The 72,089-nt window shown below is 40.9% G+C and overlaps 1 long non-coding RNA gene across 1 annotated transcript; it reads left to right on the forward strand.

The window, feature by feature from the left end:
• Nucleotides 1–25,566: 25,566 nt before the first annotated feature.
• LOC120567111 lies at nucleotides 25,567–28,815 on the forward strand. The gene is made up of 2 exons (XR_005640521.1): nucleotides 25,567–25,646; nucleotides 28,621–28,815. It is a non-coding gene; the product is annotated as an uncharacterized LOC120567111 (long non-coding RNA).
• The last annotated feature ends 43,274 nt before the right edge of the window (nucleotides 28,816–72,089 follow it).

Consider the following 72,089-nt stretch of genomic DNA (forward strand, 5'->3'; position numbering starts at 1 on the left):
CCAAAATGATAGCTATAACCCTCACTCAATGATTTTCAGACTAAATCAGATTCTCCTCTCTTGAGAATTCCTCTTTCATTCATATTAATACTGGGAGGCTAATGACTGCGATGATGGCCCACTGGGGATGTTTAAAATTCAAATGAGATGGATGCTGATATTAGAAATAAGCTGTTCTTTTAATAGGACAATGTAACCATCATCATATTAGACAAACAACACAAACTACACACAGTCATGCTATAGAAAGGAATCGTGATGAACGTTAAGTAGGCCTTCTAACTGTTTTGTATGTCACTTTTAAGGCTACAGTTCAGAAGATTGGTAACCATTGTGTAGCACAGACATAATAACAATAATAGAAGTAGTTGGCAAGAAAAGTTGAGTGTGCCACGCAATAGCCATGTTGCAGAGGGTTAAGTCATTTGATGCGTCATACTGGCAGAAGAAGTACTTTAGCATTAACATTAGGGCTGTCAGCATTAACGCGTTAATCGCGGCGCGATTAAGGGCCGAGCATAACGCGTACATTGTTTTTAATCTCATTAATCCCATGCTGTCATTTATAAATTTATTTTCACTTCACTCGGCTTCACGTCGTGCTTAACAGGCTACTATTTTGACCCTTTGCCGCACCTTTACTTATCATCAAGCTGTCATACTTCCTCTTAACACATCCTCCTGCTGCTGGCTGCAGGCATGATGGAGAAATGCAGCAGCAACACAATTCTGAATGGCGCTTTTTATTTCCCAAAACTCCCGGACGGCTCGAAGACAAGTCGAAAGCCATATGCACATAGTGTAAAGCCAAATTAAAATATCACCGGAGCACGTCAAGCTTGAGCTACCAGCTATGAGCTAAGCATAGTCCAGTTAACGTGACTCAGGTTGATGCTAGTGGGCTCATGCAAAGCACTGTTTTTAGAGTGCTACTCGCTGAGCTGTTATTGAAACCAAAGTGCAAACGCTGTCTCATCAACCGGTACTCACTGGACGTCAGTGAGTAATCACAATTATTTATAAGTTACTGCACACTATATTGACTCTGGTAAGTAGGTTTGGGTACCGAAACGTGGGACCTAAACGGTAGTAACGAGACCGAATAAGAACGAAAATTTCTGTGCCTCATTTCGGGGCCTGACTTTACACTACGCCTGACAGCAGGTAACGTTAGCCTACCTTTAGCTAGCAGCTGGATTAAACAGGGTTAAAATGCTGACAGCTAACGTTAAACAGTGTAAAGTGTGACTGTATTTCATGTAGAGTATTCCAAAATCGGGACCTAACAGTCTGCTCTGCAGCGCAGCAGCTGCCGTTGTCGGAATTAAACAACACAGACTTAAAACAGGTAGTCTCGTGGTGCATTCAAAGTAATTGTAAAATATCATTTTCCCATCTGGTGGTTGTTTTTGTCGTTCAACAGCAATTTACTGGTGAAATAAATTATTGTTATAGTTATTACATTATTATTAAATCTTTAATGTTGACCATGGCCTTAACAATAAACAAGTTCCAGACTCTTGTTTAGTACCCTTCTTTTTTTTCTTTTTTCTTCTTTTGTTTACAGTAAATAAATAATAAACTAATACAAATCTTAAAGTGAAGTTCATAAAGTAACTTTCATTGCATTCATTTGTTTCCCTATCAAGATAGTTCAAGTTCAAGTTCATTTATTTATATAGCACATTTAAACAGCCGCTAGAGAGACCAAAGTGCTTTACAGAGCTAGCATAAAAAAAAATAAAACCAGCAAAACAGAGCATAAAACACATAGTAAAAACAACAAGGCTAAGAGCAACCTTAAAACACTGATTCAAATATACAAAAGGACAACTCAAATAGGAAATCAGTATGCTAATGAAAATAGGTAGGTTTTTACCAACGACTTAAAGATAGCGAGGTTGGGGGCCGTTCTAATCTCTAGAGGCAGGCTGTTCCACAGACGAGGCCCTGCCACCGCAAAAGCGCGCTCCCCTCTCCGCTTTAGTCTGGCACGAGGGGCTACCAGCAGAACCTGGTCGTGTGATCTTAAGCTTCTGGTTGGGGTATACAGATGAATGAGTTTGGATAGGTAAACGGGAGCTAAGTTATGTAGAGATTTGAAGACAAAGAGCAGGATTTTTAAATCTATTCTCTGTCGAACGGGCAACCAGTGTAGAGATTTGAGGATAGGGGTGATATGATCATATTTGCGACAGTTAAAAATAAGTCTGGCTGCAGCATTTTGAACTAGCTGAAGACGGGCAATTTGAGAGCTAGATATACCACAGTAGAGTGAATTGCAGTAATCTAGCCGGCACGTGATGAACGCATGAACCGCCATTTCCAGAGTTCTCGCCGTGAGAAAGCCTTTGATTTTAGACAATATGCGAAGTTGAAAGAAACTGGAGCTGATTACCGATGAAATATGTTTGTCAAATTTTAACGACTGGTCCACAAGAACACCCAGGTTCCGCACTCCTGCAGAATTAAAAGCAGAAAGACTCCCCAAGTCTAGGCTTGTACACTGGGACCTTTCACTCGGGCTAAAAACAATGACCTCGGTCTTATCGTCATTTAAATAGAGAAAATTTTGAGCCAGCCACGCCTTCACCTCCTCTAAGCAAAGCAAGAGAGAGTTTAACGCGGCTGGGTTATTTCTACTGATTGGCATGTAAATTTGAGTGTTATCCGCATAAAAATGAAATGATACATCATATTTCCTTAGAATAGCGCCCAAGGGCAGCATATAAAGAGAAAATAGAGAGGGAGCCAGAATGGAGCCCTGTGGAAGAGCACAGGACAAAGGTGCCATAGAGCTGGTGAAGTTGCCCATCTTTACTGAGAACCTTCTATCAGTAAGGTAAGACTGGAACCAATTCAGAACTGAGGCTTTGAGGCCTACCCAGGTCTCAAGTCTAGCTAACAGAGTAGGGTGGTCAATGGTGTCAAAAGCTGCCGAAAGATCTAGGAGAACTAGAACAACAGTATCTCCAGAATCAGTAGAAATGTAAACGTCATTTAGCACTCGTAGGAGAGCAGACTCAGTGCTGTGTGCAGTCCTAAACCCAGATTGAAAAACCTCATAAATACAGTTGTTAGACAAGAAGCGTTGAAGTTGGTCCAACACAATTTTCTCCAACAGTTTAGAAACAAAAGGTAAGACTGAAATGGGCCGGTAATTATTTAAAACAAGAGGATCCAGTGAAGGCTTCTTGATTAGGGGAGTGACCGTAGCCACTTTAAAATCGACTGGAACAGAGCCTGTATTAAGGCACTTGTTCATGAGAGATACCAAACCTGGGCCCACGGTGTCCATGATTAATTTGAGGAATCTCGGCTGGATGATATCATTAGGGCAAAATGAAGGTTTTAGCTTAATGCTCACATCCTTCAGTGTCTGGAGGTTGATAGGATCAAAAACCTCCCAAACGCCAGCAGCAATGGACATAATTGGGGGGAGAGTTAGACTAGAACTGACACTAAGTCTTAATTTAGTGATTTTGTCAGAAAAAAAATCTCTGGAAGTCTTCACATAGATCATCTGAGGCAACAGACAGTTTAACAGGTGGATTTACAACAGACTGAATGACTGAAAACAGGACCTTTGGATTAGAATGATTAGATTCAATTAAATTCGAAAAGTATGCAGCTTTAGCTAACTTAGCAGCATTCTGATACGCTGTAAGAGAGTCTTTGAACATTTGGAAGGAGACAGTTAACCTATCCCGTTTCCATTTGCGTTCGGCCTTTCTACAAATTTGTCTTTGGTGGCGAGTGTCAGAGTTTTGCCAAAGAACAGATTTTGGTTTTGATTTGTAAGGCTTGAGGGGAGCAGTCACATTAGCTACCTTAAGCCAGGCAGAGTTAAGGAGGCTAAGATGTTGATCTGCATCCAGGTCATATAATGGTTGATCCAAGTGTAAATGTGAGCAAAAATCAGTAAAGCACAAGTCAAAGTTTGTGCTGAACTGAGGAGAGTAGCACCGCGAAATAACAGGTGTGATAATGGGTTGAGAGAGCTCCAGAAGAGGCAGTGAAAATAGAATGGGCTTGTGGTCAGAGAGTAGAAAATCAGAGAGTACAATATCAGTGACATCGATCCCATAGGATAGAACAAGGTCCAATGTGTGGCCCTGAGTGTGGGTAGAGTTTCTGACCCACTGCAATATATTAAAAGCATCCATTAGATCTAGAAATTCCTGCGACAAGGAATTTGAACGGCAGCAGACATGAATATTAAAATCGCCCACCAATAGGAAGCGATCATAATTTGTGGCGATATTGCCAATGAACTCGGTAAATTGCTGTATAAAATCCTTTGTGGAGTGAGGGGGGCGGTAAACCACCCCTAGACAGACAGGGCCATTCCCGTCTAGGTGAAGCAGCTGGGATTCAAAACTGGGGAAGGCCGTTTCAGGGATCAGCCGGCAGCGTGAGGAGAAAGAGTTATTTAAAATAGTTATAATCCCACCCCCTTGTCCCCTCTGACGAGGTGAGTTAAAAAATGTACAATTTGCTGGGACCAGATCTGAGAAGGGAGTTAAGTCACCAACCTTTATCCAGGATTCTGTGATGAACATGAAATCCAAATTATGTGATGAATAGAAGTCATTTAATATAAAGGTCTTATTCACCACAGAACGGACGTTTATTAGTGCCATCTTGGGTGGGGGAGTAGACACGATAGATGCAGGCGCTTTGCTGAATGAGCGCAGATTTCCGTGATTGACTCCGTTGCGCCGGGAGCGGGGTCCAACAATGCGGAAATCAGCCCAGGTCGTGTGACTCAGGTGCCGGGGAAAAACAGGACGAAGGCAGCGGTGAACCGCATCACGCGGAAGCCAAGCAGCAGAGCATCGCCGAAACGAAGCGCCAGCTTGTAAATAAGCCTTCAGTTTCGTGATGTAACCTCCGCAGGTTCCTCGTTTCCTCCTTCGCTTTCTCCGCGGGGTGTTTAGTGGCCACCGGCAGACATTGTGCAGAGCGCTCGCTCGGGGAGGTTCGCACGGTTTGTGGCGGAGGCAGTCCACCTCTACGGTATAAAAGTTCATGAATGGATCCTCAGCAGACAATCCATTATTTGTGAATGAATCCACCACAGAGGCACGGATGTCCAGGAGAGCCCGACGGGCATACACTGGCCGCGTGGAGCAGGTAAGCGATACATGAGACAAGCCGAGAAGGAAGCACAAGAGCAGCAGACGGCAAGCCAAACACACAGGCGCCATCATGCCACACACCGGTAAGTGATACCAGAAGATACACTGGTAAGAATTGCTTTCCATTATTAATATGTACTTAAAAACAGTTCTGAAATGCAAAATAATAGAATTTTAATCATGTGATAAAACATGCGATTAATCGCGATTAACTATAGAAATTCAGCGATTAATCGCAATAAAAAAAAATTAATCGTTTGACAGCCCTAATTAACATTAGCAAAACAAAGGAGGAAATAGGCACCTCTCATTGCATTCATATCAGACTCTTGGAATCCTTTAAGGTGCTGAGTCAGGAGAGAAGTGCATTGAACTCACATTATGATGTGTCAATCCAGGAAGCAAATGTAATAAAATTGCTGCTTTTTGGAAGAGTTGGGACAGTGATTATCACCACTGGTGTGTGGGCTGATATTATGACTCTGTCATCAGGCATCAGTCAAATCCCATATTCGATGAATTCATCCCTTCAGATAGGATGCTACATACCTCTGTAATGCACCGGAATGTACAACAACGCATCTAACCCATATAAAAACAGACAGCAGACAGAGTTTGCTGTGTGTGGGTTCATTTCAGTTCATAAGTCAAGTTGGTACTGGTCCACTTAGTAGTTTTAATTGATTTCATTAACCATGTGTCTTGGTGGGACAAAATTACTCAAATGTTGAAGAAATGCAGCTGTGGGCAGGTGTAGAGGAGAAAGAGGTTATACATAAAAAATACATATCATGTTGCTTGTATGGCACATTTTGGCTTCAGTCAATAATGCTCCCCAGAACTACAGTTCCCATAATGTAGTGATTACCAAATGCAGCTTCATGAAATTGGAGCTTTGTGAACCATTTTCTTTATCTTCTGACCCCACTAGATGGTGCTCTCTGATCAACAAAGGGTTGAAAATCTTTAAACCAAGAGCACCATCTAGTGGGTTCAGAAAATAAAGAAAATGGTTCACAAAGCTTCATGAAGCTTTATTATGTAGAATTATCTTACCAGGACAGGACACTAACAATTATGTAACACAGGTTAAGTATATATACATATAAAGCACAGGAGGATACCGACTCTTTGGGGACCAAAGAGTGTGTTCCAATTACAGGGTTATCACACTTCTCAGCCTCCCTGGTAAAGTCTACTCCAAGGTGCTGGAAAGGAGGCTGTGCTTTGTCACCAATCCTGTTTGTGATAATCATGGACAGGATATTGGGGCGTAGTCATGGTGGGGAGGGGTTGCAGTTCGATGGATCTCATTGCTGGTTTTTGCAGATGATGTGTTCCTGATGGCATCATCAGTCCGTGACCTTCAGCACTCACTAGATCGGTTTGCAGCCGAGTGTGAAGCGGCTGGGATGAGGATCAGCACCTCTGAATCTGAGGCCCTGGTTCTCAGTAGGAAACCAATGGAGTGCCTATTCCGGGTAGGGAATGAGTCCTTACACCAAGTGAAGGAGTTTAAGTACCTTGGGGTCTTGAGAGGACAATGGAGCAGGAGATTGGCTGGAGAATCGGCACAGCAGGGGCGGTATTACATTCGCTTCAGCAGAATGCAGGCAGAGCGACCAGCCGCCAGCTGTTGACCCGTGCAGGACTTCACCGTGAGCGGACTGTTTAGAGACCATGTGACGGCAGGTAACGTTAACTGGTCCCTATATACGCAAACAACGTCATATCATAAATGATAGGGAACCCAGCAACGGCCATTATGAGATTTTTCTCCATTTTCATGGAACTAATGTCTTGGTAGGAACAAAAGTTTACATCGTATGTTTCTCTGGGATCAGCCAGCGCGAAGGACGTCTATATTCCGATTGGTTGCTGCCGTTTGCCACTGCTTGCCGCTGCTTGCCGCTGCTTGCCGCTGAACCGCGTCATAGCTCATTACCATAAAGTTGACCAAAGTTCAACTTTCTGATTGACGCTCTGGATGCTCAAAACGCCCAAAACGCGACGCCGACAGATTTGCCTGCTGAGAGAAGCCAGCTTCCATTGAAAATGAATGACTTCCGGTATCTTTAGAAGCTCAAGTCGGCGGCGGTGTGTACGTACAGTAACCCAACACAAATAACCCAGAAACTGGGTTGAAGAAATAACCCAGGAGTTTTTAGAGTGCAGGTTTTTAACACACACACACACACACACACACACACACACACACACACACACACACACACACACACACACACACACACACACACACACACAAATACAACTCTTGAACAAAGTTTGGAGAAGAAAGGGTCAGATTTACATTAAAGCGGTGATAGAATGATTATATAGAGTATTTTACACTGTTCCTTAAGGTCTCCTAATAGGGTATGTAACATTGGTTGGGCTGAAAATTGCCCGAATGCTATTTTATTAGGCCCTTAACTACCCTGTGAATATGGCTCTATTTGGAACAAGAGCTTTTCTTCCAAATATGGTATGCTCATTAATATTCCGAATGAGCTACGTGCTGATTGGTTTGAGCAAACTACATAGAAACACATGGGAGACGCTCATATTTCAGACACTGCAAAGTTATACATTGTTTATCGGGCTATTCCATTACAAAATTCACTTCTGAAACTTTTTTATGCGAGAAATCAACTATGTAAAGCTCAAATATGGGCCGCTTTCCGAAAATGGATGGCTAATTGCAAATTTTGTCCGACTGTGTGTCGGAGTTCAGCGCCGGTGCTGCCTGTGTTGCTGCCTCGCCGCCCGGCCTGCCTTCCTTCACAGACCCCGGCCTGCTATGAGGTACTTGGAGCTGGCAGCCCACTGCACTCCATACCCGCGCAAAGTCACCGTCTCTTGGTCTAATGACAACCAAATGCCCCTGCCCTGACAGAGCTCCAGGGCTTGCAACTCCCCTCTTCCTGCTAGCTAAATGCCCGGTGTATGTGAGTGAGAGCGCGGTCAGTGAGCTTGTTACGCCAGCAATCTCTTACCACAGGTTTCAGTTAATCTTTTAATGTGTGTAATTATAAAATGTTGAGTTATTTAAACAAACGATTGGGGAAATAAACGCCGCTTGTCCGCGAGTCTCATTGATAGAGCCTGCTGCTGGATGTAGATTTGTAGCTACAAATCACGGATAGTTAGCTTCATTTTCGGCGTCATTCCGAGTATATTTAGGGCCCGAACGCCGACAGCGGCGAAGGCCCTATTGAAACTGAAGGAATTATTATTATTCTTTCTTTCTTTCTTTCTTTCTTCTATTATTTTCCCGTCAAATGAATTGGCTTTTTGAGGGGCTTAATATATTCAAAAACTCACCAAATTTGGCGGTCGCATCAAGTCTGGTGAAAATTTACGTATTTTAAGGGTTTCGGGAATAGGCGCACAAAAATGGCTCGCTAGTGCCCCCTAGAAAGTTAAGAAAATTGAGCCCCTGCAGTGCGTTTAACGTAGACTCACGAAACTTGGTACACATATGTATCATGTCAAGATGTACAAAAAACGTCATTAGAGCCATACCCTAAACCCAACAGGAACATTTTCACATGTCGTACTTTAATGAACTCCTCCTAGAGATTTCATCCGATCAACTTCAAACTCGGTCTGTGCCATCTTAAGATGTTAAAGATGAAAAGTTGTTAAAAGAAAAACTTTTGGTCATAGGGCGTGGCCGTGGCGGGGCGGCCATTTTGTGCGTTTCGCCGCCGAAACAGGAAGTGGGTGTAACTCGAGTGTACGTTGTCCGATTACCTCGAAACTTGAACCGTTTAAGGTATACCCTTGTGTGAGGTATCAATGAACTCAGCAGAGACTTCCTACTTCATTGGTGATGGTTTGGCCCGCCCCCTATGTTGAAGCCACGCCCTTTTTAATAAATGCTGACCCATCTAAGGTAGAGTCTTGTGTGAGGTATCATTGAACTCAGCAGAGACTTCCTTCTTCATTGGTGATGGTTTGACCTGCCCCCTATGCATTAGCCACGACCCTTTTCACAGCTAATCAACCGTGATGGACGGTGTCTTGTGAGGTATCGTCGAACTTCGGGCGGGGAGTTCCCTTTTCATCGGTGACAATTTGCGGCATTTGAGTGCCGCGCAAATGCACGGTCGCAAGGAGCGGCGTCTGTCGGTAACCACGACGCGCACAGAGGCGCGAGGGCCCGTCCATCGCTGCTCGCAGCTTTAATTCTTCTATTATTATTATTTTCCCGTCAAATGAATTGGCTTTTTGAGGGGCTTAATATATTCAAAAACTCACCAAATTTGGCGGTCGCATCAAGTCTGGTGAAAATTTACCTATTTTAAGGGTTTCAGGAATAGGCGCACAAAAATGGCTCGCTAGCGCCCCCTAGAAAGTTAAGAAAATTGAGCCCCTGCAATGCGTTTAATGTAGACTCACGAAACTTGGTACACATATGTAACATGTCAAGATGTACAAAAAACTTCATTAGAGCCATACCCTAAACCCAACAGGAAGTCCGGCATTTTGATTTCAAAGTTCGAATTTAGTGCGATTTTGGCCATTTCCACATGTCGTACTTTAACGAACTCCTCCTAGAGATTTCATCCGATCAACTTCAAACTTGGTCTGTGCCATCTTAAGATGTTAAAGATGAAAAGTTGTTAAAAGAAAAACTTTTCGTAATAGGGCGTGTGTCAGTACCCGATCCGTTCCACCTGCACAATCCGTTCTGCGCATGTGCAAGATGACACGTATGCCATGACGTAGGCGCAGATGATAATGCTGCGTTCATTCCACCACCACCTTGGAATAACGGCACCGCTTCCACCTGCACGATCCGTTCTGCGCATGCGCCAAGATGTTCACACCGCTAGCCTCCAGCTAACGCGTTAGTTAGCTGCTAGCTTAATTCGGTGGACCGCTAGGTGATTATAGCGGTCTGCCGTTAGCCTCCACCGGGAAGCTAACGTTAGTTTAGCTAACGGTTAATTTGGCTAACCGCTAGCTGATTGCAGCGGTCTGCCGTTAGCCTCCACAGTTAAGCTAACGTTAGTTTAGCTAACAGCTAATTCCGACCGCTAGCTGAGACAGCATGTAAACTTTAAAAGACCCTCAAAATAAAACTTGAAAATAAACGTTAACATATATAACAGCTGTTACGTCAGTTCTACTTTACTTGTGCTCATTTAAAATACAATCACTCAATACTTGTCTTTATTGTTATTACTGTAATGTCTTAATTTAGCTGTAGCCTGCTTTTCCCATTAAGTTTGACTTAACGTTATTTTAGACTGAATCTAGCTGCAGAAACAACGTAACCAGTGGGGCGGTGCCTGTTATGTCGAGGTGGCATGAACACAGCATTATCATCTGCGCCTATGTCATGGCATACGTGTCATCTTGCACATGCGCAGAACGGATTGTGCAGGTGGAACGGATCGGGTACTGACAGCGTGGCCGTGGCAGGGCGGCCATTTTGTGCGTTTCGCCGCCGAAACAGGAAGTGGGTGTAACTCGAGTGTACGTTGTCCGATTACCTCGAAACTTTTCAGGATTCATAAGAGTCCAACCCTGAGGACAAATAACGGCCGATATTTACTTAAAGTCATAGCGCCCCCTAGTGGCAACAGGAAGTAGGCCTAAAAGTCAAGGTGCTATACTTTAACGAACTCCTCCTAGAGATTTAATCCGATGGACTTCAAACTTGGTCTGCACCATCCCAACACCTTAACGATGAAAAGTTATTAAAGAAAAACTTTTCGTCAGACGGTGTGGGCGTGGCGTGGCGGCCATTTTGAGTGTTTAGCGATGAACAAAGAAGTTGTTGTAACTTGAGTGTACGTTGTCGTATCTGCCCGAAATTTCTCACGATTGACAAGGTTCCAGGCCTGAGGACACCTACAGGCCAAAATTGGTCTTTTGATCTTTTGACTTTTGGTCATAGAGCCCCCCGCTGGCAACAGGAAATCTGCCTTATATGACAAACATCATCCGATTTACATGAAACTCAGAATGTGTGGTCTACATGTGATACTGAGGCAGCCCCTATAATATGACCACGCCCACTTACTCAGGCCACGCCCCCTTTCATAACATTTGAACCGTTTAAGGTATACCCTTGTGTGAGGTATCATTGAACTCAGCAGAGACTTCCTTCTTCATTGGTGATGGTTTGGCCCACCCCCTATGTTTAAGCCACGCCCCCTTTCATGCATGCTGACCCACTTAAGGTAGAGTCTTGTGTGAGGTATCATTCATCTCAGCAGAGGCTTCATTTTTAATTGGTGATGGTTGGACCCGCCCCCTATGATTTAGCCACGCCCCCTTTCACAGCTAATGAACCGTATGATGTAGAGTCTTGTGTGAGGTATCGTTGAACTCGGCGGGGAGTTCCCTTTTCATTGGTGATGGTTTGCGGCGTCTGAGTGCCGCGCACATGCACGGTCGCAAGGAGTGGCGTCCGCCGGTAACCGCGACGCGCACAGAGGCGCGAGGGCCCGTCCATCGCTGCTCGCAGCTTTAATTACAGTTTGAATTTCGTCACGCCACGTATACACCATCTAACTAAATGTCTTATAAAGTTAACAACGGTGTCCGATTTCAAATTAATGAATATTTGTGAAGAGTAGGGCTTCCGTTAGCTGCAACTGTCCCTTCAATCCTAGCTACCTGTGTAGCTACAAATCACAGATAGCTTCATTTTTGATCGTAATTCGAGTAACAACGGTGTCCGATTTCAAGTTAATGAATATTTGTGAATTTCCGAGGAATTCTAAGAGGAGGCTAGCTAGCTCTCATTGATAGAGCTACATCCAGCAGCAGGCTCTATCAATGAGACTCGCGGACAAGCGGCGTTTATTTCCCCAATCGTTTGTTTAAGTAACTTATATTTACACACATTAAAAGAGTAACTGGAACCTGTGGTAAGAGATTGCTGGCGTAACAAGCTCGCTGACCGCGCTCTCACTCACATACACCGGGCACTTAGCTAGCAGGAAGAGGGGAGTTGCAGGCCCTGGAGCTCTGTCAGGGCAGGGGCATTTGGTTGTCATTAGCCCAAGAGACAGTGACTTTGTGCGGGTATGGAGTGCTGTGGGCTGCTAGTCGTGACGGAGCTCCAAGTACCTCACAGCAGGCCGGGGTCTGTGAAGGAAGGCAGGCCGTGCGGCGAATTAGCTACACAGGCAGCACCGGCGCTGAACTCCGACACACAGTCGGACAAAATTTGCAATTAGCCATCCATTTTCGTAAAGCGGCCCATATTTGAGCTTTACAAAGTTGATTTCTCGCATAAAAAAGCTTCAGAAGTGAATTTTGTAATGGAATAGCAGAGATCTGCGTGACCTAGCTAGATTCAGTTGTGTAGCCTATGTAAATGTTGGGGCGTGACCGTTCTCTTAATACACCCAAGGGCTGACAAAGGTTCCAGTTTTTGGGAGGTTGACGTCAACTTCCAGCTTTGTTGAGATTCGCCCGTTTTCAGCGGCAGTTTCAAAATATGAGATTTTCATAGTAAAGGGGTGTCAATGGGATTTTGAGCTTCTATGTCCTATTTACCCACCGAACTGTCATTATTCAACTATGACAGGGTAAAATCGGTTTTGCATTCTATCACCCCTTTAACATTCTTTGGCCTTAGAGCTATACAGCTACTTCATCAGATTAAAATATAGACAGAAGCAGTAGGAATAATGTTTCCACTTAGCTGCTTTAACGTGACAACCTCAACACACATTTCTACCATTCAATATGGAGCAATTAAACATGGTAACTCCAACCCAGTGCCAGTGGATCAGCTCCTTTTGTTATTTTTAGGTCAGTGTTTCTTGGCACCACATCACCTGCTACAAGCTGAACACGATCCAACAACAAGAAACCCATAAGCTTTGATTAATTCATTAAATTGTCATAAGGTTGTTTTGCAAGACCACAACCAGGCCACACGTTCACACCCACGCTTGCCTACACACAAATAGAGATGTAGTCACAAACATTAACCCATGTGCATGTTCACAAAAGCAGGTTTCATGTACACAGCCATACACAGACACACAAACAACACTTGATTTGACCAACTGCTATTGATAGTTATCTTTTACAGTGGAAGTAGATCCAAAAAGGAAATGAACAGGTCACCTGTGCTTCCTCTACCGTCATGTGATACTGTACAGTATCACATGACGGTAGAGGTTGTGGTTGTGCGTGTGTGTTGTGTGTGTTAGTGTGAATGTGTGAGGTGTTGAATCTCATTGAACAATACGGATGATAATTAATTTACTTTCTTATCTTCTGTCTTTGTAGCCACACCTCTCCCCAATGTGTGTGTGTGTGTTTGTGTGTGTGTTTGTGTTTGTGTAACTTACTACCTCTCTCTCCCGCTGGCTCTGTGCACAGACCTCAATTTCATTAAGACACCTCTGAACTTTCTAGAATGTCACGGCCCTGTTACCTGAAGCCACCGCAGACACACACTTGGAGGGTTTACTCTACTTTCTGCAGATGGCTGGTAATTAATTTACGTTAGGAAAATTTTTCAAGTCTGAACTATTTAATCATTCCCACATTCCTGGGTTTATTTTTTTCTGAAATTACTACCGTAACTTCTTGCTGCCATTTTTCAGCCTCTTTAGAATTTTGGGGATGGGTGCTTTGAAAGGTTACTACTATAAAATGCTATAGATGTATACCAGCCGCGACCTTGTGAGTCCTGGAGAATACTACTGCAGCAGGAACTACCACAGAAGTGGTTTAGAGTATTTTTCCAGGTGTTTATATGTCTGCGGACAGATTTTGTCACAGCAACAGCATTGCAACCGTGCAAGATGCAGTCATGAAACTTTACAGGTGTGTAGTTGGCCACAGTATGCCACATCAAAAAAGGGTGTAGTCCGAGCAAAGGCATTTCAAGGGGTAGGGAGTAGGGAAGGTCCCCTCCACCCCCACCTCCCCTTATGTCTGCTTTCAACTAGTGATGGCTAAATGAAGCTTTATGTGTCAGGTTTACATGGACTTTCAGTAGGTTGTCATGGACTTTCAGTTTGTTTTCTTCATCTCTGTCTTCACCTGTGTAGTTTATTAGGTCAGTGTCTTCACCTGTTTGGTTAATTGGTTCAGTGTCTTCACCTGTGTCTAGTTTTGTTAATTGTCTTCACCTGTTCTGTTCTCCTCACCAGCTGTGTATTTAAGTTCCTGTTCCTCACTCCTTTGGTGGTTGGTTAACGTTTGTGTTTGAGTTATACACTCACTGTCTCGAGTTTGGATGTTACCTTTTGGAATAAACCTTTTGAGTTTTGTATCTTCGCGTGGAGCTCCTCTTCATTCCTGCCCTCAGGAAGCTTATGAAGCTTTGCAAACCATTTTCTTTATTTTCTGAGCCTACTAAATGGTGCCTCTGGTTTAAAGAAAAAGGCTTAAGGAATGGCAATTTTATTGTGCTTTCAATCCTTTTTGGACAGAGAGCACACCTATTGGACTCAGAAAATAAAGACTATGGTTCTTAAAGCTTCGTGAAGCTTCCTTTGGCCATCACTAGAGATCGCTGTTTGTATCCCGTGTGAAACCAAAAGTCAACGTTGACTTATTTTACTTTAAACTTATGTAAAATACAAAACTTAGGTATGTAACTTAAGTTACGAAACAAACTTACTTATTTTGACCCAAACCATGATCTTTTCCTAAACCAAGTAGTTTTGTTTCAGTTCATAATGTTAACCAACTTTGTTGGTATGTTTAAAACTGCGACTGTTCAAAACGTGCACCTGTCGCTGGTATGAGGCGTGTTTGCTTGCAGATGTTCTGTGCTGCTGCTATCTGTGTTGCTAACAAAGTTACAAATGTGACTTAATTTAAAACTAAAGCACATTCCCATCTAATGTTAAGGAAATCACCAGACTAGTTTTGAATTTTTTATTGCCAGATTGGATGTACATACTAATAAATGGGGAAAGTACCTGCATTTCTGGAGGGCTCCTAAGAAGCTTTGTGCTGGGGAGAGACATGTATGGTGGGCTTATGGGGTTATCATTTGTACATCGGTTATTTGGTTTGTGGTTTGTTGTCTATTTTGTTACTATTTTGTTGAACGTTCTGGAATATTGTAGTAACTGTGTCATCGTTTCTTTTGTCTGGGTGGGTGGTTATGACTGAAGGGGTGCATTTGTTCATGTTGCGAGTTGTATGTTTTGTATTTTGTTAAAAAACTTTAAATAAAAAATTGTTAATCAAAAAAATATGTAAATTTGAATATTTCAGTAATTAGGCTGACACTAATTAAAAGCTGAATCTACATTTGTATTGTTTTGTTCTACATCTACCAATAAAGATAATAATAATAATAATACATAATGCTCTTTGGAAGTAGGGAGTTTGTGTCCAATTTTGAAGTTATGACCAACATGTGACTATGTTGTGTCTATGTTGGGGTGATAATTTGTTGTGCTGCTTTAGCTGTTTAAATACATTTTTTTTAGGTTTGTACACTGCAGTCATTCTAAACAGGTGGCTTAACCGAGGCTAGTATAATACAGTACATCTCAGTGCTTAGAAGGTGATTTCTTTTCAGTGCTGCTCTGCTATTTCAAAGTACATGGTGGGTGAAGGACATTGACTTCAACTGAATTATCTCTCAACTTTCCTGTTTACATTCAGCCTTAAAACGCTACAATGTGTCATTAAAATCTGACATATTTCCTTCACTTTGCTTTTGAAGTTTGTCTGAGTGCCTCCCTGTCTCACAGGTGATTTGTTGAAGCAATTTGAGATTCAAAGGAAGCTGTGTAGCTTATACTTTGAAGCAACACAAGCGTACTGTGGAGATGGAGCCACTATTATGATGAAAAATCTTTTGAGAGTTTAATAGCTTTTATAATATAATTCTTTCTACAGCAACTCAATTTAAAATTATTGAGAGAAACTGTAAGAGTACAGTAAAACAAACTCACACACCACTGTGTGTCTGTAAAAGTATACTGCCTTTTAGAGGAACTCAAACAAAACCTGAACACAATCCTGGCAATCTATCATCACTCTGTAACCCTGCACTGATCATTTCAGCTGACAAGGAGTCAGCTGAATGTGTCTATGTACATATAGTGATGTGTACATGTAAACTAAGTTATTTAGAATTTGGTCTTCGGATCAATTTAAAAAATTGCAGGAAGGGATGAAACAAGAAGATGACTCGTGCTTGTGCCAGCTCAGCTTGAATGGTTGCAGTTGCAACCATTGGTTGGGTGCTTCACTAGTTGCAGCTTTAAGGCAAAGGGACAAAGTCGCTGTTTATTAGGCCTGGCAAACTCGATTCCTTTTTAGGATTCGGGTTATTCTGAGTCACTCACTAAACTGATCCGGGTTGTGCGAGTCACTTGAATCACTTGAGTCAGTATTGTATGCTACATCCAAGGCGAGCTTTTGATTTGGATAAAATGCCATGTTTTCATTTAGAATCTTTTAATTTTATTTGGAAAAACATATCTATAAATGTAAATGGTCTGAAAGAAAACCGAATATTCATTTAAAAATGACATGGAATTATATTTTGTAACTTTAATAGGACTGACAAATAAGAAAGCCATCCGGACTCTGAACATTTACAATGACTTACAACCTCTTTAATGTAAATTCCATGCGCCCTTTTTCATGTATGTATGGATTTAATGTTTTCAATGTGTATGTTTATCTGTACTTGAATAATAAAGTTTTGTGAAGACAAAAAAACAAACATGAGTTGTCGGCGAGGCAAGCTTACAATGTTTCGGACTGTCTGCTCGAACTACTTGCATTTTAATATACTACATTTATACACCAAACCTACAGTAGGCCTAGCTAGGCTACGTGCAGAACATTGTATGTTATTTCAGAAGTGAAAGAATGGCTTTTGTTGTTGATTTGCTTTACCCTGAGCTCGAGGAGAGACCTCACTCACTCGTTATGCTCGCTCATCTGAATCAGATCCACTCATGACAACGTAGCCGGCTGATTCGGCTGATTGGTGGGATTTACTGACTCCCGCGAGAACTCACGAGTCATCGACAACTCATGAATCACCAACAACTCACGAGTCATCGAGGGCGCGTGAGTTCTCGAGTGAATCCCATGGTCTGCGAGCTTCCGCCTCTGAGTTTGCGGGTCGGGACTGTCTCTATAGGGTTCAGTAATAAACTAGTCAAACAAAGGTTTATAAACTATATATTGAAAACAATGATGACATAACATTAACAGATAATTTAAAAAAAAGTGTAGCCATGATGTGTTTTGTCAATAAATCTGGTTGGTTTGTCAATTTTTATGGTTCAGCGGATAAAATACCTGATTACCTGGGCCCAGTTTTTCAAAAAATGTAATCTGGATCAAATTGATCTGGATTTGGAAAGCCCATGTTTTGCTATTCAGGATCACCTGAACCATCTTACTTTTATGCCAGTTTTTTAAAGGAACATTCGATTGGATTACTGTGATCCAAATACAAAATTTCAGGATAGCCAGACATATCTCTGCAGCGCTGTGGCAGCCCTGGAGCATGGTCTGGTTAGGCAGCGCTAAGCTCCGAATGTAGTAACGATGCCCTTGCAAAATAGATAGCATAAGGGGAGAATGCCTGACATCTGGCGATTCTACTTTATCCCTGCACCAACATATTCTCACTCTGTAGGATATATATATTTTGTCAATATAGTGTGTAGAGGCTTTTAGAATCATAACTGACCATTGTTGTCTGCTTTTCCTGACTGTTTGTGAGAAAAGCCATCTGGCAGATACAATTTGAAAGAGGAGTACCAGGGCCCAGTTTTTCAAAAAATGTAATCTGGATCAAATTGATCCAGATTTGGAAATCCCATGTTTTGCCATTCGGGTTCACCTAATCAATTTTACTTTTATGCCAGTTTTTTAAAGGAACATTCGATTGGATCACTGTGATCCAAATACCAAATTTCAGGATTACCAAATCCTGTTTACTAGAGCCTTAAATGGAACCAACAGTGTAGCCTACTGGCTTAGCAAAGAACAACAGTTAGGCAAAATACTGGTGGCCACAAATAGCCATTGTTTGTTTTAATTTTAAGAAATGGAAACACTGTAATAAACAGAAACATTTTAGATTCCTTATTTTGTTATAATGTTAAATAACAAAATAAAAGCAATACTATCCAATACTCCATATCTCATTAGATGTGACATGCTTCATATATGCTTTAAATATGAAGAAATGTATATATCATCAGTAAACCTTCATTTTATGATAATTCACTTAAAAAAACCCTCAGATTTTATTTGGTTTGAAAAATCACAACTGAATCCACCCTTCTGATGGGATCAGGATAATCCTGGTTTTTGGATCAAATAGATTCCAAACCGAGTTCATAGTTTTGAAAAACCCAAAGGGCAGGTTTGATCCAGATCAAATGTAAGATCTGATGACGTTTTTATTCGGGCTCGATTCCATAAATACAGTTAATGGTTTCAGGCACAGTTAGCAATGATTAGCTCCAGTTAGCGGTCAAGTCCATTATAAAGATATGGAGTGGGTAGACTGCCGCGGAGAGGGGTAACAACCAGACACTGATAAATGACGTTCAGGGAACTTTCACAGCAGTGTGGCCATTGCATTTCTACAGATTATTGGTACAGTTAATCCCACGGCAAGACCACCAGCAGCTACTACTAACTAGCTCTGAGCCTGAAGGGAAGCGGTCTTGCAAGCAGCATGAGACTTCACAGGGGGGAGGGGCTGGAGACCACTGGTCTGTGTGTGCTATAAAAAATACATAATTGATTGGAAAAAATATATATAATTCAAGTTTTATTTATCTGGGCGGGTCTCAATCTACCTGGGCGGTGCACCCAAGAATGGGAAACACTGTAGATGTAATTCAAAGCACTCCCAGCAGGAACATTCTAGGCTCTTAACCATTGGCCAGCTGGGCCCTCTAAAGGATAAGCGGGTATAGCGAATGGATGGATGGATATTCTCCTCTGTCTATAATTAAAATAAATTGTCCCTATGACAACAGCCTGTCCACAGTGTAGACATGTGATTCGTTCGGCCTCTGTTTACACTTGCACATAAGCAGAATGTGCTTCTTTGACATTGTTAAACAGGCCTTTCTGCAGGCCACTATAATCTATTTTAAAGGCAAGGCCCCTGTGAGTGAGTCATAGCTGTAGGTGTTGATGGCTTGACAATGTGAATGACATCGCAAACATGCTGTGGCTTCAATGTAACATAGCCTTCATTACTATTTCAGCCCTAGCTGGCTTAGGGGAGATGTGATTACAGGGCTCCGCAATAAGCCTGCAATCTGTAGTGGAAAGTACAAGGGCTGAGGGTAAATAATTGATGGAGATTCACTGTTTGAAGGATCGAGTGACTGACTGTCATCATGCAGAGAGAAAGAAAAAGAGATGAAACGAGAGAAATGGAGGATTTCGACTGAGACCTTTTGACCTTACCTTTTTTTGTCTTTGTTAACTTTACTCACTTGTTTTGCTTTATTTTTCCTAATGCCCTAGCATCGCCTGTCGTCTCCTTTCCCATCTCCTTTTGTCTTTCCCCCTCTTCTCTCCGCTCCTCAATTTTTTTTCCTGTGTCTCTTCCCCTTGCTTAGCCCAGGTGATGTAAGGTATGGCGACAGCTATTGAAACCTGAGGGATTAAGTAAAGCTATTTTAGTACCGTGGGCTAACACCACAGTATATCCCACACACAACACAAACAGGCCACAGACAACCAGGTGATATGAGGTAGAGAGACAGAGCTATTTCAATTTTTTTGGGGGGGGGGAGTGTGTCTATTTTCAAGTCACAGGTCTTCCAGGCAGGGATAACAAGGTTGCAGCACACATACACATACACAGCATGTAGTTCCTGGCACAGAAAAAAGACAGAGGTGAGCACAAGCTCATTTACTCCACCCACACATGTGAAGAGAGAGCATAGTGTAACACAGCTACTGTCAAGCTATTCTTACTCTCAGGAAGCAGGAGCAAACCAGAGCATCTGAAGTCCACACCTAGACAAGGGCTGGAACACATCCTCTCTGCAGACCCATATTGTCGACTTAGTTTTTCACAAGTCAAAGCTCATTTCTTGGAGACGGGTCAGTCTGCTTACTGCAAGATAGGGGCGTAAATTGAAAGGGGCATAAATTGAAGTTGTCCTAATCCAGAGTTCAAATCACACGAGAGGTCAAAACGAGATGATGTTGGCAAAGCTGGACCGGACAAGATACAAGTCAGTGTGCAGACTTCTGAAGAGAAACCTCTTCACGATACTGTGGATTTAGCTAGTCTGAAACCCTGGCGTGCCTGCATCTCCGTGACCAGGACAAGCGGCGGAGGAGAACTCCTCCCGGTGTTGCCACATTGTGTTTGCGGCTAATGTTAACAATGTTACAAAAACACCATGAAAAATGAAGTTGAACACAAAAACACACAAAATCAGTCCAAAGGGAGGGGTGCTCAACATTAGACCAACCGCTGTTCGGCGTATTTTCTGTCACCAGTGTAGCATGAAAGCAAGGTGGATTTAGCAAGCTAGCTAAATTGCCCGACGCAAAATTAGTAAAATTGAACACTCTTGTCACAGCATATGAATGCATTCCTATTGCCAGATAAGTGACAACTTTGTTCAGCTCATTTTATATAACTAGTGTTAAAACCTGGTGGAATTAGCAGCTAAGATAGTTAGCTAATTTAGCTGAAATGATAACCACTATGTGTTACTGTGGAGTTAAAATGACAAGCTCAATTTATAAAATATTGGTAGGGATAATTTAGCAGCACCTTGACATTGGTATTTACAATGGTCTGGCTTACCCGTTCTCACTCCGAACTTGTAAAATAAGGATGTTTGGACAGTGGCTGTCAGTATCTGAAGCGGCGAAAAAAAGCCCCCTTCAGCGTTTTTGTATAATGTTCTGGGGAGAGCAGCAGATACACGGGGTTTGAGATGACGAAACACTAAGAGCGACTACGGTAGCGAGTAGTATGTAAGGCCAAAATTCCACGTAGAGAAGTTGGTTGGGGTGGTGAATGGGTCAAACACAGGACTTTCAACCAGGAGAACAGGGTTCGTGTCCCACGTGTCAGGTTTCCTAAAGTCGCTTTCTTCTTCAGAAACGTGACACGGGACGTAAGGCCGCCCACGACCTTTTCCTGAAACATAAGCCCACCCACGACCTTTTCCTGAACCCAAATTCCCCGTTCTTCCCGCGTGTCACGGAAACGTAAGCCTACCGACGACCTTTTCCTGAACCCAACCGCCCGTTCTTCCCGCGTGTCACGGAAACGTAAGCCCACCCACGACCTTTTTTTATTTTTTATTTATTTTTATTTAACCTTTATTTATCCAGGTAAACTGTTTGAGAACAACTTCTCATTTACAAACATGACCTGGCCAAAAGGCTACAGAAATAAACGGTAACATATTCTACAACTATACATATATGTCATACACATAACACACAGAACAAGCAATTAAAAATAAAAGACAGCTTCCTAAACCCAACCGCCCCCTTCTTCCCGCGTGTCACGGAAACGAGATGCTAAAGGAGACCTTTAGCGTCAATAACAACAACAAAGGCACCTGTCCAAGCGTCCGTATTTTTCGAGATGAGAGTTGTAAAATTTGGTGTTAAAAATGTGACCGATGGACTAAAAGAGGCCAGAATAATCTGACTCCAATTCTAAGGTCACTACACCCTGCTATAAGTGTTTGTTTACTGGTAGATCAGAAATAAAACATTTGTTCAGTTAAAATATAACAATCTTTAGTAAATGATATTGCAGAATACAAACTTGTGCACAAGGATCAAGATACCTTCAAGAGAAGTCTATCTCTCTCCTAGCAAACAGACAGAGTCCCGTCCAGCATCTGATGCAGCTATGTTAAAAACCTGTCTTTTTATCCATTTCATATATAATTTCTATCTGCTTGGTGGTGCTGTCATCAGTTTGGATGTAGTCCAGATCCTTTAGGCTCCACTTGCCCCTACCATGATGTAGCGCAATGTATGGAATGTTACCTTGGCTCTCCCATTCCCAGTATACACTGGTAACAAAATGTTTTACGATGTTCATATTACTGGATACCTGTGTATTTCTTCATCTTCTGCAGACCTAGGGAGTTGCGTGAGAGCCAAGGCCCTTTGGGTTTTCCAAAACTTTGAACTCGGTTTGGAATCTATTTGATCCAAAAAAACAGGATTATCCTGATCCCATCAGAAGGGTGGATTCAGTTGTGATTTTTTGAACCAAATAAAATCAGAGAGTTTTTTTTTTTTTAAAGTGAATGATCATAAAATAAAGGTTTACTGATGATATAAACATTTCTTCATATATAAAGCATATATGAAGCATGTCACATCTAATGAGATATGGACTATTGGATAGTATTGCTTTTGTTTTGTTATTTAACATAACAACAAAATAAGGAATGTAAAATGTTTCTGTTTATTACAGTGTTTCCATTTCTTAAAATTAAAACAAACAATGGCTATTTGTGGCCACCAGTATTTTGCCTAACTGTTGTTCTTTGCTAAGCCAGTAGGCTACACTGTTGGTTCCATTTAAGGCTCTAGTAAACAGGATTTGGTAATCCTGAAATTTGGTATTTGGATCACAGTGATCCAATCGAATGTTCCTTTAAAAAACTGGCATAAAAGTAAGATGGATCACGTGATCCTGGATGGCAAAACATGGGATTTCCAAATCCGGATCAATTTGATCCAGATTACATTTTTTGAAAAGCTGGGCCCTGGTACTCCTCTTTCAAATTGTATCTGCCAGATGGCTTTTCTCACAAACAGTCAGGAAAAGCAGACAACAATGGTCAGTTATGATTCTAAAAGCCTCTACACACTATATTGACAAAATATATATCCTACAGAGTGAGAATATGTTGGTGCAGGAATAAAGTAGAATCGCCAGATGTCAGGCATTCTCCCCTTATGCTATCTATTTTGCAAGGGCATCGTTACTACATTCGGAGCTTAGCGCTGCCTAACCAGACCATGCTCCAGGGCTGCCACAGCGCTGCAGAGATATGTCTGGCTATGCAAGACTAATTCTAAGAAGATTATATGCTGCAACGCTAAAAAATCCACTTACATTTTCAAAATAGTTACATTTCATTTATTTCAATCGTCAAACTTAATGTGCACTTTCACTGAGTAAAAAAAAAAGTTCTAAATTGTGTATTTCAGACTGGTTAAAGGTCCCATGACATGGTGCTCTTTGGATGCTTTTATATAGGCCTTAGTGGTGCCCTAATACTGTATCTGAAGTCTCTTTCCCGAAATTCAGTCTTGGTGCAGAATTACAGCCACTAGAGCCAGTCCCATAATAAGCTTTCCTTAGTATGTGCCATTTCTGTGTCTGTAGCTTTAAATGCTATTGCAAGGTGGAGGGTGGGGCCTTGACCAACTGCCACTTTGCTCGTTTGAAAGCCATGATGTCTCTCTCTTTTTCATGGGTGGGCCAAATTCTCTGGGTGGGCAAAGCAGAGAAAGGGGAGGTAACCTTGCTCCTTATGAGGTCATAAGGAGCAAGGTTACCTCCCCTTCCAGATTGGCCCATCTGAGCTTTCATTTTCTCAAAGGCAGAGCAGGATACCCAGGGCTTGGTTTACACCTATCCCCATTTCTAGCCACTGGGGGACCATAGGCAGGCAGGGGGAACGCATATTATGTTAAAAAAAAACTCATGCCATGACGTGTGAAATTTTCATGCCATGGGACCTTCAAAGGAAGATGTGTTCAAAAGCAAACTTTCATATTAAAAAACGGTTAAAAGAGTGATGGTAACAATGACCATGTAAAGGCAGGACTGTTAGAGCTTGGTCCTACAATTCATTTGGTCAGTGAAATTTAAGGCAATGCATGTTTCAATGGATACTAGAAAAAAGTGGTGCTCTGTTGAAAAAAAAAAAAGCATGAGAGTGACAGAGTTAAAGGTGGAGGAGAAAGCTGAGAACATAAAACACTTTTGTCTAGTCAGCCATGCCAACAATTTCATTTTAATACATTACTGTAATATACCATAACAGGAAACAGGGCGGGAGGGAGAGATAGGTCAGATGAGGTGATAAGTTGATATTATACTTGGATCATAAATTGTATCAGGAGGGTTGCTCCTGATATCAATAGTTTGGAACTGAAATATGTGTGCAGTAAAATTCCAGGGATTTTTTTTTTATATCAAATACAATATAATTCCTCATCTGAACTCAATATAATGTATGATATTCTGACTGCAGATGTAACTTTCTTAGTTTCTCTATGGGTGTATACAAGTTTATGTGCTCATCAAGCTACAAGCCACATTATATCACAATATTTATCTGCTCAAACGTCTATTACTTTACACTAGTGAAGGCCAAATGAAGCTTCATAAAGCTTCGTGAGCCATTGTCTTTATTTTCTGAGCCTGCTCGATGGCGCTCTCTGTTCAACAAAGGGATGAAAGCACACTGAATTGCCATTCCTTGAGCCTTTTTTCTTTGAACCAAGCGTCCCATCTAGTAGGTAAGAAAATGGTTCATAAAGCATTTTTTGGCCATCACTACTTTCCCATATTGGAACACAAATTTCCTTACAAGTCCATGTTTTTTTCCCCCCATAATGTCAGTTTGTGTCAAATTCAGTTGTGTTGACAAATAGCAGAAAAATAACACTATCAAACGTTCCTTTAAAACTAAATCATACAACCACCGGCGAGCCTTTTAAAGAATTTAAACACTTAAAACTTTGGACACAAAAAAAGACCTGGACAAGGTAAGACAAAGTAAAAAAGCAGATGGAGAAGATAAGAAGAAAAGAGAGCATTGTTGATGAAGAGAGGATAAAAAGGTACAGAGATAGGGTTATAGGAGGAGAGTGATAGGTACAGCATACATTACATAGGTGGGGCTGGAAGCTTGGCACGTAGTGTTACGTCATAATCCAGCATGTTAGTTCCTATTTGTTGGTTGACTATTGGTGCTTTCACAAAATATTTACACAATGAGATTTTTATAAATAACCATCAACAATGTGGATATAATGATTAAGTGGTTAAAGGCAAATAATAACACAACTAGAACTTGTCTTGTCTTGTAAGTTGAGAACATTGCATCTTTGTTTTTTACTGTTACGCAGCATTAAAACCAGGAAAAGACAACACTTCATGTCATATTACGATATCCAAAATTTAAGACGATATCTAGCCTCATATCGATATCAATAGACCTTTTTCACGGCAGACATGTTGACATGTCATAGCAGGAAAAGCACAGGTGTATTCAAAACCATTAATGATGGCTGCAGTCCACTTAGGAGAAGCCTAAGTTTTATTGTTGGTATTGTGCATGCTGATTCACTGAAATAGATGGAATTGAGCCATCGTTAAGGTTATCAATTTCAGCTGTGCTTTTCCTACTATGACAAGTCAAAAATGTCTGCTGTGAAAAAGGTCCATATTGCCCAACTCTACTACACCGACTGACGAAGGATGAGGAGCGGGCTAGAAGCTGAGGACACGCCCGAGCCGGAGGACACAGGATCAAGGTAGGCCCTATCTTCACTTTTCAGGGCTAGTTGTTGAACTACGAACAAGCTAACCTCTAACATGTTAGTTAGCTGGGAACACTATCCAGAATAGTAGCCAGTCACCAGTGTTGCCAACTCTTTTGCAATGAAAGAAGCTAGCATTAGCTCCAAAAGTCGCTAAAGTCTAAAAAATGGCTAACTTTAAAAAGTCCCAAAGTTGGCAACACTGCCAATCGCCATAGTTTGCCAAGCTAGCTGTTTTGCTAACAGCCGAGTGGGCTAGCTCATTCACTAAGTGGTTGGAAAAATACATATTTGTACCAATGACCCTTGTCTAACAGCTGACTGCAAACCATGCCTCTTTTGTGGACCAGCTTATACAGGCAGAATTGGGTTATAGTGGGTTGTGCGAAATACCTAGCGCTCTAGTTTCGACTGCGGTGCTTTTTACGTTAGGTCAGCACTGTCAAAATTTGCTTCTGGTCATTGGCTTGAACTTGTGTATCGAAAAGTGAAAAGTCTCTCAAGTAGTACTTCAAAGTACTTCTTCCCCATTACAGCATTGTGGTAATTCTATTAGACTGATTGATATGAGCACAAGATTTCGCTGTCAAAAGTGCTTGTTTTTACTGGGAAAGGCAAAAGAAAAGGAAAACAAGGATGGAAAGAAATATTTAGGTACGTTTGTCTTATGTAAAAATAAGATGTTTACGGTGCGTGTACATTTGGATTGGCATTCTTTTGTGAAATGAAATTTGTTTCATTTGGTCCCACGTTAAGGAAGCATTTTCTTTGGGAAAAAAATGCAAATTGCCATTATTAAGGCAAACAATTGCCTCTTTTTCAAGCAGCTTAATCTTTCTTTTTGACTAACCTAGTTCTGCTATATGCATCTTCCTTTACCTCCTTGTCTGTTCTTTCTAAGAACCAGGCTTTAATTTTTTCATTTCATTTGTTGTGATTACTAAGCAGGCGATGTATTGTTTCCTTCCGATGGATGGGTGATTGCTGATAGATGGTTCAGTGGAATAAGGTGATGGTGTGTGGGCGCATATCAGAGTCTGCAGTATCTCTCTCTTTCTCCTCTCTTTTGTCTCTCTTGCTCCCCTCACCTCCGTTTCTCATATTTCATATGTCTCACCGACCCCTCGTGTGTTTCTATGTAGTGCAAGTTTTTTAACATAAATTGTCTTCATTTCTCTACTCAGATTTACTCCTCATTTTCATCTGTTTGTTGACCTGCATAGCTTGATTAGCAGGAATTGTGAGTAGCTGTAGCACTAGTTTTTGCCACGTGATGTTTTACAGATGGCAATGTTTGTCTGTTGATCAGCCTGTCCCCTTTTTTGGTCCAGATTGACAGATTTCATTTTTTTTTCATAATTGCCGCATATTAGATGTAACTGTAGCAATATGTGTGTACTGTGTAATATAAGCAGAATTTCCATGTTGGTCGTCGTTTTTCAGTAGCCTAGCAACAATTGCAACAAAGTAATAGCTTGTTGCTTGTTCCCCTCTTACTTCACATTGTAAAAGACACTGTAAAACAAAAAGCACTGAACAAAATAATTGCTAAAATGTTTAATGTATTTGTTAATTTCTCTTTGTCAAACCTCTGTCTCTCTACTAATTTTTCTTTTTCCTTCTGTGTCATCCTTCCTTCTCCTCTAATGTCAAGGACCTAGATGCTATTTTTGTCATTTGTTTCCATTAGGGTCAGGAGCAGGCAAAACACTGTTGTCTTCTGATGGCCACTTTGCTGATAGGGGGCCCAGTGCAACAACACAATGAGGGGCACAGAGAATACAAAGTAAAAGCAATGGCTGACCCTGCTGAATATCAATGGCGAGGTCCATGCGTTTAGTGTGTTTTTACACTCTAACTAGATGGGTTTCACTTGTGTATTTGTCTGTGAATGTACCCGCACGCTTTAAGTTGTGTTTCTTTTTCCTTTTTTTTTATATTACGTGCACTGAAGTCCACTGGTTATTGTCAGCTTTCTAAAGTAACCTGGTTTCCTAAATGTCTTAGAAATTATTAGACACTGGGTTTATTTACTCTGTTCTGGTGCCAACTCCACTTAGGATCCATGACTAGCAATGTCTAGTATAAAAAAGAACAACACTCTAGTTCACATCAAACAGGCTGTTCCTCCCAATCCCTCTAGGCCTTTCCATTGTTTCCCTTTTGAGCAGTGAAGTCCCCAAGTGGTGCTCTCTCCAGGTAGGCTCTGAGCTACTTTTCAGTGCATAGATGCAAGCAATAGTCAGAGCCCTTAACTTAGTGAAAGGTAGTTGTAGAGATAGTACAACTTGGTATAGAAACATTACTACCGATTACCCAGTGGTATGGTCTTCCCTTATTGGCGTGAGCCTAATGGGGCACCATGGAAATACATAGAGCTGCCAGGCCCTTGTGGCTAAGCCTCTTAGTAGTGCTGGCCAAATTAACTTCATCAACACATTTTTTAATTTGCTGAGCCCAATAGATGACGGTCTCTGTTCAATAAAGGGTTGAAAGCATACTCAATTGTCATTCCTTGAGCCCTTTTTTTTTTTAAACCAAGAATGCCATATTAGTTGGCTCAAAAAATAATGAGAATGCTTCATGAAGCTTCATTTGGCCACCGCTCCCTCTTAGCAAGGCTGCTGTGTGTGAACCATGCTTTTGTTTTTGTTTTTTGTTTTTCACTCATGTTCTCCCTCCTGTGCTGATTGCTGTGGGTGTGGCTTGCTGGCAGGTGGCTCCAGGTGAAGCTCATTCCCTAATCAACCTCCTGCAGTATTTAAGGCTGGCTCTGTGGTCCACTTGTTGCCAGATTGTACAGTCAACTAGTGTGGTACAGTGGCAATCCTAGCTCCCTGTGTTCCTGGTGTTTTTGCTTGTGTAGCTAAAACAGATTTTCTGTGTTTGTCTCATGTTGCAGCCTGCCTTGCTCATTTGTGTGCCTGCCTACCTGCTTGCTCCTCACACCTGCTTCTCTCTCTCTCAGTAAGGATTGGACTCAATTGTTTGTTGGACTCTGGAGGAGGCCTACCACATGGTCATCACAACTACGTCACGGGGCACGCTCTGGAGAGCACATAGCACCCACCACTCACCACTGGATTCCCTCGACTCAACTTCCCCTTTTTTGCCACCAGCACATTTATTGTATATACTTCACACATTAAATTATTTAATCTTACTTTTTGTGTTGGTCGTCTGCTTTTGGGTCCCACCTTCTGTGTCGTTCCATAACAAACACCCTCAACCCTGGCATTCTGCCAACAGGAATTTCCTCACCCACTGGTAAACCGTTTATCTTCTTCGTTTCCAGCATTTGTTAAGAGGTCAAAACTCCAGCAACACTTGTAGTCTATAGAACGACTTTATTGTAAGACCAATGCGTGTGGCCTTCATCATAATCTTATAAGTGGTCCCGCCATGGGTTACATTCCGTCTCGACATACTATTTACACACTCATACTGACCGACACTAGCGCACTGGCCATGGTTACATTCGGTAGCCTGGTGATTAGTGATGTTCAAATGAAGCTTTGCGAACCACTGTCTTTATTTTCTGAGCTCACTAGATGGTGCTCTCTGTTCAACAAAGGATTGAAAACACTGAATTGCCTTTCCTTTTAACATTTTTTTTCTTTGAAAAGAGAGCACCATCTAGTGAGCTCATAAAATAAAGACAGTGGTTCGTGAAGCTTCATTTGGCCATCACTACTGGTCAGCGGTCAGCGGCAAGTTTAATAACTCAAACTTGCCGAGAACCAAGACACCGCTTGATTACATTAGACTCAAGCGGGCCGGCCGGTTGCACGGCTTTTTGTACACGCTCTGAAACGGACGTAAAAATATCACACTTTCTCTGTAGTCTAACGTTAGCTAGCTACCGTAAATGTAGGCTACTTTTAAAATGGCATATTTTCCCTCTGGGCTCACCAAAATGGACGTGAAAGCATATTAACCATTCACTGACTGCACGTGATCGCTAGTAAACATTACACTTACTCTGCTAGTCTATCATTCAGGACAAGACTGGTGGTGGGGGAGGCGAGACAGCCTCCCCAAATTGTCTGCCCTTTCAAACTCATACCTGGGTGTGTACAGGCCTCTTGGACACCGTCTGAGGCCTACATGCCATAAGTCAGGAGAGGTGTAGTATCTTGCCAGAGAAGGCAAATATGGTCATTTTTCTGCAAAAGAACTGCTTAAGTTTGAAGCTGGTTGGCATACCAACTCAACATTTATTTTATTGTTACTTGTTAATAGTGTAACTGTTTGTTAAATTATTGTAGTTGTGTGTTAGGTGACTTAGGTTTACTTATTATATATTTAAGTACTTTAAAACGTTAATATATTGTTAAATTTTCAATAAAAAAAAAAGAATCCATAAAAAGCCTTTCTTTTGTCATTTTTCAGTTTTTCAAGAATCTGTTTAGGAATCGGAATTGTTTTAAAAGTACCGGTTCGGAATTGTAAAAATCCAAACGGTACCTAACCCTACTCTTCGGTCAGTTCGTCAACACTACATAATCTTGGTTCCTAGCTTTCACACAACAAAAGAACTTGCTAATGGGTTGATGTCAAGAGTTGTCACATTATTGTCCAAATGTTTTGGCTTTTTTTTATGGGGAGAGTGGCAATGAGAAAGCAATCAGACACCCACAGACAGGTTTCATATACCACAGTGTGAGTGGGAAACTGTTGAGGGATTATGTCCTTGTCACAGCACTGTCATTGCACAAATGTCTCTAATTGATTGGTTGGGGCGTCTTTGCAGAAGGGGTTGGTATCTGGAGTTATGCATGAGAGCTGTCAATGTGAAGCTCTTTCTACAGTAGTTGCTGTATTGATACTTTTGATATAAAATGTTGCTGACTTACAGGTCATTGCTGATCAGCTATGTTGTACATGAAAACTATAAGGACAGTAAGATTACACTCCGGTCCAAACTCATGAATCTGGATAACATTAAACTGAGCAACCAACCACATATTTTCATGCAAATCTCAGGAAATTGTTTGAGGATATTCAGCTTGAAGCAAAAATGACCAAAATGCTATGTAGCCAAATATATGTTAAATTATGACCTGTCTCTCTTAGTTACCTGTTATAGTTACGCTGTTATAGTCCTAGACTGCCGGGGGACTTCCTTCCTTTGACACACTGAGCTGCTCTCTCTTCTCCCTTTCTATTACTGTTTCTATTACTGTTACTATTACTATTACTATTTGTGTGCAGCCCGTCCCAGAAATGCTTGTTACTAATCCTAGCTTCTGGGGAGTTTACTCCCCGGAGTCCTTATGCTTTTTTTTCCCCCAGCGTATTTCCTTTGGAGACGTTGGGCCCCAAGTTCCGGTTGCAGCTGTCGCCGCTGGTCCTGCTGCACTCCCTGCTGAGCTCAGCGATGCCCTGCAATGTCATCATGCGGCGTCCTGCTGAACCCTGCAGCTTCCCGACATCCAGTCACTGTTCCATTATTAATGTGACTACTATCGCCACTGTTCATCACACCCCAACCGGCTCGTCAGACACCGCCTACCAAGAGCCTGGGTCTGTCCGAGGTTTCTTCCCAAGAGGGAGTTTTTCCTCGCCACTGTCGCACTGCTTGCTCTTGAGGGAATTACTGGAATTGTTGGAATTGTTGGGGCTTTGTAAATTATAGAGTGTGGTCTAGACCTACTCTATCTGTAAAGTGTCTCGAGATAACTTATGTTATGATTTGATACTATAAATAAAATTGAATTGAATTGAATTGAATATATCCTACTGCAACATATGTATGTCTACATTCACAATAATGGACTTCCTTTTCTGAAAACAGCTTAATTTCCCATGAGATGTACTGTAACCAGATAAAATGTGGTTTTACATCTAGTCCCATCTGCAGGAATAATGCCAAACAGAGAAGGTGGAAACTCACTTGTTTTCTACTCAAAGTGGATTTCTATCCAAACTACATTTTTACTACTTTTTACATTTCCAATGAATCTATAGTGTAGGAGCCACATATTGTATGTTGTTTATGGTGTCATTTATATTATTTATTGATTATTATATTGTACTTATATTGTAGGTGGTGGGTGTTTTCATCGCGGTTTGAGTGATAGCATATTTGTTTGCTTCACCTGTTCACCTGATTTTTTTGGGCTTTGACAGAGAGGGGGTGAGCCTGGGAGCAAACACTTTCTGTTGACTGCCACACTAATGCAATTAATTCTACTCACAAGGTTACTTTACATTTGGTAACTGCAGTGCTAATTGTATTTTACGTGTGCAAGAAGAGGAATAAATCGTTGCAATACAATCTCAAGCGCGTCACAGTGTGTTTATGCATCTCTGTGTTTATTCCCTCGCGGCAGCACTTTGTTGGACTGCTTACAGCCGCAACATATATGGTAATACTTAAATAGACAGTGACGTTTTAAAACACAATTTGCAATGCCAGCAGCTATGACAGTAATCAAGCTTATACAGGTGCTGAACATACTGATAAGGTGTAATGGCACATTTTCATGCCAGAACAATCGTTCAGTGAACACACATTTGCACGTCATCTTTTGTATCTCCTTGCTGCTGCTACATATGGCTTGTGGTTATTTAATACTTTCACCTGTTTTGCGATGCATGGAAATTACATTTTTTATAAAAATTTAATTTTTTTATATTGAATACTTTCTACATGATATTACAGCTGTAGATGGCACCTTTTAAAAAATGCTGCATTTCATTTTGCTCTGCCTGATTTTAATAAATATTATTTCATTTTCTTGTATTTTCTTCTTCCCAGAGACCCTTCAAGGAAACAGTTAATTAAACCTAATGTTTGCTATGGCTGCTGTAATACATAGTTCCCGCTATAACTCCCATTGATACAGTTTACCTAATAAGTGGAAATTGTTAATAACATATGAGCTTCTTCTTCTCTATAACTGTCTATTCTTCCCTTGTGTGTTTTTCATCTGTATTAGTTGCTGCAGTGACCTTACTTGCCCAGTGGGATCATTAAAGTTTCATGTTGTGTTACCCACACTAGTGTTTAAGCTGGATTCTCTGAGTACCCTGATGGACCAGGTGGGTCCATGTTTAGTAAGAGCCACACTGGGTCTGGGATACTTTCCCGTCACTTATACCAGCGTGTCTTTGGCTGAAAAATGTTAACTGATGGAAAGTATTAGATGGTAACTTCAGCAGTGCGGCAGGTCAAATCCCTGCTGGAGGTTCCGGTGACTCATCCTCCGAGCTTACTGTGTGTGTTTACTGCCGTTCTCCCCGGGAATAGCCCAACAGCAGCATGACGCACAGCATGCTGTCACACACACGTGCAGCGCCTGCCTGCAGGGATTTGTATGCATGGGGGGAGATCTATTTATCTCTGTGTGTCTCTTTTGCGTCCTCTATGTGTGAGGCGAACAACAGCTCATTCAAATAAAAAACAGTTAGCACACGTATGTTGGTATCTGTAAAGCTTTAAGCTTTTATCTGAAGGGGGTGCGAACATAAGGTTATAAAACAGGTAAGCACAGATCTTTGCCCAATCAAATTGCTTAGGTACGCTGTGAGGACTGTGGCTCTGGTAATGATTCTGCATCCTTCTTTTTATATACCTGATTGCAGATGTAGTTTTATCGGTTTCGTACATTTTCTCTTCATTTCTCTTGCTGTGTCCACAGAGAAATTCAAGATATGTTATCTCTTTTTACCTGGCTGCAGCCGAATGTTCGTGTCATCCAAAATTCAGAGAGATCTACCTTACTACTGTCTGTTAAAAGTATATTGTCTGTTAATTTCGCATTTCTTTTTTGCGACATTTAAAGTCTGCTTTAAATTCAAATGACAATTAAACAAAAACACATGTGCTACTGTAAGCTACCTGACCAGCACCAAACAGTGTCTTGCATTTACTTGCTTAGCATTTAGCTGCCAAAGGGCCAGATATTTTTCTCAAGAGTTGGTGGAGACCAAAACAGAGCTAAAAGGAGAGTGAATATTGGACATAGATTTGTTAGGTGTCAAGAATCACCACTCCAAGTGAATGCTAATGTTGCTACGTATCAGTTGGATTTCTAAATTGGCAATTGTTACCTAACCTAATGTTTGCCATTATAACCTCATAAAACATGCTGTGCTTGTTCTGCTGTCTCCAAATGGAAAAAGGAAAATAGTTACGGCAGCTTTAAGTCAACTGGAAACTCATTAAAATCTGTTGCTGTTTCCCTCCTCTACACTACATACATACCTCCATCTGTTCACAGTGTTGCTTCAATCATGTGTAGCAAATGAGTCAAATGACGGTTCAGTGATAAGGCACTAATTGCTGCAGTGACATATATATATATATATATATATATATATATATATTATCTCACAAAAGTGAGTACACACCTCACATTTTAGTAAATATTTCATTATATCTTTAATGGGACACTTTGCTACAAAGTAAAGTATTAATTGCTGTAGAACGTGTAAATGTGCAGTCCCCTCAAAATAACTCAACATAGCAGCCATTTTTAATCAACAAAACAAAACACTATATGTTAAATTCACAATAGGCCGGCAGATTTTTTTTTTTGCATCCTGATAGTTCACTTGGCCTTTGGAATTAAAATAGCCCCACATCACTGTGCAGTGTGGTCACATACCCTTCACCAAACCTAGAGATTGGCATGGGGTACTTTCCATAAAATCATGTCTCAATGCAAATCAAACTAGCTATTAGGCTAACTGACATAAAACCTTGCCAATCTCTAGTTATGGTGAAGGGTATGTGATGATGTGGGGCTATTTTAATTCCAACGGCCAAGGGAACTTTATCAGGATGCATAGTATCCTGGATCCATGAAATAACTGGCCTGTAAAAATAAAAATCTGCCTGCCTCTATGGGAATTTAACATAGGGGTGTACTGACTTTTGTTGCCAGCGGTTTAGACATTAATGGCTGTGTGTTGAGTTATTTTGAGGGGACTGCACATTTACACTGTTCTACAAGCTGTAAACTTAATACTTTACATTGTAGCAAAGTGTCATTTCTTCAGTGTTGTCCCATTAAAAGATTTAATGAAATATTTACTAAAATGTGAGGGGTGTCTTGTGAGATACTGTGTGTGTGTGTATGTGTGTGTGTGTGTGTGTGTATGTGTGTGTGTGTGTGTATATATATATATATATATATATATATATATATATATATATATATATATATATATATATATATATATATATATATATAGCCATCATACAGTTACTGAACTAAGGCTTGTCTTAAATTAAACCAAGAAACATAGCTTTAATAGTTTGTTTTCATGAATTAGCATATTGCTGCCCTTATTTGAGGCATCTTATTTAACACATAAATCTATCTAAAATAAGCATGGAGACAAATATCTGAGGAACACCAAAGGATCACAGTGGATTTACCATCACTGGCACATACTGGCACAACATGTCAAAATTAGCTAGAGAAATGAATTTAGTCCTCTGGGCTGTAAATATGTCTCCAGTCAACCCACAGTGTTCATTGAAGGTTTCATAGTGCTTTAAATGCAATACTTGGCAACTATGATTATCACTAACATTTCACTTGATGCCTGTGTAATTTAGAGAGAAAAAAAATGCCACCTCTGCCACGCTTAAATGTTCACAGTTCTAAAAATGAGAAAACGCTTTTTGACATTCAAGTTAAACCTTTTTCTCAAGGTTTTAAAACCGTTTTATGGGTTCTTCTACCTAAATCCAAACCTTGTCATGCTTGCAGTGTTGAAATCAATGCAGGATCACAGCTATCTTCTGAATTCACCTGCTCTGTGTAGAGCTGGCTGTCTTAAATGTATGTATGTGACTACAGTCCTGCCTAGACATGATTAGTTTTACTGAAATAATTAATAATGTAATTTTCACTTATATTATTTTGGTCCACTGTAAATTATATACGTATGCTTTTGGGTGTACAATCTATATTTCTGGGAAAACTGCTGCAAATGCACCTAATTCTGAGGTTCGCTCTATTCAGTGTTGCCACTATTGGTTTTTATCAGATTGCCATAACATTATACACAATTCAACTAATCAAAACGGACAATCAAGAGGTCGTGCATTAAAAATCGAATGAGATGAGTAACATTTTGCCTGAACGCATTCATTACTCAACTGCACATAATCATCAGTGTCCACACAATTGCAAAGACATTCTAAAACCCAAAGACACATCTCAACGAGGACAGAGTCGGCTGCCCTTCTGACAGCTCTACATCTTGTAAGCATTAGTTGCAAGTGCAGTGTGTTTTGCTGTTTCATGGTGGGAAGGCTGCAGTAGGACCAGAGATGCCTGCAGGCTCAGCAAAGTGGTAAAAAAAGACTTGTTCTGTCATGGGGCTGAGGCTGGACTCCCTGGAGGCGAAGATGGAAGGGGAGGGTGAGTCCAAGCTGAGTGTTGGCCTAAGCCCTTTCCACAGGGACTGGTGTCATATGGGGACTTCATGTACTTAATGAATTACCAGTCAACCTTTGTGTTTTGCGGAACACAAACAATAAATAAAAACATGCATAACTTGTGGTTTAACAGTAACCCCATTGCCTCCTACTACAACAGCTTTAGGCAAGGCAAGGCAAGGCAGCTTTTTTTTACATAAAACATTAAAGAGCAGTTAGAAAACAATTTAAAACAATTTTAAAACATTAATAAACAAATTAAAACAAGAATAAAATTGATAGTGCAGTATAAGAATAAAAGTTACAGTGCAGTATAAGAAATTAAAGTTAATAAAATAGATTATTTAAGGAAAAGCAACATCAAAAAGATAGGTCTTTAGCTTAGATTTAAAAGAACTGAGAGTTGCAGCGGACCTGCATGTTTCTGGGAGTTTGTTCCAGATATGTGGAGCATAAAAACTGAACGCTGCTTCCCCCTGTTTAGTTCTGACTCTGGGGACAACAAGTAGACCTGTCCCAGACGACGCCTGAGAGGTCTGGGTGGGTCATAGTGTAGTAGCAGATCAGAAATGTATTTTGGCCCTAAACCGTTTAGTGATTTATAAACCAGTAAAAGTATTTTGAAATCAATTCTTTGAGGCACTGGAAGCCAGTGTAAAGACTTCAGTACTGGAGTGATGTGATCCACTTTCCTGGTTTTAGTGAGGACTCGGGCAGCAGCGTTCTGAATCACCTGCAGCTGTCTGATTGATTTTTTAGGGAGACCTGTAAAGACACCGTTACAGTAGTCAAGTTTTTCCAGATCTTGCTGAGACATAAGTCCTCTAACCCTTGATATATTTTTAAGGTGATAATATGCTGATTTTTTAATTATGTTAATGTGGCTGTTAAAATTTAGGTCTGAGTCCATGACTACACCAAGATTTCTGGCTTTGTCTGTTGTTTTTAACATTGTCGTTTGAAGCTGAGCTGACTTTCAATCGTTCCTCTTTTGCTCCAAAAACAACCACCTCCCTTTTTTCTTCATTTAATTTAAGAAAGTTCTGGCACATCCAATCATTAATTTGTTCAATGCACATATTTAATTGTTGTATTGGGCTATAGTTCCCTGGCGATAAGGTTATGTAAATTTGTGTGTCATCTGCATAACTATGGTAAGTTATTTTGTTGTTTTCCATAATCTGAGCCAGTGGAAGCATGTAGATGTTGAACAGAAGAGGCCCCAGAACTGAGCCTTGGGGAACTCCGCACGTCATATTTGTATGCTCAGATGTATAATTACCTATAGACACAAAGTAGTCCCTATTCTTTAAATAGGATTCAAACCACTTTAGTACTGAGCCAGAAAGACCAACCCAGTTTTCCAATCGGTCAAGCAATATGTCATGGTCTACTGTATCAAATGCAGCACTAAGATCAAGTAATACTAAGACTGAAATTTTGCCACTATCTGTGTTTAAGTGGATGTCATTAAAGACTTTAACTAGAGCCGTATCAGTGCTGTGGTGTGGTCGAAAACCTGACTGGAAGGCATCAAAACTGTTGTTTAGCAATAAGAAAAGGTTGAGTTGTTGAAAAACCACTTTTTCTATGATTTTACTTAAAAATGGAAGGTTTGATATTGGCCTATAGTTGCTCATTAGTGTCGTGTCTAGATTGTTCTTTTTTAGGAGTGGCTTGATGACTGCAGTTTTCAGGGCCTGTGGAAAGATACCTGAGAGCAGAGATGTGTTTACAATCTGTAGAAGATCAGAAGCCAAACACTTCGAAACATTTTTGAAAACACCCGTTACCAGGCAATGGGTACTTTTTGGAAGCTACTTTATACAAGTACAATACATACATTGTTATTGCTATCTGTCTTACTTTTAGTATACTTATTTGTATTCTTGCCCACCCCCACCTCCACATGAATGTATGCTTTATGAAGCTTTGTAAGCTACTTTCTGTATTTTCTGAGCCCACTAGTCAGCACTCTTGGTTTGAAGTAAACGGCTCAAGTAATGGCAATGCAGTGTGCTTTAAACCCCTTGTTGACCAGGCTTTCCTTTTCCACTCTGGCTTCACTTTGATACCGTGGCTCTACTGCCTGATTACTACTGTGCAGACTCTGGCCCCAAAATTAAAAGATGGCTGTGACCGTATCCGGGATATTTTGGCTTAACATATGTATGGTGGGAGGATGTGGAGAAGCGTCGCCCATCTTTATATACACTCTATGTTTTCTTTAAAACCATTTTCGTTTTCTTTCTGATCCATCTAGTGGGCTCAGGAAATAAAGGAAATGGTTCACGACGCTTCATGAAGCTTCATTTGGCTATCACTATTTTAATTGTGTAAAGTATATCTCATTGCTGAGAAGAGTCCTTACACTCTTATTCCATCACGGCAGCTCTGAAAAACATGAAGCCACTTTGTGATAATAAATGGGACAACAAAATAATACCCTGTGTTGTCTTTTAATAGAAAAATAATCTACACACTCTTAATGAGCTCCCATGATGTTAAAGCGCCCATATTATACTCATTTTCAGGTTCATAATTGTATTTTAAGGTTGTACCAGAATAGGTTTACATGGTTTAATTTTCAAAAAACACCATATTTTTGTTGTACTGCACAGCTCTCTCTCACTGCTGTAGATCCTCTTTTCACCTGGTTTCTGTTTTAGCTACAGAGTGAGACCTCTTTTCATCTTCTTCTTCTGTACTATCTTTGATTGCACTCGCACATGCTCAGTAGCTCAGATGTAAATCATGTCAGCTAGCTAGCTCCATAGAAGTAAAAGACAGGCTGTTTCTCCAACTTCAGTCAGTTACAAGGCAGGATTAGCTGGGAGACTTCTAAATGAGGGTGCACATGTAAGTAGTTCTTTTGTAGATTATGGTGAACTTGTGTGTGTTGTAGCAGTACTTTGCTATTGAGAACGAGGTACCATGCTTGTGTTAGTATTAGCGTTAGCATGCTAATGCTAACGCTTACGAGCGGCTAACGCGGGTTGGGAGCGCTCATTTCGCGGTCGACGTCACAGTCCGAGCCGATTTTGAACAGCTCACTAGGAGACTGAAGGCAGGACACATTCAGAAACTGTATCTCACTCAAAACAGCATGGATGGATTTTTTTCAAAGTTTGTATGTGTGTGGAAGCACCAGAGACACAAAAGAACACCCCAAATCCCAGAAAAAGTGTTTTTTTCCATAATATGGGCACTTTAATGATTGTTAATGCAACATTTTGGTCAGGTACTGTTGTTCTCCTCTGCTCTCTGCTACGGTGGCAGAAACAGTCTCACTTTACTTTTTTAAATGCATCACATATGTGCATCACATATTTGTAGTAACTGGTTCATCAACAGAAAAAAAACACTCTATATTAAAGACAATATATATTAATAATTATATTAAAGACATATTCTTATTCTATTATAGTTATGGGATTATATCGTACATTTCACTTTGCTGAATCTAAATTTTTGCTGTCGCAATAATATTTTCCCTGCGGGTATATCAATTTTTCATCTCATATAATTATATAAATAAATGGGACAACAAAATATTACCCTCTGTTGTCTTTTAATAGAAAAATAATCTACACACTGTCAATGAGCTCCCATAATTGTTAATGCAACATTTTGGTCAGGTACTAGCGTTCTTCTCTCTCCTCTGCTTCTCTGCTATGGTGGCTTTCTTTACTTTTTTATATGCATTACATATGTGCATCACATATTTGTAGTAACTTGTTCATCAACAGAAAAATAAATAAAAAAATGCACTCTAAATTAAAGACATGTATGCCCACACTTTCCACATATTCTTATTCTATTCTAGTTATGTGATTATATCATACATTTCACCTTGCTGAATATAAATTTTTGCTGTTGCAATAACATAATTTCCCTGTGGATATATCAATGTTTCATCTCATATAATTTAACAAAAACTCGACTTGTGGTTCTAAAGATGTCACTTGTATTTAATGACTCCACCTCTTTCACATGAACATGCTCCTAGCTGGATTGGAAAACCCAGAGTTAACAGAGCCAGTCGATAACTCTGAGGTTGATAGATTCATGATACCAGTCATCTTCAATCACCAAATGTGAGGCTCGGACTGGACTGGGGCCAGTGAATAGCAAGAGACCAACAATAAGATAGGCCTATATGTTTTTAAACTAATCAGCAGTTTTGATTATTGTTGTTAAAATATGCTGGGATTATCTTGAATGCTTGCTGTGTGTCTTATTCTTACTTGCTGCTAGTGATGGCCAAATGAAGCTTTGTGAAGCTTTCTTTTTCATTTTCTGAGCCCACTAGATGGCGCTCTTGGTTTAAAGAAAAAGGCTCAGGAAATGGCTGTTCAGTGTGCTTTCAACCCTTTGTTGAATAGAGCACGTCATGTAATGGGCTCAGGAAATAAAGAGAGTTCAGGAAGCTTCATGCAGCTTCCTTTGGCCATAACTACTTGCTGCAATGACCCAATCTCTCCACAGGGATTATTAGATTCATTGGCGCCCTGAGCTATATTTCATACGTTTCAATTAAAATGCGCCCAGCCCTTCCAAAGTACTCTCAAATAATAATTCACCCTCTTTTAATTATTTTAAATAAATTCTGGCGACTGGCGAGCTTCAGTTACTTCATTCAAAGATGTCACACTGGCCATTTGGGATACCTGGATTTTACCGGTCGTCCGGCCCTGTCGGTCTCTTTACCGGCATTGTGTAGTGATCTGTGCCCCTGTAAGATGGTTTTGCTCGTTCTGTGGGCTCACGGGCCAATCACAACCAAGTTAGTTCCTTCTAGGAGAACATCCGTCCGTCTCGGGAGACGATAGTAGTGCCCCTTGGTCTCATTTATAAACGTGGCGTACGCACAAAACGGGGCTGAAAATGTGCGTACGCCACTTCCCACGCAAAGGTTGTGATTTATAAAAAACTAACTTGATGGGAGAATCCTCCACGCAAACTCTGACCCATGAGTACGCACATTTTGGAGACAAAATAGGAATTGGCGACGCAGATGGTGACGTGGTGAACTGAAGTCAGACTGCAGAAAGTAAATAAGAAAAACGATTACTCGTAATATTTTCTAGTTTTGATGCCTCACGCACATTTTTTCACTCCATATCATCCACATTACCATGAAGATGAAATCCAGCAGTGTTATTTGCGCTTGTACTTAGTGATAACTGTTCCATAAACACCTTGTAAAATCCAACTCAAATCTTTAATAAAAATGTGTTCTTAATATTTAATCGCCGCTGTCTCGCCGTCACATTGTCCGCTACGGAGCGCAGGAGGAGGGGATGGTCCGACTGCATGGAATACAGGATAGCATCAAATACCCTAGCATTAGATAACTGCAGAAAACCGTGTAAATAACTAAATATCTTTCTTTAAAACTGTGCATATATCATCAAATGTCAAAGTGTGGAAATACAGTACATGTAATTAAAGACATGTAATACACTTAATGTCCTTGTTATCAGTCCGAACTTTAATACTCTTTGTGACAAAACCTGCATGAAGAAAAGTGTGTTTGCCTATTAGACTTTCGTCTTCAAATTTTATCTCGGGGTGGGGGATACCACTAGTTGATGCTGTGATTTTGGCGAGGTGTCTGCAATCATTCTAATTGTTGTAAACATATAAATACTGCGGTGAACCCGTGCGTAATGCTGCATGATGGCACTGCTGGCCCTGCAGGAGGACTAACCCCCAATGGAAGAATCAGGAGAGAAACTTCAGGGACCATGACGATGACTGGCTAATATGCCAATTTAAATTCCCTAAAGCTGAGCTCTTGGATCTATGTACTGAATTGGGTTGAGTAGAGAAAAAAAAAAAAAAAAAAAAAAAAAAAAAAAAAGGCAAGCCCCCCCCCCCCCCCCCCCCCCCCCCCATACAGTTCCTCATTCTGGGGGCAACCGGCTGTTTCCAGAAGGAAATGGCAGACAGCCAAGTGTTTTTTATATATAAATATTATATATAATCTTCACCTTTATCACTAAGGCTTGTTTGGATATAATTTATAGTTCTGTTAAATCTTATCATATACAGTAGGTCTGGTATATCGAAGCTGTCCCGATTGCCGTAATGCCTGCTGTTTTGGAAGATATTATTAATAAAGGTAGTCTATAGATCCGGTTTCTCTACACTGGTAGCAATTCCCGAACTTCTGAGAGGTTTTTTGCTTTTTCTCCACCAGTCGTCATGATTCGGCATGAGTGTAACAAAAGAACAACTGCCAGGGTCGTTAACATACTTATCAGCATTCACGAGGTGATTTACATTGACTATTTATGGTTAAAAATGGGCGTGTACAGGGTGGGATAAGAGGCTGATCCACGTACGCACCCTTGTAGGTAATCTGTGATTTATAAAGGGAACATTGCATACAGGTGTGCGTACACACGGTTTTATAAATCTGACTTTTTGTACGCCATTTTGGGCTTTTGGGCGTACGTACACTTATAGTAAGGATCCTACGCGCAGTTTTATAAATGAGACCCCTGGTCTGTCAAAGTTAGTTTTGTTGAAGGGAATGTCTGGAGTGACTCAGTAGTCCGATTCTTGCGTTACAGTCCCTTCCACAGTTATTACACGCAAAGTTTGACTGTGGGTTGATTGCTTCAGTGCTTCCTGTGTTGTCTTTTAAGCTCTATTTCCTGGTTGCGCTTAGCCTGACTCCCCTCTTGAGTGAACATATGTACAGTCTGTCAATATTTATAAATATGTACATATGTACTGTCATTTTTTTTACCACCACAGAGAAAATTTACCTTTACCTCCTGTATAATTAGTCTAATTGTGATCACACTCTCATGTGCGCCACTTACACATTCATATTATCATGCTTTATGATAATTACAATCCATACATCAACAAGAGCCGGTAAGAGTGGTTGCCTAACATTTGGAAGGTTGGTGGTTCGATCCCTGATCCTGCAGTCCCAGGTCCAAGTCCCATGTCTTGGGCAAGACACTGAAACCAGATTCACACACTGATATATAATATAATAATACACTGATGGCACAATGGGGACATTACTGTCCCCATTGTGCCATCAGTGTGTGAATGTATCTGATGAGCAGGTGGCACCATAAAAAGGCATCCTTGACCACTAGTGTATGAATGTGTGTGAATGTTGCCTGTACTATGTAAAAGTGAGAGTATCAGTTAAGACTAGAAAAGCACTACATAAATACAGTCCATTTACATAGAGGCCGACTGAAGAAGGTTTATCCTCTTAGGGGCAAATTTCTGTGTGTGTGTGTGTGTGTGTGTGTGTGTGTGTGTGTGTGTGTGTGTGTGTGTGTGTGTGTGTGTGTGTGTGTGTGTGTGTGTGTGTGTGTGTGTGTGATGGTCAGATTATGTGCATGTATTTGCATTGTGGGCAAAGGTGTCATGGCTATATGCTCTTATAGCTTTGGCAATTGTTAATGCACAACCTTTCTTTTTAGATAAATAAATGAATGGGACATCTGGAAATAAGGTTTTTTTTGTAATGTCTTAAGATATCCCTGTGGGGGTATGTATCTACAGTTTGTTTGCTGTGGTTATTGTTGGTTGGGTGCATGTGTAGATATTAATAAATTTGACTTTATTATGCTCCTGACAGGCTGTGATTACACGTTTTTGTCCCTTTTGTTGTCTGTGACAGTGGATGTTCTCGTTTGCACTGCCGACGATGACGGGAAAATAAAAAGGTCTGTAAACACTTACTCTTGTTATCTCTCCTTGCCTCCCACCCGCCTCCTATCAACCACCCTCCTACATTCCACCAACTCCCCTCCTCTCTGTAGTGAACCATGTGGCGGCTGTGTCATTTATGGCCTTAATGATATAGAGATCTATTTAACACTTTCTCTTTCTATGCCTCTGACTTTAGCAGCAGTCAGCTTTTGTTGCAGATGTGTGATCACACAAATTGTACCAAGGCCTTATAAAAATGAACTAAACTCAGGTCAGTATTGCACTTGTGTGCTTAAATTTAAAAATGCTTACATAAAATAAATTATACAGTAAATGCCCATCACAGCCTTTAAAAAAAGCAGGCATAACAACTTCAAATCACTCACTGACTTCATGCCTTTATCCAAAGTGACTGACAGTGAGGAGGGAACAATGAATATTTGCAGACACGGCGCTTGTCAAACATTTCCCTGAAGCTTCAGATATGATAACAACAAGGGAATAAAAACTAGTGAGCTTACATGGGAACCCATCCATCTCCATGACAACTGAGCAAACTCCATCTGCTGATGAAGACCGTGTGATACAGTTGAGGGGTCCAGCACAAGGTAATAAGACGACCTAAAACCAACATTACGTAACAATTTTACCCTAAAATAATGGCTTCAAAATTATTTTGATGCTACACTGACTTGTAATATGGACAATGGTGCCTCTGTCATTCCCATTCTGCACCCCCAAACACCTGTTCTCGAACTATATTATTGTCTTCATTCAAGATGGGTTTCATTTTAAAAAGGCCAAGATAGAGGTTTGCATAGTTTGGTTATACAACTTTGCCCATAGCACATCCACAGCGCTACCAAAAGAAGTCATTCACCACACTGAAGTAATTCTTTGTCGAAATGAGGAACAAGGATGTATGAAATGTTGGAGCCATTAAAACTTTGTTTTGTTTTGTTTATATACCACGTTGGTGATGTTAATTAATCAGCAGTTTTTGTATGTGGTCACTGGGTGGAGCATTGGCACGAAAAGGCATAAAGGTAATCAGCCAAAGGTACACAGGGATGGGGCAACCAGTAAAAGCACGCAGCTTTTCACTGCGTGACTCGTGTCAGGGTATGTGTTAGGTGCTATCATGTTGGTGTGTATTGTTATTGGAGTTTAATGGGAAACACGGCAGGCAAAAACATTGTTTTTATGCACTGGTCAATTTTGAGATTTTGGGCTATTTGTCTTCTTTCACATTTAGGTCTTTATTTTACTACACTTTGTCTATTTGCATCTGTAGATTTCTCCTAAATTCAACAAAAGTTGGTGTTCTAATTCAACATGCAGCTCCGCGATCGCTGTCTGCTCCCTGTCATCACATATACCGTTAGAAAAGCTCTCTCTCTCCTGTGCAATGTTGTCAGATCCAAATATGGTAATTTCCTTTTTATCAGCAACCAATCGTGAAAGTACAATGAGGGACTTAAAGGGATACTTCACAGATTAGCATTAAGCTTTGTATCAGTAGAAACCCAGTAGTGTTTTTGAATGACTGTGCTTCCCTCCCTCATGTCCCCCTGAGACGAGAGGCTACAGACTACAGCCAGTAGCAGCTAGTTCTGCATGTTTTCAACCCGCCCATAGGGGGTGGGACCTCACTCCCAGAATTTCTAAATAGTGTCAGCCATCTTGAAGCTAAGCTAACAGGCTATTGCTCTGTGGAGAAAGCTGAGTAATTAATTCATACTTAAGTATGCTAACCACGATGGCAGAAGGTAGTTTTGAAGATGATATGGCAGAAGGTAGTTTTGAAGATGATATGGCAGAAGGGGATTTTGAAGATCTGGTGCGCGAATCCGATGCTCGTGGCTACCTGTACGAGCCGCAATACAGCGAGGAACACTTGTGGATGATGGAGGAACAAGAGGCGGCGGTAGCAGTAGAATGTAAAATGTTTTTCTGGCAACCTTGCAAATATGTGCATTCAAACTACCGCACATGTGTACCACTGGGATACATTGGTACAGATTGGAGAACATGCAGAAAACTTTATTACAGACGGAATACTACGCTACGCAGACAGCACCTCAGCCTGCTGTGTCGCTTGATGCCACTAGCCGGGGAAGGGGACACCGAAAGCGGTGTCCGAGAAAGTGGAAACGCGGAACGAGGGCAGGTGTTCAAGCTAGGTGGAAAGCTAACGCTGGCCGGCCACCTGTCCGATTCATCCTGCTTGCAAATGTCCGCTCATTCGACAACAAACAGGACTACATCAAACTTCAATGAAACGCTCAACGCGAGCTCAGAGACTCAGATACTGAATTAGAGGCCCTTGCAACTTTGGGAATGACCTGGACCTGGATCTCAGGGTCACACAGCCCTTCCATTTAAAAAGACTTATTTTTGATTGACCTGCATGTGTTTTTATATGTAAGGCTCTTTCTGCCACACAACTGACTCAGAAGAGATGGACTTCTTTGGCCGGTGGTTATTTCTATATGTTTTTGGATTATTCTTGATTTATTGATCGGAGCCTGTGTTCACATAGGGGCAGTGAAGTTTTAAAATTTAGACTATCCTTGAAGTCCGCTGATATATTTTGCATGTTTATTGAAAGAGAAAAAGGTTTTGCCTATGTTTTCCATGGGTGCAGTGGTTTCATATTTGAACTGACTGAGGAGCCCACTGATTGACCACATTTGTTAAAACGTATAGAGAAACAAGACAAAAAGGTATTGCCTGTGTTTTCATGGTTGCAGTGGTTTAAAAATTAGACTGATTTTGAAGCCAACTGATGTACTTTGCATGTTTGTTAAAAGGTACAGAGAAACAAGAGAAAAAGGTGTTTTTTGGGAAAGTTTTGTATACTTGAGTTAGCTGTGGATCATCATGTAATCACGATTTGTATTTAAGCGCTATGCACTATGTCACTTTACTACTACATGCCTTGAGAAATGTCAATGAACAAATAAACCAATGCAGAGGTGATAAGTGTGTGCAGGAATTTTCTTTGGAAATGGATCTAAGGGGGCATTAATTCCCTGCACCGCAAAGGAGACAAAGCAATTGGTGCGTGTATTTTGAACTCAACATGGAGCCAATGCATTTTTTCAAACAAGATTTTAGTTACTTCATTATGCTACATACTTTAAATTCAAAACACAGTCCCAATGTCAGGGTCATTCGGGACTGCACAGAGGTTGCTCTTGAGACAGCTTCATCCCTGACATTGCAATCAGAAACTTTCTGAAATTAAAAGGTCACATTTTGCCACATTTTATTTGAGGCAAAGTTGTTGTACAGCTGCTTGTGTATTACAATATTTATCTTTTATTAATTATTTTTCTCTTTACTGGTACTTAATTAGTAGAAAAGAAAATGGTACAAAAAGAAGCATCTCAAGCACAAAAAAGAGCTAAATCCAAAAGGAGAAATAGAAAAGAAGACAAAATGGCAAAAGGGAGGACATCACTTGGCAGACGAGCAAGTAGTCCCATAGAGATCATCACCAGATACAATAGGGTGTTGACAGCATACAACAGTGGAATGAAATTGGGGGAATATATATATATATATATATATATATATATATATATATATATATAGTGAGGTCTAGAGCGGCAATCCCAGAGCTTGCCATAGATTCCCCACACAATTTTTACTGGCAAAATACAACAAGAGAAATAAGATAGCTGACTTTCTCAGCAAATGTGATGACATCATCCAAATCGATCAGCAAGTAAGGTCCAATAAGCTAAAAAATAAAGCAGTGGGTAATCTCATACAGTAAAACAAGAGGGAATAGAAGAAATTGTCTGGGAAGCTGGCTGGGTGATGTTGAAGTTGTAGTGTGATGCAAAACAGACTGTGTAAAGTAAAGATTTGAGTCATTTATTGATGATAATTCGACTTCCGGCTGGGGAATCTTTGTTGCATGTTATGCCCCTCTCTCCCCCCCATGTTGCCTGTCTTTCTCTCACTGACTCTTGAAAATAAAAAAAATAAATTAGACACCCTCTTATTTCGGCTGTATGTGAAAAAGCTCTGTGGCCACAGTGGCTACTGTTGTGCCAAACTTACACATTCTTCCTTTTAAGCTATGGATATAATCAAAATGTGCTCTGCAGTATTACAATGTCCACCCCATGTAACAAGATAAGGATCTATATTGGCCAGTGATTTCAGAGTAAAACTTTCACCAAATTAAAGTCTGTTTTCTTTTAAAATGAGAATGGAAAAAAGATCAAAGTCAATTTTCTCAGTTCGGTTTGGTCTTATTAGAAGTAAACTTGGCTTAAAGGTGCAATATGTAATACTGACAGCTAGTGTTTAAAATGGTTACTGCAGTCCAAATTCAAAATACTGGAGAGAGTCGTCTCCCCTGGCCCCTCCTCCCCAGACTCGAAGTTCACGGAGGTCTGCCACGTTGAGAACGCAGTGTCCCACAATGCTGGCAATGTTGACAGTCATAAAAGCCCGTGCTCTCGCGTAGCTCTGCACACTTTCCCAGCTTAAAATCATGGCAACAACCGCTAAAAACACTACGACCTTGCGGTCCACTCTACCCAACTGACAGCCCCACTTTCCTGGCTTAAAGGGTAACTTTGTTTTTTTTTCAACCTAAACCCTATTTTTCTATGTTTTTGTGTCAAAGTGGCTGATGGGAGACCGGTCTTCTGAGGTTGTGGAGCTTCTCAACTCCAAAAACGTCAGAGCAAATTGTCAATTCACCATTGATTGATATTCGAAATCTATACAGTTCATTTCTTGCCTAAAAAGTTCATAGAAGTGAATTTAGTGATGAACTAGATGACGAAAATTAAAAAATGTTTCCAGTTGTTAGAGTGTCTATGTACCGGAAACCCAACCCTCGTTGAATGCCGAAATGAATGTTGAGAGACGGGTGCTGCCGAGTTCATACAAGTTACCAACTAATAACTCCTCGGCAAAATGGGCGTGTGAAGAACATTTCCGGGAATTTGAACGGTTCTTGGCGAAATGCGAACTTGTGTATTGGGACAGTACTTTGGCCGCAGAAGATGACGTTTAAACCACGGTGCCATAGTTATGCAATTACACGTTTCACAGGGACAAAAGTCCATACAAGAACGCAGATTGAGAAACGCCAATTGTATTTTAACTTAGCATGTTTCCTTAATATCTGGTGACATATTGTGGTCATTTTTTATTCGGATTGTCTATTTGCACCCCGGTACGAATAGCCTCGGCCACACAGCTGAGCTATTTACACCCTGTGACGTAACAACAAAAAAACGTTGCTCGCGTGCACCGAAATCATGGCGGATGTTCATTTTCCATGACCGCAGAAACTGGCATATTAGGGAAGTTTATAACAATTGAATTTCTAGCGGAAAATGGATACTACAGTTGCGCTTTCTGTCTTCAGTTAAAGCATACAACCGTTAGTTTGTTAGTTAGTACCTATTTTTTTGTATACAGTATGGTTACCTAGCAACCGAGGCTTGAAGAAACCAACTGGTAAAAAGTTGTTCAACTTCCAGAAGGAACTGCTAGGTGAGTGGTTAGTGTGCTTGCCTCTGGTATGGGAGTTTGGAGTTTGATTCCCCTGTGTGGTGATTGTATTTTTTTTAAATTTGGATTGGATAATTTGCATGCAATTGCGCAAGTCAGGACCCGCGAACGCGTATTTTTTTTTTTTGGGAAGACTCATGAATATGCCTGCTCTGGTTGGGTTGGTTAGGTTTAGGCAAGAGGAGTGGGATGGTTATGGTTAGGGTAAGAATGTCAGGGCGATAATATTCCAAAAAGGTGTAATACATGAGTAGTATGGATAACTGTGTGTAAATATATGCCAAGGTACTGTAAATGCACAGGGGTGCAAATAGCATACACTTCTAATTGTACCAGGGGTGCAAATAGCATACACTTCTAATTGTACCAGGGGTGCAAATAGCATACACTTCTAATTGCACCAGGGTACAAATAGCATACTGCTAATTGTACCAGGGGTGCAAATAGCATACACTGCACCTCACCCTTTTTTATTTAATACAGTAAATATATTACATATTGGACTTTTAAGGATTATAGGAGGAATCACCTCTCTGTCTTTTTCCACCTTTTCTTCTCCTCTCCCCATCTGTTGACATTTCCTGTATGCCATAGAAGTCATATGACTTTTTGCCCCATTAAACTGCTGATTCGAACCATCAGCAAGTCATTACAGAGAGAAAGAGAGAGAGAGAGATATGGGAAAATATATAAAGAAACACAGAGAGGAAAAGAAGATAGTTACAGACAAGCAGAGATAAACTAATGGCGACCTTACACCAAACAACCTTTCAAGCATTTCCACTGTCGCAGACAAATTTCCAATTTCGGAATGAAAACGTGAGAGTCTTGCGAGAGTTGGGGCGCCCTCCTGTTGCCTCAATTGTTTGGTGTAAGGTGGTCATAAAACTCAGCCCAAGTCAGTCTTTTTCCCGTCTTGACGTTCCAACTAAATCAAACGTGTTAGCGTTAGCTAGCTGTCTTGGTTAATGTTTTCAAAACAAATCTAGCTGTAGTCTTGCAAATTGTGACCCTGCAAGATCTCTAGTCTTTACATATTATGACACTTATAGTCCTCTAGTGTATGGTAGGCAAAACCTGTATTTTCCACCAGGAGCATCTGCCAGCCGGGCAGGAAGTGAAACAGGGAGAGCATCCAGTGAGTTTACCTAAACACCGCCAATATCGTTTATGTCTCCTTTACACCACGGACGATGACAGATTGATCTTGGAGGTGGAAAAACATAAGACATCACAGATCCTTTTTATCAGTACATCGCCAGAAAAGAGAAGGCATGGAGTTAAATTACAGGATTGCTTGGAGTGGAAGGTAGATACTAGTTTAATAAACACATGATTGTTCTGTAAAGTACTTGTAGAGAAAATAAAATCTATGATTCAGGCAGCAAGAGACTCCGCTTCTGAGACGCTCTGAGTTTGGTATGGTGCGTGGCGGAGGACGGAACAAAACCGGAACCCAGCCAGAACGCGGCACAGACAGAAAATGGCTGTTAGACAAGTATATTCACAGATGAAAGACAGAGAAGAGAGACAGGGAAGGAAAGAGAGAAGATGCGTTGAGTACTGTATGTAAATACAGGCACAAGGAATCATGAATAGTCAACTGTGGAGGATAATGGTAGGAGGGCTGACAGGAGTCATTTTGCAGTGATAAACACTGATTAACACACATACACAAAAAAGGACACAAAGAGAACAGGGGTTATGAAACCTTTATTAGAATGCTTTAGAAATGTCGTTCATGTAACGTTCCTGGCTTTCAGCTAATAAGCTGTTTGTTGATGGTCTGTGGTGTCCTACTAATCATACTTAGAAAAGCACCATGCTGGTTTAAATGGGTCCACGGAGAGAACGAGGGAGATGGGTAAACATGTCGGGAGGGCATGTTGGGGGTGTGTTTAGATAATCTACAAAAGTACATTTTGTTTAAACTCCTTATTATATGAAATATAATGCACATATATAACAGGATATGCAGGCAATATTCATTATGTATTGTGTAAGACATGTCAGGTGCATAAAGACAATTAAATACTATCCGACTACTCTCTAGAGTGGTACACACACACACACACACACACACACAGGGGTCACTTTCATGAAGCATTTTCTGAGCCCAATAGGCCATCTTTTGAGGAATTAAAAATGAATTGTGAAAGCACACTGAATTAAAATGAAGCTTCATTTGAGATCACTATTGTAGATAATGTTCAGCTTCGGCAGCTTTACCTATGCTAAAATATACAATGACTGAGGAAGCCTAGTGACGAGTCCATAGCAACCAGTGTTGCATTTCTTATTACCCAATGTGCTTTTCTGAATGGTCTCAATGTTTTATTGTTTTATTTCATGTGAATACTAGTTTACTAGATGTGTAACTTAGTATTTGAAATAATGCAGTAATGCAGGAAGTTCCCATGCTTATTGTGTTTCCACAACAATGTTAGTGAGTAAATCTACTGAAATGGCCACCACACCATAACAGAGGAGTGTGATGCGTAAGATGAGAATGCAGAGGTTTAGTCACGTATGTCATGGCTGGAAAAAAAAGGGCATCTTTACATCTTTGCCAAGCGCAAACCAGTACAGAAGGCATCAATACATTCTTGGGGAGGGTCATCTCTTTTTTTCCCAATCATTTTGAAGGGTCATCCAAAATGTATTGCTGGTGAAGGGAGGGTCAGGTCTATTTTGACTAAAGATTCCACAGCTCCTCCGGTGGCCCCAAAAATAAATAACGAACAGTCCCTAAGAGATTAGAATTTTAAGAGAGGCTGTAAATAAATCAAACACTTACAATTGTCTGTAACCAATTTGAATTTAAATATTTAAGTTACAGAAAGCTTAGTTAGATATTAAGCAAAAATTATAATTCAGTGCTCACGTGTTTTTTTTTTATTGCAAAGCTATACTCCTTGAATTTTCTAACCTTTTACTAAATTCCCCTCTCTATTTATCAGATTGCGTCATTGGTGAGTCAAAGCGCTGAATTTCAGTGTCCTACAATCACCCCTTAGACCCCTGACAATTAAACGTCAATGTCGGAGTGGGGGTATGTCGGAATGGATGGCGGAGCCTGCAGTTGTGTCACAGCTACCGAGGATCCATCCTGCAGTCCTCGACTTTTTTTTCAGAGCGATAAAGTCAACTGGAAAAAACGCAGAATGGACCCAATAAACAGCTGTCCACAGAGTAAGTAATTATTGTAAACATGACGCATGGTTATTTTACGGGATAGATTGACCCTTATTAGACCTGTACTCACACACAGTTGCTGCATGATATCTTTGCGCCCGAGTAGCAGTGCTTTGGCTGTAGCCTACTTCCACCCAATATAGTCCCAAGTCAATATCTGCCTAGGAAATCGTCTAGTCTTAATCTGCATTGCTATTTGTGAATACGCAGGCCACAAGAAGTAATTAGGTTTTGTTTTTGTTGGGTCACTTTTACTCACAACATGCTAACTGGCAACATAGGATTCCATTCACTACGCTAAGCTAACTGCCGGACTAAGACAATGCATGCACTGAGACAAAAATGCGTTTGCCCACCTATATAAATATAGAGGAGACGGTGAATAACCCCATTTCAACAAAATAAAAATATTGATACTAAATAGCCACTGTATTGTCTTGTCTACCAATTTTCGTCACTGGCATCTAATCCTCTCTCTTTTATCTTATTGTCCTCTCCATCTTATGTCAATTTAATTTTTTTTTAGAATAACACAATAACCTGCTGAAAGGATTCTCATCTGCTGTGATTTCCAATAGCCATTAACAGCCCTCATCATTGTCCAATAAAATTACCAGAAACGTGCCTATTGTGTGCTCTCATGCAATTATAAAAGCAATCACAATAGAAGAATGATTCTATGAAGAGTTGCATGCGGTGGTGCACCAGCAAGTGTACAACTTTCTAGCATGTAGGGCAGCCTATATGGCACTTGTTCACATTGTAACTACTAGAAGGGCAGGTTAGTCTTGCATTGCCAGACCTTCCTCCACAGGATGGAAGAAAAATGTGGTCTGGTGTATTGGCATTTCTTTAAACCAATCACAATCGTCATGGGCGGTGCTAAGTGCGAGACGGAGCCCTGGTCCTGCTGCAAAATAGCCTCGGCAAGGAACTTGTTTCTGTGAAACGTGTACGTTCCAAAGTAGTTTTAGTTGTGCAACAGAAAACTCAGATTGGACAGACAGTCTAGCTAGCTGTCTGGATTTACCCTGCAGAGATCTGAGGAGCAGTTAACCATGGTCCTCATAAATCCACCGAGTAAAAAAAATAAAGGACATCTGGCGGAATTTCCGGTGGCAACGGAGCAATCCCGGAAGTGGAACGTCATGGATATAGACTCCCTAGAGCTCTACTTCACCAATAGGTTTCTGAAGAGCCAAAATGAAGCCTATTGTTGGCGACTGGTCGTCGCCATCTTGGCAGTCCCTGGCTCCACCTGACTCCGACTAATCCAAAAATGGGTAAGGAGGTGGATTGTGGATGTAGCTGAAGTGGGCTGAATGAAACCTACAGTTTATGCTAGTGACGGCACCCACCTGTCACTTAAAGTGGTACGGTCTTAATTATGCAGAACTTCAGGCCTTTATTTTTTTAAGATAATATTTTGGCCTTTTGTGGCCTTTAATTGATAGGATAGCTTGAAGACAGGACTGCCAAGGACTCAGCCTACAAGAGGTGCACACTTAACTGGGTGAGCTAAAGGTCACCCGGGCCTTAATTTAAATGGGTGAGTTAAATACAAATTCACCACCCATTCAGTTGTCATGAAGGGGGAAATTAGCTAAAGGGAGCAAAACCGTTTTTGTACCAGGCTCTACACGTTTATTTCTGTAGGGGTCTATGGGGATTGATTCGCTTTTGGAACTAATCTCAAATGGCCATTCGAAGTTTAGAAAAGTGATATAGACTGGAATCTCTGGGCTTGGTAGAGTTTGTTGTTAGGTAGAGTTTTTCATAAATACGGGTTGTACTGAAGCACACTGGATAACATGCAATTGTGGGCGACAGGAGCAAAAGGCTAATCCTATTTCTTCTCTGTCCTTGCTGTTCTGGAATAGTTTAGCGTGAAGGCCGATAAGCTAAAGCTGGCAGTGTGTTCTTTTAGCTCATATGAAATCTGCCTTAGGGTATTGTTTTCCACTTTAAGGTTATATTCTTTGGCGCTGAAATAAAACAGTAAATTGCGGGCAGGCTAGGAGCTTGTTTTTCCAAATGCCACACTCCTTTGGTCGTATTATTTCATATCCTTTCACTTTCTGTATGTGAGAATATTACAATTCCAGCAGTGAAACACACACACACACACACACAAAAACAGATCTTCTCTCACACAAAACCTTGTTGGTATGTTGGCCTTTTCGCACTATAAAGATATTTCTTATTACATCCAGAGCCCATTGGGGCACAGCAAAGGTTGAATTAAGGATTTGATGAGATAGGTTGTGACATGCTAGCATTTAGCAGAGTACCAGTGCTTGCTTTAGCCCCAGCCAGCTCTGCCCAGCCATCGGGAAAGGTCAATGCTAATGCTGGCTGGTTAGCTCATATGGCTCACTCTCTCTGTTTCACTTGCTCTTTCTCTCCTTCTGTATCTGAAGTTCTAGTTGCTCAATTTCAAAGTTACAATCATACATAATGGGTGTGTGTAAGAAGACATTTCAAATAATACATTTTCCCTGCTTGCCACCATAGGGAAAACAGAGGTCAGAAAAGCCCCATTGGAGCTAGTTTTGGCTCCATATCTTGCTCAAGGACACTTCAGCAGAGCAGGTGTGTGCTGACTCAGAGGTTGGAACCCCACTCATCCATTTGAAGAGTCTCACTAAACCTGCCCCTGTGTGATCAGGCAGATTCATAATTTTTTGCAGATTCCCTGTTTTTCTCTTCCTAAGGTTATTGCAGGTGATTAGGCTTTAGCACTGCATTGCTGACAACTCATTGTTGCCTGGCCGCCTTGTTAGTGCATCCATAAAGGTCACAACTAATAGACTGCAGTTAGCTCAGGCTGTATATGTGATACTAGATAATGTTGCTTTTCAGGCGCTTAATGAAAATTCTCCATGAAAAGCAGGATTTTACCAAACAATAAAATGTAATATAGCAAAATATACATTTGATTGGCTCTTGTAAATATTGTGTCTAGGTCTTAAATTAATTTTAAACAGGTCTTAATTTTCCTACGCCCATGTAATGCTACATCTAATGATCATTGAAATTCTCTTGCAGCCTTAAGAATGTGTTTTTTTTATTCTGTGAAATAAATATTTCCGCAGAACTGCCGAGATCAAAAAGTCAGCCACTGTGGAACATAGTGATTCCCCATTACCCGCAATTTCTACCAACTGCAGAATGGCTGCGGATCCGCTCCGGAATGGCGTAGCAGTCAATAGGTTTCCATTAAAGTCAATGTGTGTATTTTCACTGACGGCGGAACGGCTGCGTTCCGACTACGTCCCAGCTCCGGCGATCCGCAGCCCTCTGGAGCAGATACGCAGAGTTTCTATTTTTGCCGGACGGCGAAGAGCTCCGCAGCAATTCAGCACAGGGCATATTGTGCAGGACAGTAAGTCGAGCACAGAAACAAAATAAAACATATGGTTAATTTTCTAAATAAAATACACCGTGCTCACGGCGGATCATATTTCCCAGCATTACACCTTGAAAATGTCATAATGGGCGGAGACAGGCCTGAAGTCAAACTGTTGTTGGTTTTGTGGTTCTATTTATACAAACTACATCCTGTTATATCGCGCGACCATACGTGAATTCGCGAGATCTCGTGGGTCCTCGTGACTTCAGCTGTCAGTCATGGCCGCAGCTGTTTTGCAACAAATCCGGACCTGGTGGGTATTGAAGGACGGTAGAGCAGGGAGCCGACACGCAGTGGAGCCGATCCGCAGCCGTTCCGCAGTTGGTGGAAATTGCGGGTTACAGCGGCATGTACCGGTGGCTGATGGCATATGCCATGCCACTTTGACAGTGGCATAAACCAATCCACTGGCGGAACTGGCTGCTCACTACACCGACCTGTGCCACCGGCACACCGTTTAACGACGTGAACATGATAACGTTAGGCAACAGTCAGTGACAAACTGTTAAGTAATTTAATATATCCTTGCAGATGTTCCCAAAGTATTAGAGCTAACATGAGCTAACATGGCTATTGTTAGCCTCGCTACCGTAGTGGCTTATTCCGACAGACAGTGCTTATGCCACGAACCGTTTACGTTACTCATCAAAAGTGGCCTTATGGTGAATAATAAATAACGTTATGTATGCCTGATTAATGTTCCGCAATGTGGAGTTTTGTATGATGGAATGTGTGATGACGTTCTACTATTTAACATACCAAAGGTTTAAAGACTCACTCACACATAACTTAATGGTATGTTCAATTATAGTTGGTAAGTTAGCGGTACGTTCAATGTTATTGTAAAAACTCTTTTGTCATCTAGTGGTTCTTTTTGTCATATAACAGCAATTGACTAGTAAAACAAGTTTTGTCATGTCATTGTTATTATATTCTTAATACAATGTTTTTTTTTTTTTACCATATAGCCTTAGCAATACATAGGCCGTGCTCTTCTTTTTTTTAATATATTGAACAGGGTGACTGAAGAGTGCATCATGTTTTTTTAATCCTCCGTGTCGTCTTTGGCTACTAGCAACAGTGTGGAGGAGGGATGGGGGCGCGTTGGGGGCTACATTAGCTGCTACAAGCATAACACATGCAAATCTCTGAAAATTAACTGTCATTGGTGGAGTTGCATTGTGGGAAATAAAGGTTTTAATAAGGAAAAACACATGAATAGAAAATGAAGATATCTGGTTTGGGGACTGGGGTGATGGTGGATGATGGTGGAGCTTTTGAAGCATGAGGGGACTGGAGCTGTGTTAAGTCCTCTCATGCTTCAAAAGCTCCACCATCATCCTAGTCCCCAAGAAACCATCTATCACTGGACTGAATGACTATAGACCTGTGGCCTTGACTTCAGTCGCCTTGTCAGGATCCTGTTTGTGGACTTCAGTTCGGCGTTCAACACTATTATACCTGAAATCCTTACCACCAAACTCTCTCAGCTCACTGTATCTCCTGCCATTTGTCAGTGGATCTCCGGCTTCCTGACGAACAGGAGTCAGCATGTGCGGCTGAGAACATCTGGAACATGGACAATCAGCACTGGTGCACCACAGGAGTGTGTCCTTTCCCCACTGCTCTTCTCCCTCTACACAAATGACTGTACCTCCAAGGACCCAGCTGTCAAACTCTTAAAATTTGCAGGTGATACCACTGTCATTGGGCTCATCCAGGATGGTGACAAGTCTGCATATCAGCAAGAGGTTGATAAGTTGGTGCTCTGGTGCAGTCAACACAACCTAGAGCTAAACACTCTAAAGACTGTGGAAATGGTGGTGGACTTTAGGAAGCAACCCACAGTGCTGCCCCCCCCTCAAAATATACAGTCCAGTGTCAAATGTGGACTCATTCAAGTTTCTGGGCTCCATCATTTTCCAGGATCTGAACATCACCACCATCCTTAAAAAGGCTCAGCAGAGGATTTACTTCCTACGGCAACTGCAGAAACATGGCCTACCACAAGAGCTGTTGGCCATCTTCTACACTGCTGCCATTGAATCCATTCTCTGCACAGCCATCACCGTTTGGTTTGGGGCAGCCGCAGAACAGTTCAAACGCAACAACACTACAACACACAATTTGGACAGCTGAAAAAATCATTGGTGCCCCCCTGCCCTCTCTCCATGGTAGGACCAGGAAGCGGGCAGAGAACATCACCAAAGACCCCACACATCTTGCACACACTCTTTAAACTCCTCCCCTCTGGCAGGCACTACAGATCCCTGCACACAAAAACAACCAGACACAAGAACAGCTTCTTTCCCAATGCCATCACTCTACTGAACACTTGATAAGTGGGGTCATATCCACTTTGGGCACTCACCCACTTCTCTACACATTTGCACTTTACATCCCACTCCATGTGTACTTGTCTTGATATTATGTCTTATTTGTATATTTGTATTTTTGTATATTATGTTTATATGTGCCTATATGTATATTGTTGTCTCTATTGTACATTATGTTGCTACTATATGTCTATTTGTTGAATGTATAGAGAGTTAACACCTACCAAAGTCAAAGTCCTTGTGTATGTAAAAGTATACTACTTCGTCACGCCACTTATACAACATCTAACTATATGTTTTATAAAGCTAACAACGGTGTCCGATTTCAAGTTAATGAATATTTGTGAATTCCAGAGGAATTCTAAGAGGAGGCTATCATTGATAGAGCTCCATCCAGCCGCAGGCTCTATCAATGAGACTCATGGACAAGCGGCGTTTATTTTCCCAATCGTTTGTTTAAATAACTCAACACATTATAATTACACACATTATAAGATTAACTAGAATCTGTGGTAAGAGAATGCTGGCGTAACAAGCTCGCTGACCGCGCTTTCACTCACATACACCAGGCATTTAGCTAGCTAGCAGGAAGAGGGGAGTTGCAGGCCCTGGAGCTCTGTCAGAGCAGTGGCGTTTGGTAGTAGTCCACCAGCCCAAACGGTGACTTTGCGCGGGTATGAGGTGCTGTGGGCTGCAGCAGCCGTGCCGGAGCTCAATCGGGCTCACAGCAAGCCGGGGTCTGTGGAGGAAGGCAGGCCAGGCGGCGAGGCAGCAACACAGGCAGAACCAGCCTCTGAAGTCCGACACACAGTCTAACAAAATTTGCAATTAGACATCAATTTTCGTAAAACGGCCCATATTTGACCTCTAAGTAGTTGATTTCTCGCATAAAAAAGTCTCAGAAGTGAATTTAATGGTAAAATAGCAAATGAACAATGTATACATTTTCTGAGATCTGCACGACCTAGATTCAGAAGACTAACTGATCTCAGGTCAGTTGTGTAGCCTATGCAAATGTTGGGGCGTGACCGTTCTCTTAATACACCCATGGGCTGACAAAGGTTCTGGTTTTTGGGAGGTTGACGTCAACTTCCAGCTTTGTTGGGATTCGCCCGTTTTCAGCGGCAGTTTCAAAATATGAAATTTTCATAGTAAAAGGGTGTCAATGGGATTTTGAGCTTATATGTATGTCCTATTTACCCACCGAACTGTCGTTATTCAACTATGACAGGGTAAAATCGGTTTTGCATTCTATCACCCCTTTAACAATATAACGTAACATAACATTTTCAACCATTTTCTTTATTTCTGAGTCCACTAGATGGCGCTATTGATTTAATGTAAAAAGCTCAAGGAATGGCAATTCTGTGTGATTTCAATCCTTTGTTGAAAAGAGGAAGTTATCTATTGTGCTCAGAAAATAAAGAAAATGCTTCACAAAGTAATTTGGACATTACTATTTTATATGACTCGGAACATGTAGACACTTTCAAACCTAATCATAAGACATAAATTTAAAAAAGAAGCTAACTGTGGTGTCCCTCAGGGCTCTATCTTAGGCCCAATTTCCTCCACCATGTAACATGAAATTGGTACCACATAATCAGTGATGTGTGCATTGTGCCAGAGTGCATATTCCTTATCAATTGAATAGCAACAATAATCTTGAATTTAATTTATGCATGGGTACCTGAAACCATTTTGCTTTGACTCTGCTTTCACATCACTGCCACTAGCCTGTGAACGTGTTCAGTTATCCAGTCACAGCAAGCATAATGTTGTCAATGAGCCGTAACATGTGAGCCTTCCCATTTGCGAAAGTGAATTTAAACACGTCTTTAAGACAACAACAAAAATCTAATTTCATAGCAAGAATTATATGTTCAGTGAGAAAAGAAACAGAGGTTACATGCAACAGAATTGATTGAAAAACAAGTCAAATATAAGTCATTGTCTGTCAGATGACAGACATTTGAGGTTAAAAAAAAAAATCCTCTTTTTTACGTGGACCTGCACAGTCTGACAAACTTCCTTCACTACTTAAAGAAAGGAATCATGTGTGTAACAATTGAGCATCTGCTGAGTGAGTGAGGGATGAATGGATCCAAAGAAAGTGTTCCAGCAATCACTGGGAGATAGATGGACAGCACTTAAAGCAGCACGGTCCAGACTCTTGATACCACTGCATGATTCACCAACCTATTTTATAGCTTATTAAGATGTCATAAGACTAGAGTGACCCATCCAAAAACCTCTTTAGAACAATGCAGCATCACTTGACGCATGGTACATTTCCTGATAAGTAAAGAAGAAATTCTGGTGGTATAATTCTAATATCAAATTACAGTAATTACATAATGATTGTGTTTGTTTTTCATGCATAATCTTGACATTAATAACATTTTGGACATGTTTTAGTGGATGAGGAGGTTAGTTGATTCTTTTAGTATGTTCTCTGCTTCTTTCAGCCCTATCTGCCCTTCCCTTATGCTGCTGCAAAGAGTGTCTTATTTATGCAAATAAATATTCTTTAATTGATTTGCTTAATTTTGCCTGTCCTCTTTGTCTCCAGCCTTCACTTGCAACCACTTTTGTCTTCTCGGCTTCCCTCCCTCTTTTGTGTCACCTTCTTTATCTCTGTAAGCATGTCAGTGCAAATTGAGTTGACTCTGTACCAGGAGTGTCCTGGAGCATTTTCTGGGAAATAAGAAAACAGCTAAAAAGGATTCATAAAGAATCAAAACAGATACTGCATATTATACAAAATTTTTCCTGTGGAAAATAAGTGGTCGATAATGTATTATCTATCTTAGGTAAGCATACTGTTGTGTTCTTGTTCGTCAAGAAAAGGATAATAATGTCTCTTCAGCTTCTGTCATTTAATATATATTTATTCTAAAGCAATAAGGCAAAGTCATATACAGTTTTCACAGCTGTAGACAGGTTCTGCTTCACTCTCAGGCTCCACAGGAAGTGTGTAGTTCCCCTATTCTAGACAATTTATATACTATTCTACTCGCCCGTATTCATCTCCCATTGGTTGGCTGGGGCCAGGTTCTTTTGGCTCCCTGGTGGTGATCAAGCGTGTCCATGCCTCTTAGCACTCTCCTGGTAAAACGGTTCTTCAGTTGCTCCCATAGGGAGGAGCGTACCTATAAGTCATGTAACTCTTTTATGACTTCTCACATGACCACACTAACAGTAGTTTCACAACCTATGTCTCTCATCCTGTCTCTAGGTATTTTATACTTTTCGACTGTCCCATACTGATGTAACCTGTCAATACCAGCTCATCATGTGTTAACAGTAAGGTTAATGATCTAAAGAAGCTTACGCACATATTGCAAAGAGCACCTTTGATTATCTAATCCAGTTTGCACACATATTGCACTGTGCACCACTGATTATCTACTCAAGCATACACACATTTGACATGAGCACAGTTACACTTTTTCCTTACCTACAACCACATTTTCCTAAAAACATTAACTTCTTAGTAAATCATTATCATATATAGCACTTTAGGATGTTAACTTTAATTATTTCTTCACAAAACTTTCATAAGCCTTAAATAAAAAAATGAGTATATGACAACATCCTATTTAGAAAGCATATTAGTCCTGTCCACCTTTATGTGTGTCTAAGGTCAACGCACACTAACTGTTCTTACTTTAATCAAGGGACATTGTGTATTGCGTAGACAGCTAGACAGGACACAATATGTTTATATTGTATGCTCAGACTATAGCCCCTTTCAGATTCTGCAATGGCGCGGCGATGAAGGTCTGCCATTATGCCGGCTTTGTTTATTCCCACAAAACCAAGCAAAGGCGGCAGAATGCCACCACAATGTGTGATTTCACATAGCATGCCGGCATTCCAGGAGCAAAAGAGAAGCGACATGTAACACAACATAGTCAGCGTTTAGTGTATGTGAGCTGATCTGCACACAAACCCGAACGACCCAAAACCAAAAACTGCAAACTTGATGTCCATTGTAGTAGCACAATTGTCAGTAGAGAGAAGGACAGAGACAGCTGCAGTAGTAGTCTGTATGTGTTTGAAAGAGGAAGCAGGTGGAAATGAAGGTGGATTGTAGGCAGTGTTTCTAGGCAGGTTTCTGTAAGTTATTATTAACTTTGGCTACTCAGAACGCTGCTTTGTCATTTTTTGGCCTGCTTGTGACTTTATACTACATGTAGTCCCACCATGCAGGTACCTTACACACGGACGTCGGTTCAGCTCTGTTACTGCTCCGTGATAACATCTGTGGCCAGTTTAAATGTGCAACAACTCTGTCCAGCGATGAAGGTCTGCCGTTATGCCGGCATTGCAGCTCGGTCTCGGCAGTTCGTGATATGGTCACGTTATTGAATTTATTAAGTCATGGACAGGACACGATAATGTCGTTTTTTTCGTGTGGCAATTACGAATTTTAAAGCTATGTATTTCAATGGGAAGCATATTTCGTGAGCACAGAACGATGATGGTAGCGAGTAGTATTGATAAGGCGAAAGTCCGCGCAGGGAGGTTGGTCAGGGTTTTGGATGGGAAAAACACAGGACTTTCACCCCGAAGACCGGGGATCGCGTCCCACGTGTTGCAGTTCCTTTCCTCATTATTCTCTTCCTAACCACAACCATCCCGCTGTTGTCGGCTTGTCCCGCATGTGGCGGTTCCTTTCCCCGTTCTTCTTTTCCTAACCACAACCGTCCCGTTGTTGTGGTGTTTCATTTCCCCGTTGTTGTGTGCCCCTGCGCCTGGGGATCGTGTCCCACGAGTGGCGGCCCGTCCCGTTGTTGTGGCCGCATCCCGTTGTTGTGGCCGGCGTGTGGCGTTTCGTTTCCCCGTTGTTGTGTGGCCCTGCACCTGGGGATGCGCCCGGGGATCGCGTCCCACGTGTGGCGGTCCGTCCTGTTGTTGCCAGCGTGTGGCGCCTCATTTCCCCGTTGTTGCGTCCTCCAGAGCAGGTTCGAAAATTGTGTCCTGTACACTTTCAAAATTCGTGGCGTGTACACGAAATAAACGTAAAAATCATGACCTGTACACAAATTAATAAATAACGTGACTATTTCACGACCTGGCGTGAGACCCTGTTGGGCATTGTTTATTTACATAAAACCAAGCAAAAGTGGCATAATGTGTGATTTCACATAGCATGGTGGCATTCCAGGAGCAAAAGAGAAGCGACATGTAACACAACAGCGTCGGCGTCTAGTGTATGTGAGCCGATCTGCACGCAAACCTGACCGACCTACAAACTGCCCCCCTCTCTCCATTACATGTCAACCACTGCTTGACAATTCACAGCTTCCCACATCGTCTCCCAATCTCACTCTTACTAGACTTTGAACCCAAAAAGCCAGGGGGCCAGGCCACATCAGTCTAATTATTATCATTACATCCAGTTAACAAAGCACCATCTTGTTTGAAATCTTGGGTACGCTTAAGTCGCTGGCCTAATCTTTCTATTCAGTAACATCTAATATTGAACACCAATCAAGAAAAACATACTGGATACATAAGTTATCTCCTTTTTGGTTAATCACTCTCTGTCTTGTCTGTTTTCATTTACCAGGAAGAAAGACATGGTGAAGCTCCTTTAAGAGAGTGGTGTGGAAAAGTTGGGGAATTAAGATTAAGATTTTACCCAGTTCTGTGCCACTCCTGGCAATCCACAGCCTCCATAGCCATGAGACAGAACTTGAGGAACACTCTTGGTATGCAACACTGTGTTGAAGTTGTTAAAAGCCCAAACAGGGACAACATCAGGCTTGCTACCAAACAAGTTTCCTCTGTTCCAGCCAACACTTTTGCATGGCATTGCCGGAAGCTGGAAAGCAAGGGCCCAAGAACGGAAAAGGTATAAAGAGTAAAGCTGATTATTCAGTGCTGTACTCTGATGTTTTCAAAGCCACCTTGGGCAAGAGTGCAAAAGGTGTGGTGGAAGTTTTCTGTGAAGCAACAGAGTTTAGTAAATATCAATGATAAGAATGAAAATGAATAAAGACTGTTTGAGAATTAAACCAAAGTTTGGTCTTTGAGTATTTATTTACATTTGCAAATGGAGAAATACAGTTTCACAAGTACCGCAGCACGTCTGAAAAAGTCTTTCTAAACATCCAAACATCATATAGTGAAGAAACTCCTTCCCTTTTTTTAATTTTTTTTCTTTTTAAAAAAAATTTTTTTTTTTTTTCTCTTATCTTTTTTTCTTTTAACCCCCCCTCTCAAAATTTTTTTTACCTGCTTTTTTTTTTTTAAAAATAACAAAAAAAATTTTTTTTTTTTTTTTATTTTTTTTTTTTTTTTTTTTTTTTCTTCTTTTAGACAAAACACCTGCTTATCTCAGGAGACAGAAAGAGATACGGTTCAGACAGTGTTATAGCCTTCTTCACCTTATCTGCGAGAAATAAACAAATGAGGAGCTGCAATTCTTTAGCGAAAATAACTTCTGCTTTGCTCACAGTCTACAAGGCCAGCTCTCTCACTGGTGCCTTTAAGTCTACACATGAACAAAATTAATAATCTTTGTAGAATATTAAAACAATCATTAAGACAATAATGTTTAAAATAAAATTTGCCATCACAAAGGTGCCAAAGATGTGTCCGCCAATAGACTGGTGGACATATACTTCATGTACTACTTTATTCAGAGACACCAGAGGACGTCAAACTTGATATTATCAACTCGCTCAGAGACCCATTGTCAGTTCTCAGATTTGTAATTGCCACTTCGGCACTGGGAATGGGTGTCGATTTCAAGGGTGTTAAAAACATTGTCAATTATGGACTCCCAAGAAATGTTGAGGACTACATGCAAGCCTTTGGAAGAGCAGGACAACATGGGTCTCGGGCACATTCAATTATATCGTATCACGGCAGACAACTAAAAGCCACATCTGATGAAACGCTTGAGTATGTATCCAAGCAGTGCATGAGAGTCAAAATTCTCCATCTGTTTGATGGCGAGAATACAAAGCCTCTTGAGCCCAAACATGCATGCTATAGCTTCAGTGCATTATCCTGTGACTGTCACGACACCTGTGATGGACATGCAAGTCCACTAGAGAAACATGCAGGGGATGGTGTCCTCGATAAAGAGAGAATTGTCACAGATGAACAGAGAAACATTCTTCACAAAGTATTCTTTATTCTTCTTGGAATGGAGCATAACACATTACATGACACAGCAAGGAATTTGTGAAACACTAAAAGTTTATTCCACACAAGAATCCCAAAGCATAACAGGAGCACATGTCGTTAAAGAAGGGCTCGATACAAGGAGTAGACTTTTGAAATTGGTTGACATATTTTGCCATATACAAGTTTTGAAGGTTGATGAGGCACAGGCATATTGAACATTCTGTCAGAGGTTTTCAGTGACATAGAGGAATGCTGTGAGGATGAGGATAGCATGAATTATTTTGATTTGGAAATATGGCACTGTAGGATTTTGATTGCTATATATATTAGAGCTGCAAAGATTAATTGATTAATAAAAATTAATTGTCAACTGCTAACGTAATCACAAACTATTCTGATGATTGGTTTGAGTTAATTTTTGTCCAAAAAATTAAACTTTTCTGATTCCAGCTTGTTAAATGTGAACATTTTCTAGTTTTACTCCTCTGTGACAGTAAACTGAAAATCTTGTTGTGGGGAAAACAAGACATTTGAGGACGTCATCTTGGGCTTTGGGAAACACTGATCAACATTTTTCACCATTTTCTGACATTTTAGAGACCAAATACCTAATTGATTAGTCGAGAAAAATCGACAGATTAATCAACAAGAAAACGTTAGTTGCAGCCTTAAAGGTAGGGTTGGTAACATTTTCCAATATACACTTTTTAATGTATTTTTTGAAATGGTCTTTACACCCGACAGCTATAAATAACTTATGGGCTCTGAAAAAGGAGTGAAAAAGATCGTTCATCTGTAGCTGGTGTAATCCTGTAAAAACTCTGGCCAATCAAACCAAACGGGTCGTTGGTTTAAGAACAAATAAAATGCCTCCTTCACCCGCTGCACGTACTCTACCCCTCCCATGTAAGAGCTAACGTTAGCCTCCCTGTCGAGCTAGGCTACAAGTTAGCTACACTAGCTAAAGTATGTTTACATATTCTTATCTAACAAAATGCTAATTTGTAACGTTATATGGTCACCAGGGTATGAACATGTGTCATTTACATAATGGCTTTTCACAAATGTGCTGAAGCAGGGTCGGTTTTTCTTTTTGTTATTATTATTTTGGAGTTATGACAAGGATCACTCGACGTCGACACCGTGGAAACGCGGCTCGATGAGACCACCTCTTCCTGTTGTGTCAACTATTGTCTCACATCTGTCCAACCAGTGAGTAACATTAGGCCAATAGCTTGATGCAGAAGTTCACTTGATGGGCAATACATCCACAATTGATTATCAATGGTATTAGTACTACATATTTGCCAGCGAAATGGTAATGTTACTGTTGTTGATTGTGGGTATCTTTCTACAGTATATTCTCTCTCAAGTACTATCACTGCCAGAACAGTTTGCCCCACCTGATGATACTACCACATGCAGAGCCAGACCTGTCTGCTAACACTGGAGCCTTGGACAAAGTTTTGATTACTATATGATACTTATTATTGTTTATGAAAAATATACAGGTTTTACACCAACATGGTTGTAATTATTTTGTGCAGCATGTACGGAGATGAGATATAATGTCTTGATGGTTGTAATAAGATAAATGGAAAGTAATTTATCAATTTTTTTTGGTTTAAACTAAATATAAAAAGGGTCATTTGTCCCATTAATTCCTCCTGGGAATAAATAAAAAATGTAAATTGTGTAGTATGTAAAATGAAGGAGTTTTCATGAGTGAAAATGCAGTCCTTTCTCCACTCTGCTCTGAAACAGAAGCAGAGTGGCACCTCGCTTTGAAGTGGTGCTTGTGCACGTCAGTGTGTGGGGGGTGCTTCTCAACCTTAACAACCCTGCCTTTAACATATATTTAAAGGGCCTGTTCATTCTGAAAAAAACTGGGGTGTGATTACCCTCACTTGCAAAATTCTGTATAGTTTGTGTACTTTAGTATATGGCAATAAAAAGTGCAACTTATTGCGCAACCTGTTTTAAATGGAATTGTTTTGTCTTGATTTATCCATTGAACAACTTCAGTCACTTTTAACATGTGCAAAGGATTGGCCTTTGCATTTTTTTAATGTGGTGTTTGTCCTTCCAGGTGTAAGGCTGAACACTTTATTCATGTGAAGCACTGTTAGCTAGGGTGACCAAACGTCCTCTTTTGCCCAGACATGTCCACTTTTTACCTACTGTCCGGGGCGTACACTTTGTTTCTCTCCCTATGACTCTAGAGTCTTACTCGCTCGCTGTCACTCTCACTTCTCCCTCGCTCTATCACCCACTCCCCCCACACACACACACACATGCCGGCTTGACGCACACACCAGCGCACAAGTATAAACATCAGGCCACTTACGTAGGCTACGGCGAAAGCTCTGCGTGGAGCCTGCGCACAACCATAAAACAAGACTAGTGCAGCTAATGCAGCTTCACAGTTGAACAGCAAAAAAAATGTCCCACGTACTGTCCTGGTTGGGACCGGACAAGGGTGAGTCGGCGTGCACCGTGTGCAAAGCTGGCACATATGTTTCAGTATCTTTATTATTTATCTTATTACATTGAAAAGGTATTAACAGATATTTTGTTGAAGCTGGATTTTCTAACACAGAAGAGGTCATATTTAGAACATTATTTCATATTATTTATTTATTTTAAAAGAGAGCTATTATTTTGTTACAGGTTTTTACAGATTTTATTTTATTTTATTACAGAAGTTATTTCTGCACCATTGAGGCATAATAAAGCATGTTCATTAACCTCTGAGAAGCCTGTCTGAATTTGTGTCTCAAGGCCAGGCCGAGTAGGGTCACCCTACTGTTAGCATTACAGAAAAGTCAGCCTCCTTATCTGGTTCGGCGTGGTGTCCTTCCTCTGGCTCGAGTTCAGGCATATTTGTAAGGTGCACAAAATGTTCAGTTTAAATCCAAGGCAATGTTGTTGCAAGCCCCAGCCCCAGTATTTACAGTCCTGGTCCATGTGAGGCCATGTGCAACCCTTCAGGGTTCGTACACCTTTTCCAAGGTCAAATTCAAGCACTTTTCAAGCACTTTCAAGGTCCATTTTAAAGCTTTTTCCAGCACCTTACACCACTGTAAAATATATACCAATATATAGTCAAAATTATTATTTAGTGTTGTTGTCACATTAAAAGACATAATACTATAAACAGACAAAATTGTGTTTTGTAATAGCAGAAGGATCAGATATTTAAGCAAAACACAAGTTTTATTTTTCAAAATGTATCACTGTCTAAGTAGACTTTGCTTGCTATTTAACCTGTCTGAGTCAATGTAAAAACAATTACCCCCCAAAAAGTCACTCGACAGGTTCACTTCACTAATCCTGAATTATGACCTTTAACATGTTTAATCTCTTCATGGTTCCTAACATAACATACAGTAAGACAGCTATGGAGAGGAGCACTGAGTGGGAGGATCTGAGCCAAATGACATGCAGCTGAGTCATTGTGTGTCAAAATCCAGGAAAAAAGGTGGTGCACCCTCTTAGATTTTGCTCAAAGTTTGTTACCCTTAATGTCCTTTCACACTTTTTTTTCCAAATCTAGGGCATGCTGTAGAAACTTGTAATGGTTCAGTCATATTGACATGTTTGTCTTCCAACCTACAACGTTTGGGCTGCCTATGAATTAATGTCCAAATATTGCTTCCCAGATAATGTGATTTAATGTGCTGTAAAACTTAATTAAAGTAATTTCAAGGGCTAAAAATATGAAGACATAGACAAAGACATTTTGAACAGAAATATTTTACAGGCCTTGGTTTTGGGACACATTCTTGATAAAGACAAGGTGTGAACAACATCTGAGACAGTGCAACAACAACCTGTCATTCCATTTTAACCCAGAAGACTGACAGTGCACATGCACCTGCCTGATAAATAGCCTATATTAATTGAAAAAAAAAGTACTTCATTGCCAAGACATATACATTTATCTACTGGAATAGAGCAGTGTAAATATTGAATAAGGCCATCCTCAACCTTACAGTAGGCTACTTGTATGACATGATTTCTGTTCAGCAATCAACGATTGTTGTTATGCACCGGGCTAACGTTTGCAGGTTTTAATTTGCGGGTAGTTAACGTTCACAGTTACTGTGATGTAACTTTGGCTATGTTCACTGCATATTCCACAAATGAACTGCCATAACGGACATGCAATGCTAACATTACATTATAACACCAAGTACTCTCAGTCACTTAGCCTGCGAATTCCTAGCTAGAAGTTACTAGCGTAAATAAATAGGCGCTAACTGGCGCTAACGTGTACTGTAGGCTACTTCAGTTGGCTTACTTGAAACTTACTTCATGTGACTCGAGAGCGCAGACTCGCCCATTGTGAAAAACCTAAGAATCCCACTATGGCCATGCCAAGACCTGTCCTTCAATACCATTTATTGGCCAGGTGGGTAACCCTAACCCCTAACCCATGGTGCTTACGCAATAGTATAACCGTGACCAATCGGCTATCCTAACCTTAACCACTCGAGGTGAAATGCCTTACCCCAACCAATCGAGCTGCTTCGTAGGGCGGGTCTTGGCGTGGTGGCAGATCGCAGTCACACAGCAGGTTTAATTTTAGGCTCTCCAACATTTTATTTCTCCATTTAATAAACAAACTATTCAGTAAGTTAGGTATTTGTTGTGAAAGAAATACAGTTACAATTTAAAGCATTTTCAAGCATTTTATCCAACATTCAAGCACTTTTCAAACCTTGAAAACACAACATCAAAATTCAAGCATTTTCAATGATTTCAAGCACCCGTACAACCCTGAACACAGTATTTTCTATGGGGCCCTGCCTGCATCCACAGCTATTCATTCTAGCATCTTTTTGGGCCCTGGGTACTCAGTCCCCTTTCCCCCCCCAGTCCGACACCCCTTATTCTGAAGAGCAGAAAGAGGAGAGATCAAATTGTACAAAGTGAGGGATGTGATACAGTAAATATGAAAGTCAATAAGCAAAATATGATGAGTGCAGAATGTCAAATACTTAAGTAAATAAAAGCAAGACAGAACTTTTGTTGTTGACTATGTTACTTCACACAATTAGTGCTTCAAATTTGGAAACAGATGAATTAGTGCAAAGGGAAAATGATGAGATGTAGTGATGGAAAAAGTGCCTGCCACCAGTTATTGAAATATTGTCATCAGCAATTGGTAACCAGTGAAGAGAGCGGAGGAGCGGTGTAGTGTGAGAGAACTTGAGGAGGTTGAAGACAAGTTGAGCTGCTGCTATCCTTCTGATGTTATGCAGCATGTATCTACAAGATCGAGTAGTTGCAGCCATGTTGGCAGTGAAGGAGAGTTAGTCATCAAGTGTCACACCCAGGTTTCTAGCAGTCTGGGTGGGGACTACCACAGAGATGTCAATTGATAAAGTCAGGTCCTGGGTAGGAGAGCCTTTCCCTTAACGGAAAAGGAGCTCAGTCTTGTCAAGGTTGAGTTTCAGATGGCGTGTTGACATCCAAGAAGAAATGTCAGTCAGACAGGTCGACACCCAGATCCTGGAGTGTTGAAATGGTTCACTGTGTCAAAGGCAGCACAAAGGTCCAGAAGGATGACGACGGAAGAGAGAGAGCTTGCTCTAGCGATGTGAAGAAGTTGAGTGGCCAGCCTTGAAGCCAGACTGGTGGGTTGTTGGGAGGCAGGAGTGAGAAAGAGTTCGATGGAGGGAGGGTTGATAAAGTAGATAACGCCAGAGAAGAAGGAGAGAGTGAATGAATGTTACGGCGGAGAGGTATAGTGTCTCTTGAGATATGGTTGTGAGCTTGGGAGAATGGGAGAGAGTAAGAGATGAAGAAATGGTCTGAGGTATGGAGTGGAGTAAGAGTGAGATTGGATATAGAGCAGTTTCTGGTGAATATGAGATCTAGGTGGTTGCCAGCTTTGTGAGTGGGTGGGGAAGTGAGTGAGAGGGCAAAAGAAAAGATGTAAGAAGTCAGGATGTCTGGATGTTGAAGTCGCCCAGAAGTACCAGTGGAGGGCCAGTTTCAGGGATGTTTGAATATTTGTTGTCAACATTAAACCACACATTTATGAGCACAGTGGTTAACTGCTCCTCAGATCTCTGCAAGGTAAATCGAGACAGCTACTCTGGACAGCATTGTTCTGCACGCATAAACATGAATGGCAATTGTGTTACATCTTAATTACAATTTCAGTCAAATGTATTTTTCATGTGAAATCGTACAATGTACATTTCCAGTAGTAATGGGAAAATTAAGCTTCATTAAGCTTTGTGAACCATTTTCTTTATTTTCTGAGCCCACTAGATGGCACTCTGGGTTTAAAGAAGAGGGCTCAAGGAATGGCAATTCAGTGTGCTTTCAACCCTTTGTTCAACAGAGAGCACCATCTAGTGGGCTGAGAAAATAAAGAAAATGGTTCACAAAGCTTAATTTGGCCATTATTAAATTAAACACTGTCACACAGTGAACCTGGAGTAGTTTGAGTGAGGTTAGTTCAGTAAAAAGACTCAATCTATAGAAAACAGATTCAATATAGGAAGTCACTGCAGAATAAATTCTGACTATTTTCTGAAGCAGCAAAGGAAAAAAAAAAACAGCTGTCATGCAATAACAACAGCAATGAACCCATTCAGAAACACAGAAGAGACTAGATGAACTGACCATTTCAGCTATTTAGTGGAATAGAGCATGGAATGCATGAAGGACAGTTTACTATTTTGCCCAGT

This window comes from Perca fluviatilis, chromosome 10 (genome assembly GCF_010015445.1).
Source record: "Perca fluviatilis chromosome 10, GENO_Pfluv_1.0, whole genome shotgun sequence".
In the NCBI taxonomy this organism is placed as follows: Eukaryota; Metazoa; Chordata; class Actinopteri; order Perciformes; family Percidae; genus Perca; species Perca fluviatilis.